At 44.6% G+C, this 72,089-nt stretch overlaps 2 protein-coding genes across 2 annotated transcripts in view; one reads left to right on the top strand and one right to left on the bottom strand.

The window, feature by feature from the left end:
- Positions 1 to 549, top strand: part of LOC127202359 (glucosamine-6-phosphate isomerase 1-like) — a 748-nt gene extending 199 nt beyond the window's left edge. Inside the window, exon 1 of the mRNA XM_051161037.1 lies at positions 1 to 549. This exon is cut by the window's left edge and continues 199 nt beyond it. Within this exon, the coding sequence (XP_051016994.1) occupies positions 1 to 477 (477 nt within the window). The 3' untranslated portion in view covers positions 478 to 549.
- Positions 550 to 15,040: 14,491 nt separating this feature from the next.
- On the bottom strand, positions 15,041 to 53,741 carry Fgf9 (fibroblast growth factor 9). Its single transcript, XM_051160637.1, has 3 exons — positions 52,691 to 53,741; positions 43,138 to 43,241; positions 15,041 to 15,490 (listed from the first exon to the last, which is right to left on the bottom strand). Exons 1-3 carry the CDS (start codon positions 52,965 to 52,967, stop codon positions 15,245 to 15,247), a joined length of 627 nt encoding a protein of 208 aa, XP_051016594.1. The 5' UTR covers positions 52,968 to 53,741; the 3' UTR covers positions 15,041 to 15,244.
- Between the last annotated feature and the right edge of the window lie 18,348 nt (positions 53,742 to 72,089).

Genomic DNA, 72,089 nt, shown 5'->3' with positions numbered 1-72,089 from the left:
GCCTTTGAGGAGAAGATCCAGGCTGCAGGCAAGATTGAACTCTTTGTTGGAGGCATTGGCCCCCATGGACACATTGCCTTCAATGAGCCGGGCTCCACTCTGGTGTCCAGGACCTGGGTGAAGACTCTGGCCATGGACACCATCCTGGCCAACGCTAGGTTCTTTGATGGAGATCTCGCCAAGGTGCCTGCCATGGCCCTAACCGTGGGTGTAGGCACTGTCATGGATGCTAAAGAGGTGATGATCCTCATCACAGGTGCTCACAAGGCTTTCGCTCTGTACAAAGCCATGGAGGAGGGCGTGAACCATATGTGGACTGTGTCGGCCTTCCAGCAGCATCCCCGAACCGTGTTTGTATGTGACAAGGATGCCACCCTGGAGCTCAAAGTGAGGACAGTCAAGTATTTCAAAGGTTTAATGCTCGTTCACAACAAGTTGGTGGACGCCCTGTACAGTATCAAGGAGAAGGAAATTTAGAAAAGCCAGTCTGCTAAGAAGCCATACAGTGACTAGCCTGTGCTGGGCGTGGCACTGAGTACCTCAGAGGGACAGGCCGGTCTTTCTGGAAACTGTAGGAGAGTAGAATTACTTTTCAGTCCACTGTGGTTGCTGCAGATCCTGGGCTGGGCACATCTGTCTGGGGACTTTAGCTATGGGGAGCACTGTAACTTTGCCCCTCCTTCTTCAGTGCTGGGGGTTGAACATGGGGCCTTGTACATGCCAGGCAAGTGCTCGACTAACTGAGCTATGTTCCCAACCTTCTGCCCCTTTTTCATGATTTTTTTTTGGTAACTATCAAGAGAAGATCTCCGTCATTGCCTGTCATTATACCCAAGTGAGGACTCTCGCTTTCCTTTCTGCCCCCACGTACATGGGCAGCACACTCCCGTCAGGAAGTCCTACCTGGAAGTGCACTCTCGGGTGGCCTGTGCACTTCGGACATAGCCTTTTTGGAGTCTTGAGAGGCCCTCTTGTGCAGGGCTGCCCGTGAGAATCTTTGTGAAAGAACGCACATCCGGAACCTGAATAAAGCACAAGGAAGCAGCCCTACCTGCTTGAACCAAGCAGGGGAGAAGCCTGTCCCTTTCCCGCTGAATGGATACTCTTGCACTGCTGTCAACAGCTAGCCATCCTGTAAGCAGGCTTTCTGGGTAGGATTTGGCATGGTGGCTAAGGTAGCTTTCCAAAGGCCAACTGTGTCTTGTTTTCTCTCAAGATTCCAACAAGAGAAAAGTGGAAGCCCTTTTCCCATCAAAGCAGTTTTTCTCACTGCATTCTTTGTTGCTTTGTTTTTTTTTTTTTCTGGGACAGGGTTTCTTTGTAGACCAGGCTGGCCTCGAACTCACAGAGATCTGCCTGCCTCTGCCTCCCAAGTGCTGGGATTAAAAGCATGAGCCACCACTGCCTGGCCTTTCACCACATTCTTACACACTCCCTAGTGAGGAGGTCCACTCAGACAAGGCCATGGTTTCAGTGTTTTTTACCTAAGGTGGAGACCTGGCATCTGCACACACATGCTGTGCTCTCCTACTTCCTCAGAGTGCCAAGACTATACACACGCCCGTACCATCTCCTTGCTTAAGCCACCCTATCATTCCCATCTCTGATGTTCTCAGAGCACCAGAAATACAAATCTTCAGCCACTGTCCTTCAAGCCCCCTTCCCAGGCTCCTTTGCTCAGCCTGTCTTTATATTCTCACTCTATGGAGTAGTTGCTGCCTCCTGTCTGAAGCTACAGGTGCCTATTTCCAGGAGAAGTTTTTCAGATCATGGCCCAGGCCCCTCTAGAAGTACTGTCTGGTACCAGCATTTTGTTTGTAGTTTTTATATGTGATTGTGGTGTCATTCTGTGTTAAGCTAATGCATCAATTGACTTGTTTATGATGTGATATTTTCTATTAAATCTAGTATTTTCAAATAAAAAAAAAGAAATTGAGATGCAATGGGAGAGGAGGACATTAGGATGGGATGGGGTAGGAGATGAGGGGATGGGTTGGGTAGGAGGGGGTAGGATGAAATGGAATAGGCTGAAAACTGCTGCGAGCATTAGCCTGGGATTGTGATGGGTCTTGGTTTGTGGGAAACTAATTTTATAGCCGCCTGTGAGTGTGGCATATGCAGTACATTGGTCTTGAATTTTTTGTCAGTTCTGTCCTTAAATACCTCGTTTTTTCATCTTATAAAATGACAATTCTTATGTCAGTAGGTGCTAATAGGAGGTAGAAGTGTATCTTGTTAACTCAATATTTTTGCACATTGTTTTTGCACCCTACAACCTTGATGAACGTCTTGTTTAATTACATTAGCTTCTCTGTAGATTTGACCATGTTTCCCTGTAGTTAGCCACTGAAATAGCTCTTTTTCATACTTTCTGGAAAGTTGTCTTTGTCGATGTCCCTACCCCACTAGACTAGAAGGGGTGTTCCCAGTTAAGCAGAAGTGTTGAGAAGGGCCGTGTTCTCTTGTTCCTGAGATTTGGGCTAGTGTGCTCAGCATTTCTTAAGTATGGCAGGGCCATAGTCTACTCGTTTATGCTCTTTATCGGTTATAGAAGTCTCCTTCTGCTTTTAATTTGTGGGAGTTTTATCAGAAATGAGTTGGATTGTACCAAAGGTTTTTTGTAATTTATTGTGCAGATAATATGATATTTGTTTGGTAACAAAGAAAATTACATTGATTTTTTTTTTATTAAGTCAATGGTAAATTCTTAAGATAAGCCCCATTTGAAGATAAACCCCATTTCAATATATTTTCTCCTTTATAAATATTGTTGGATTTTACTTGCTAAAATTATTTATAGAATCTTTGTATCTATCAGTGAAAATTATGGTGGAATATGGTTTTTAGATTTTACAGTGTCTCATTCAGTTTAAACAGTATTCTCTTCAATTTCCTGAGTTTATCATAAAATAAGATTTATTTTTATCCTTTAATGTTTTTCTCCTACTTTATCTTTCTTGTATGAATAGTTATGCCTGGATGTGTATCTGTGTACCATGTTCATTCCTGGTGCCTGAGAGGGACAAAAAGTGGTGTCAGAACTCCTTCCTGGAGCTGGAGTTCCATTGGGTTCCGTACCCAGCTCCTACTGGGAATGGAACCCAGATCCTCTATATGAGAAAACAGTGCTCAGAACCACTAAATCATCTCTCCAGCCAGCCATTTCTTTTCCTTAAACATGTAGCAAATCTGATCAGTGTTGCCTTCTAAAGTTAGATGAATTTGTGGGATTACTTTAATTAAAATTTAATTCTGTGATTTAAAAAAAAAATACAGCTATTCATGTTATATATTTCTGTTTGACTGAGCTTTGGTATTTGGTAGTTTGCGAGTTCTGAAGAATTCTCCATGTATCCAATTATGTGCTTAACATGATGCATTGGCATCAACTGCCTTTACTATTCCTATTCCTATGTCTTACATCAACTTGTGGCCTCTGACTTCGTGTTTGTAATATGTGTTTTCTTTCTTGTTTTCCTAATCACTATCTGGTAATTAGCCATCTACCTTTCAGATCATTGAATTCTGTTGTCAAGACCGGATTCTCTTTCAACTTATTGTGAGGCGTGTTATGGCTCACAATACTTTGGCCAATGTTTGGCCTTCGCTTGGTGGGATGCTCTGGAAATGTTAGGTGGGCGATGTCTCTGACAGTGCTGTGCAAGCCTTCCGTACGTACCCTTAGTGACTTGTTATTCCACTTGTTCTAGCAATTATGGAAAGGTTACAGAATTTTAAAGTTTACCGGATTGTTCTTGAGGTTTCATCATATCCAACTCACATGCACAAAAGCTCTGTTTATTAGGCACATGCTTTAAATTGTCAAATATGATGAATGAAACCGTTTATCATTTATCATTACAAAATCACCTTTTTATCGCTGATAATATTTCTCACTGTGAAATCAACTGCAGTTTGTGTTAATACAGCCACAGCTGCTCTCTTTTGGTGGCGTTAACATGTTCCTCACCAGTCTGAAACTATCAGTGGATTTATGTTAAGTGTCATTTCCTGCAGCCAGCATGTGGCTAAAAATTGTGTTTGTAGATCCAACCTGATGCTCTCCACCATTTATATTTGAAATGATTACTTGGTGGATAGAAGTAAGTATATGGTCATATTACCACTCTGCTTTGCTGTCTTGGCCACGGATTCAGGGTGACACCACACGCCTCTAGCTTGTCACACTACGCCACCCGAACCTGCCCCGTGGGACCCTTATAGTAATGTGTGTGTCCAGATCTCTCCTCCTTGTTCTGTGCTGTTGTGGCTGTACATCTTAGTTTGAATATACAATTAGTCACACATTTCATTCTTATTATTTCTGTTTAAATACCCAATTATCAATTAAAAGAATTATCTAGAAAAAATCTTTTTAAAATCCTACTTGCCCTTGTAGCTAATATTCTTCATGCCTTTCAATATTTTCAATAGATCAGGGTTTTTTTTTTTTCTTATGCTTGAGGGATTTTAAGGTTTTTGACATTTGTAATATTGCTGATTACAACTTTAACGTTTCTTGGAAAGTTAAGTTAAATGATGATAAATCCAGATTCTGAAGGTTAAAAATATTCTTCACATTTGTTTGTTTGTTTGTTTGTTTGTTAATACAGCTTTGCTGGATGTATAATTCTAATTCTTGGTCCTGCCTCCACCTTCCTCCCTGCTTTGCCCCAGGTAAGCGTCTGCTGGCTGCTTTTCATTTTTTTCTTAGTTGGTTGCCGCCTTTTAATTATTGTATGCTTTGTTGTAATTTTTTCATGTTCCCTAGACTTGAGGTTCATCGAGCAATTTAGTATGTTTACAGTTGTTATCAAATTTCAGATTTCAATCTTTATTTTGAAACAAGATTTTGCCATGCAGTCTAGCCTGGTCTTGTATGTGAACTTCCTGCCACAGCCTCCCAGGTGCCTCTCTGTCTACAAATATTTCAGACAGTATGTTCTCACCTAGTCAGTCTGTGTGTGTGTGTGTGTGTGTGTGTGTGTGTGTGTGTGTGCGCGCGCGCGCGCGCGCATGCGTGTGTATGGGTGTACATGTGTGCTTGTGTGCGCGGGCATGTATGTGTATGTGTGTGTGTGTGTGCATGTGCATGTGCTTGTGTGCACGCAAGTGTGTGTGTGTGTGTGTGTGTGTGTGTGTGTGTGTACACTGGCGCACATGCCGCACATTCTCTCTCTCCCTCTCTTTCTCCTTTCCTTTTCTGGGGGCTCAAATGATGTGTGCATTAAGCGACTTGAAGTTGCTATCACTTGTTGAGTTCTATTCAGTTCTATAGAAATTCCTTTTTCCTATGTCTTTCATTTTACATAGTCCACTGTTAGAATTTTGAGAACATTGTGCATTCTTATGCTATATCTAAATTGGTGGTAATCCCTTCCAGTGTCACACACACACACACACACACACACACACAGGCAGACACACACACACAGTGGTTTTAATCTCTGGAAATCTAATTTGCTTCTTTTCCTGCACTTTTTGTTGTGTCTCTGGTTTTGGAAATGTGAGATACAGTTTTACCTGATTTGTGCTTTTTTTTTTTTTTTTTTCTGCTTATTTTAATGTCGCTGTAGTCGTGAGTCAGGCTGCATTTACATCTGAAGTTTGTGTCTGCTCTTCCTCGTGGTTTGTGTTTTGTATTCTCTTATCTCTTTGAATGGCCAGCGACTTCTTCCTGGATACCAGACTGTGTGCTTTGTGTACACCTCCTGGGTGTTGTGTCTTTTTTATTTCTATAAATATTATTGAGCTTTGTTTGAAGATGAATGTAAGTGACTTCAAAATAGGTTGATCCTTTTTAGTGTTGCTTTCAAAAATACCTTAGGTGAGACTGCAGCAGGGCCTCGTCTAGAGCTGCTGACCCCCACGACTGAGGCGTGACCTTCCCTGCACGCAGTGCTCTGCGGCCTTTGAAGGGTTAGGGCTGTCTGCTAGGAACAGCAACTATTCCTGGACAGCGGCGGCTCTGTCTCCATCCCCAGACACATTTCTGATGTCCACACACCAGTCAGTGCACAGTCCCATTCTAGAGAGTAGTAACTAATCAAACATATTTATAAATCACCAGACATTTGTCACAGGTTCCCTAATATAGTTCTTTGAGTATGCTTAGAGCCACTCTCGGGTGTGGTTCCTGAACAAGACAGCCTCGTGACAAGCTGTCACAAGTTTCTGGGATAAAAACAGTCACACAGGAATTCTGAACCTTAACTGCTGTTCTGCACTAAAAATACAGAGCTAATGATTACAAATACCAAAGAGGTAAAATGCATCATGTTGGCTTCATGTATGTTTCCTTTTTCAGAGAAATATTATAACTCAAAGTCAAACCAAGCAGTAACCCTCTGGGGACGGACAGCAGCATACACTCAGCTGACCAGCAATGCAAAGACGATTCCCAGATGTACCAGACCGTCATGCAGAATAGTTGTTTTATTGGCATTGCTGGACTTTAAACCTTATTCCAGGCCAGGCCTCTGGCCAGGAAAGAAGTTGTATTTTGCATAAAAGAGATACAGAGAACTCATGATGGTCCATTCATGACATTTCCACAGGATGTTGGCACAAGCCAAGTGCATGAGTGTGTATTTACACTGCATTGAAAATAAACTTGATAACTTTTTCTACTTTTATAATCCTGGAGTGTAAAGTGTGTGTGTTTGAATGTGTGTGAATACATGTGAGAGTATGTGAGATCAAAATAATAAATTTTAACAAAGAATTCTCTTTACTTGATTTTTATTTGAATATAAGCCATACATTGGATTATAATATACATGTTGGATAATGATCTAAAAATTAAGACTCAGTTATTAATGAATTCTCATATAATGTGTCAAATGTAATCTATAATGAGAGAAATTCCTTTTATTATCCAGGCTTCAATAAAATGTTCTTGGTAATTTATTTATTATTATTAATATGTTTAAGAGACACAAGGGAGAGAGAAATGAAGGAAGTGGGTGTGCCACTGTACATACATAAAGGTCAGAGGAAAACTTTGTGTAGTTGGTTCTCTCCTTCCAACTTTACATGGTGGGATGATATGGATGAGAATGGTCCCATAGGCTCATGGCTTGAAAGCTTCATCCTCAATTGGTGGAACTGTTCGGAAAGGATTAGGGGGCGTGGTCTTGTTGGAGGAAGGGTGTCACCTGAGATGAGATTTGAGGTTTCAAAAGACTTCTGCTATTCTCGGTGTGCTCTCTCTGCCTCCTACTTGCAGATCAAGATGTGAGCTCTCAGCTGTTTTGCTGCCAGAGCCTTTGCTCTGCCATTATGGGCTCTAGCCACCCAATTAAATGCTTTGTTTTATTAGTCACCTTGGTCGTGGTGTTTTATCACAACAGTAGAGAAGTTAACTAAGACACATGGGTTCCAGTGATGGAACTCAGGCCACCAGGCTCATGGAGCAAGCACCCTTACCCATGGAGCCATCTCATCACCCCACATATTATTTTTTAATTTTCTTATAAGCTGAAATTCTTATGCTTGAATATGTATATAATGTTATCATAATTATATATGTATATATAATGTTATCATAATTATATATTTAATGTTATTATAATTATATACATGTGGTCTGTTGAAGCTAGCTCCTTAGGACACAAGCCAAAAATGAAATTCATGTTAGTCATGTCAAGGCAGTGACCCACTTGAAACACATTTAGAACCACATAAAATATAGAGTAAAGTCAAACCCTGAAATCTCTTTGGGGGATTCTAGATATGGAACAGACAGGATTAGACTGTTCTACAGGCACATTTGTTCATGTACTTCAGCCAGTAGCATTGCAAGTATAAATCTATCATGGTGAGAATAAGCACTTTTCATCTACAATAAGAAAAACATGCTGAGATGAGAACAGTAAAACTGAGCCTGCTTGTGTGGGGAATATGTCAAGAAACAGGAAGGGACTCTTTAGGCACATTACACAAGATGTGAAGCAAATCAGCAGCAGTGGTCTGGCTTCTAATTGTGTCCCCACTTAACCAAAGGGTCACCGTAGCCCTCATCCACCTTTGAATGGCACTTCAGATGCTGGCATGGTGCATGCTCTCGTCATTATTACCACACACATCAGACCCACCCGGCCAAGCTCCATCATGAAAGACACCAGAGTTTCTTCTCTTGCCAATATGCCCTTCCTTGACCATCGCTCTAATTCAGTTAACTCTCGGTTCCTCAGCCAAACTGAAGATCAAAAACCTCTCCTGGGGAGAATCGCAGAAGCCGTCTCTCACACCGTGCTGGTTCTTCTTGTTCTGTAACAGACCACCTCAACATGTCTGTCCTTCCAAAGTGGGATGCAGGGAAGAAAGCCCCAAGAGCATGGGAATCCATGGTATGCCTTTAACTATAGAAGAAAAGTAAAACAAGAGACCGACTGAGTACAGACTGGTCGTTCTGGTGAAGTCAGACAAAATGAGAGGGTTTGTTCCTAAAGCCAAGATGTGCGATTTTTATGTCTCTGGTATTAGCGTTATGTGTCTACCCATTTGTGTTCTAGTGAGATGGGGCCTAGTCAAGCTTTGTCATTTCGGTTCAATGAGTTGTGGAACTCATCCTCAGAGAGTATCACAAATGTACACTTAGGAAATTTCTAGTCTGGGTGCAGTGGCTCACACCTATAATCCCAGCACTCAGGGAGGCAGAGGCAGGCAGATCTCTGAATTCAATACCATTCTAGCCTACAAAATGAGTCCAGGACAGTCAAGGCTACACAAAGAAACCCTGTCTGGAAAAAAAAAGAAGGAAAAAAAAAGAAAAATTAATTTATTTTGGATTCCATTGCCTTTTCCCTTTGGATCTCCCAAGGAGGGAAGAGAGGAGAATGTTGTCTGCTGGTTTCTTGTATTTTGGGTTGTGAGCCTTTAATGGCTGAGCCGTCTCTCCAGCCCATGATTTCTTAAGGAACTCATCTCTAAGAGAAGAAATCATCTACCCAACAGTCTAATCATTTCACTTGAGGAGAGCCTCTTCAAAGGTCTTGATTAAAGCAGCCAGGCTTGCATAGGACCCGCTCCTGAGTGACCCATGCGTCAACGTAAATTAAATGCATCACTGAAGGAGAGTGAGCTTCGGAAAATTACTGATGTTGTCATACTTGCCTCATCATGCGGGCATCCCAGTCTAACAATGCCCTAAGCAGGCACCGTGCATCTGATTTTAAAGCAGAATCCAACTGAGCGTGTGTGCATCTACTCAGAATGCTGTGCTTGGCTCTTACTGTCCAGAGGGGATGACGTTGACCTTTATTTTTATATGTATGCCTCTTTCTCTCTCTGTCTCTCTCTGTCTGAATCTCCATCTCTCTCTCTCTCTCTCTCTCTCTCTCTCTCTCTCTCTCTCTCTCTCTCTCTCTCTCTCACACACACACACACACACACACACACACACACACACACACACACACACCCCACATGTCTGTAGTTGCAGAGGCCAAAGACATGTCGTATGTCTTGGAGCCATAGTTACAGATAGTTGTGAACTACATAACAAGGGTCCGAGAACCTAACTTAGGTCCTCTGGAACAGAAGCAGGTGCTCTTATCCACTCACCAGTTCTTCAGCTCTTGGGGTTTTAATTACATTTGTGTGTGTGTGTCTCTGTGTGTGTGTGTGTGTGTGTGTGTGTGTGTGTGTGTGTGTGAGAGAGAGAGAGAGAGAGAGAGAGAGAGAGAGAGATCATGCACAGCCACAGCGTACTTGTGCAGACCAGATGACAACTGGTGGAAATAGGTTCTCTCAATCCATCATGTGAGTCCCAGGGATCAAACTCAGGGTGTCGCTTGATGGCAGGTGGCTTTACCCACTGAGCCATCTCACTGGCCCTTAAGGTGTTTGTTTGTTTGTTTTTAGATTTGTATCTGTTTATTGTTTTGTTTTCTTTTGTTTTAAATCGGTATTTTGTGCGTTTTGGTTTAAGTTTGGGGGTTGAGATAAGGTCTCAAAATATAGCTAAGACTTTCCTAGAATTCACTGGGTAGCCCAGGCTGGCGTCTAACTCGCAGAAATCCTCCTGCTTCAGCCATAGGGGCAGTGGAATCACAGGTAGAACCCAGCCATGACTCCCAGATTGTTCTCACTATTTGATCCCCGGCACTGCATTTTATGCCATGCACCTGTTACTCAGTGCAAATGTACTTGAGGAATGAGCCGTGTAGCTGAGAGATTGCATTATGTTCTCACCTCTTCTGTCTTAAGTGTCTGCTGCTAGATTACAAATTCTTCCTGTGGTATTAAGTAAATGTAGCAGGAAATTATACACAAACAGATTCAGTACAGTTGGAGAAGCTATCTTTGTCTGGATGGAAACCAATTAATCCGAAGAATAAGGGCCACAAGGACGTTCCAGAGGCAGGGGTACCCAGATGCCATCCCCAGGACACCACAGTTCCCCAGTAGGATGAACCCCGGGGAGATTCTCCAGCTCAGCCAGGGTTGTATCAGGAAAAAGTGGAGAGATGGGAGCGAAGGGAAAAATGGAGGGAGAAAGAGTTTGTCATCTGTAGAGCACAGGAACACTTGCTTCAGGAAGAGCTGTGCTGCTAGCCTCCCAGACTAGGAAAAGCCCCTAGTAGTACGCAGCAGAAAACACACAAAGCTGTCACTTCAGCCCTGTGCATATGTCTGGGCTAGGAGCCAGAGGCAGTGGCGAGGTGGAGCCTACAGAATGCTTTGCAGCATCCCAGAAAAAATGGTTATGAAAAAGCCTGCATAAATGTTTAAAAAAAAATAGGTCTCTCCAAGCTAAGCCACGAGCACTACCAATAAAGCTTGGTCTTTCCTGTGTGAGGAGGAAACTTGCCCTGGAGTTCTAGATACTCTCCTTACACAACCCACTGTTTTAACTCCTCAGCTCCCAGCAGCCAATTGAGCTGCCTAAGTCTACACACAGCAATAGGAACCAACCATAGCCACAAGCGTATTTTAAAGGGTTTCAGGGGAGCACAGGGGACAAAGGGCAACTACAACCACAATTTACCACTGGCTTTTCAGATAGTCACTAAGCCCGTAAGTATTCCTAATCTAAATTAAATTTTAATAATTGTTTTCGCAATACAATCTGGGACATAGCTGGAGAACAAAGGGAATTTTTAGAATGTCCTTACTAGTAGCCAAAATAGCAGAGATGCCTCACCAGCACTTGTATGACCTGAGAGAGGGGCGCAACTGTCTCAAGACCTGACAGCCATGGCAGCGGATGATAACTTGTTAGGGGACGTATTGCCACTCTCTTCCCAAAGAAAAATATGGCCAAATCTCTTTGTTTTGTCTGTAGCTTCTTTCCTAATGGGATTCGGTTGCATCGTCAAACAGTTTTCTAAAGACCTAAGAGCAAGCACAGAAGCATACTAGAAGGTTTGTTGCTTTTGGTTGGTTTGTTGTTTGTTTGTTGTTTCAGGTGGAGGACACAAAACTAGGTTTTGAGATTCTGTTCAGACACTGCTAACCAAACTTCATCCATTCTACAAGCCTGGATCCCTGGATCCCTGGACCTGGGCTTGTGTCTTGAAGAAAGAAGAGACGCTGTATGATTGTAATTCTTAATTCTTCCCCGTTCCACTTTCAAGAACAAAATATCAGCTTCTGCAGATGTGTAGACAGACCACACAGGCACACACACACACACACAGGAGGGGGCCTTGGTGGCTCAACACTTCCTTTGAATTCAGCTGGCAGTTCGCCCCCTACCACCACCACTTCATTGCTCTTTCGTGCACGTGACCACAGACTGTGCATCTAAATCTGGCACATTTCAAGGTCAAGTGATGCAGCAAACAGAATCTGACCTGGGACAATCACCATTGTCCATTCATCTGTCCACACACACACAAAAAGCACAAGCATGCGGCCTGTGCTCAATTCAAGTTCATAAATCTTCGTCCCAGAAGATTCCTGGCTGTTTCATCAAATGCTCACTGGAGGCGGGGGGGGGGGGGGGGGGGGGCGAGAGGAGTGAATGTGTTTGTTCCTCCCCCATCTCCACACTCCCCCCAACCTTTCAGATCATTTTCACTACTCAGGCAAGCTATGAAGGCGGAGAGACTGCTTTTTAAATCTCGCTGGCTCACAGAGGCAACGAATCTGAAGCACATCCGAAATGGACATCAAGTAAAAACTACCAGTTTTCCAAAGTCTGTAATTATGTATTCACACAAAGTACATAATCCTGTATGTATTTACAAGTACAGATTACCAAGTAAATAACACAACACTGTAGTGTTAATGAGATGAAATAGTGAAGCCACCACCCACTGAACCCACCCTTTTCTCTATAAAACAGGACCTAGAAGGGCAGGTTCCAACGCTGACCTGGCATGTCCTTCAACACTGCTTGGGGACATTTGCATGACAGATGGGAAGGTGGTTCAGTCCACCCTGGCTAAGTCTTTGACCGTGATGCCAATGTTGGCACCAACGGGAAAGTGGTTTGGCTATCTGAGCATCTGTTTGTGAGCTGGAACGGCCCAGCCCACAGTGGCCTGGGGCTGCCATCCAACAGGCTTTGCACCTCTTATAACAGGAACTGAACGAGATGCAAACCCAAGAGCTGGGAATGATCCACCTACTTCCCAGGGTGATGCCCAGAAACCCTGAGCCATCTTCTCTCCCAGAATTCCTTTTTACATAAATTGCATACATCGATATGAATTTATTTACAGACCATTACAGTTTATTGTGTTGGTTACCAAAAGCAGACAACATTTTGTTTTTAAAAAAAAAAAAAAAAGGTACCAAAACAAAGTCCAAAAATAGATATTAAAGTAGCATTTTCTGAGAATGTATGAAAACTTTCAGCTTTCGCACAATTCTTCACTCTTCTGGGCTGACTTGCTGGAACCCCTGGTCCTATGTGATTGTTATTGGCTGTCTTTTAAGTTTGATTTCTTCTTCAGATATTACAGTTATGACATTCTAGGAACCTAATTCTTTCCTGTGGTCGAATGTTGAATGTTTTTCTGGAAAAATAAAATAAAATAAATGCTTTTGGAAACACGGAAGTCTGAGTGTGCAAACATCTTAGCAGCGAACTGTTAAACAGCAAGTAAGAACCCTGCTCAGAATTCAACGCAGCTCCTGTTTAGAAAGTGAAGGGGAGGGGGGAATCCAAAGAAGGCATTCTGATCTTTGTCTTTTTTACTATTTCACAGAGCATCTACTCCCTCTCTCGAAGACATCTTTCAATTCCAAATACAAGCTTTCAGCTCTTCCCTAATGCTAGCCCGCAGGGCACATCACTATGTGCTCCCACTTGGACCATAGAGGGCTCCCTGTATTTGCTCACGACAGGAAATCAGGAGGCACTTCTAGCTCACAGCAGCATTAGCTTGCCAGTGACATGCTTTCATTTCCCAAAAATTAGCCACACAAATTCAAACACTTTTTTTTTAAACTATCACTTTCAATTTCCCAATGTTAGCGGGCTAGAAAGTGAGAATAATATTGCTTCAAGAATTTGGCTCTTTTCACCTTAGTATATAGTGAGCGATAAATGGCCTCCCTTGCCCAGTGGGAGAATTTCTGCTATCAAATAAATATGTATTCTTGAGCTTTTCAGCATCTAATGTTATAAAATATTTTTGTAAACAGTGTTCTAGACAGTAACCTGTTCTTCGAGCACTCTTGAAGACAGACTCAGAGAAGAAAGCACAGACAATGAGTACAGTACCCCTCTAATGGCATTACTGATAAACATTTATTGGTTTCGTGTTGCAAGTTTTACTCGAAGGGTACTATCCCCCACATAATTATGACAGTTCACACCAAATGCAATCTCCATAAAAGGTGTTATAATGAGCCCTAGGGTCCTCGTATACTTCCATATTTGATAGCCAAGACACAAATAAAAAGTTTACAAGAATGATCCTGTTCAGTTGATTTTTGCCTCAAAAAAAAAAAAGAGCAAAAGAAGAGGAGGAGGAGAGGAAGAAGAAGAAGAAGAAGAAGAAGAAGAAGAAGAAGAAGAAGAAGAAGAAGAAGAAGAAGAAGAAACGAAGAAGATGGTGCTATGTAAACTTTTTTCCTCTCCCGTGGGAATTTTAAATCAGTGCCATGTTTGATGTTAGTCCTGTTGTTATGGAAACGGGCTGAATTAAAAAGCATAGTCATTGCTTAGCTTTGGTACACTCTGCAATAGATTAAAACAAGTAAGACATACACCAACCCTCATGTGTTCCAACCGGCCAGTTATGCTGAGACTGAGTTACGAGAGAGGAAAATTACAGACACGAGATGGAGGGTTGAGACCCAGTTTATCTTTAATCCTCTGGGGTAAGCTATGAAACAAGCAGTCTGAAGAGTGAATACTCAGTGTCGTGAGCGATGTGCAGAAGTTTACAATAATATGGGCACAAAATAGATTGTCGCCTTTAGTACATTAGGGCCATTAGAATTTCTCGTATACCTACTTGCATGAAGTTACCACAGGTTCATAGCAGACTTTGCCATTTAATGCCTACAGAGCCTAAAGCTTCCAAAATGCCTATCTGGCCTGTACATATTTCATTAAAAATAAACTCTATATAATAAATAAATATATAAAATAAATAAAATGTTGCCTTTGGAATTTCTATAAATAAATTTAACCTTTTTTCTCTTTTTTTCTTTTTTTTCTTGTTTTTTTTTTCTTTTTTCTTTTTCTTTCCTTTTTTCTTTCTTTTATTTTTTTTTTCTTTTAAACTAAGAGGTCTTTGCTTAAGTTCACTGGGCTATGACACCAGCGAGAATGAACTGATAGTCTTTTAAGTAAGACTGCACCCTCCACGCCTATGGAGAGGCAGTGTTCCCTTGAGCAGGCCACCAGCCAAAAAAATCCTGATGAGTTGAAGTATGGCAGCTGTGCTGATATAGGATGAAGTTCAACTGATCAAAAAACGTAAAAGCGTGTCTATTTCCCAGCATGCATCAGGCCGTTGTCCTCTTGGCGTGCTGCTGTCCCCCCTCGCCTCACCCCACTCATGCACTCGCACCCTCTCACGCAGCCTCTCTCCCCTGCTTTCACAATAACCCAAGCAAGTGGCCCCAGGCAGCCCTCCAGGAGGACCAGCCGCCGCCAGTAAGCGCAGAGCAAATCAGCAAGTCCTCATCCAAGCTTCCACCATCATACACATGCGAGACAAAGTTTGGCAACTGTGGAGCTGAGGTGACGGCTCTGCTAATCAATAAGAACCCACCGCAGGAAAGCATTTATAGTGGTTATGTTTTAAGGGCTCAAGTGAAGACACTGTCTTTGTCAACTTTGGCTTAGAATATCCTTATATAGTTCAGGTACTTTGTCAGGGTCCACGGGTCTAGGTAAAAAATGCGTAAATTTCTGGTGCCGTTTAGTCCTGGTCCCCTCTCTTGGCGTCCCGTCCTTATTTAATGCAACATAGTATCTCCTTCCGGTGTCCACGTGTTTATACAGGTTGGAAGAGTAGGTGTTGTACCAGTTCTCTTCAAACTGTTCTCTGAATACACACTCTTGTGTTAGCTTTTCCTGTCAAAAAAAAAAAAGAAGAAAGGAAATAAATACACTGCAGAATGGAGCTCCTTATTAAAAAGCAATATTCCTCATTGTTACACATGAGCTGGAGACCCCGTTATTCAAAACTCTTTAGGTCAGAATAGTTTTAAACCACTTTTTTTCAAAAAGTTTTGGGACATTTGCATATGCATAATGAGATACCTAGGATGTGGGACCCATATCTAAGCACAAAATTCACTTATGTTTCAAATATACCTTCTACACATAGCCCGAAGGCAACCTTGCATCATATGTTTCCATTAAAATTCTCATAATATGGAATTTTCCACTTGTGACATCGTGTTAGTACTAAAAAAAAAAAAGGAGGGGCTTAAATATGGGGACATTTCAGAGTTCACACTTCCAAATCAAGGATGTTTGAACCATATAAGCCTAATAAGAAAACCATTTTTTATTTTAAACTTTATTATTTTAAAAAGTTGCAAGTAAAAAAGTTACATATGGAAATTAACAATAATCAAAAAGGGCAAGATTCAGTGGTCTTCTATGCAGCTACACCAACTGTCAGAACAGAAGCTATGAGGCTTCACACTAGATTTTAAGTTTTCACTGTCAAATAAATTGTATGTACTTGTCCACCACCCAAAATGGAAAAAAAAAAAACATTTTTAACTGTTTCAATTCGTTTTGGAAAAAAAAAAGCTGTTTTAACTCCATCAAGTTAATGGCATTTGAATTTCTTATTCAAGATGGCTAAAGCACAAAAGATTCTAAGCAATTTGGGGAATGGGAGAAAATCAAAATACTGAACTTTTTTTTAGACAATATTCATTAGTTTTTCTGTGATCTAGCTATTCAAAGTAGAAATGTCAAGGATGAAGTCAAGAGCAAGTCACACCTTCATGAATATAAAAATTTAACACAAAAACAATCTGCTAACACGTTCCAGTCACTATATTCAAAGGACAACTGGGCCACTGGGCCATTCTTACTTTCACCACGGCATTTGGCTGGTGACTTCCCTGGGAGGGATTTGCCCAAGCAGAGGCTCTAAGAAGCTCCTCATCATTAGTAGATTTCTATAGAGTGCTTGCCATCCTCAGTGACATGGGCGGGTTAACAGTGAGTGAAGTCTTGAAGCACCCTGTCACATGGGTTACACGCTAGCTTCAGTGTGTACGTGCTCACCTGAGGCATGGCTTCAACCTGCGGGTTACGTAAGCCCCTACGCTTTAAAAGTTTGATCTCAACATTTACAAAATAGCTATTTTCTTAAATCCCTTGGAGAACGGGGCAGTGGTGGTGCACGCTGTTGATCCTAGCACTCGGTAGGTATAGGCAAAAGGATCTCTGAGTTTGAGTCCAGCTTGGTCTATTGAGTAAGTTCCTGGACAACCAGGGCCACACAGAGAAACCCCATCTTGAAAAACCAGACAAACAATCCCTGAGAGAAGTCCAAAGGAGACCTTTCTCGGTGCACATTTTAAGATATCCATTGCACCTCGGTATACTCAAAGGATTGGCTTCAAGACACCCCACAAAATCTGTGGGTGTTCCAGTCCCCTTACATAAAAGCAGTGTGCCTGCCTAGAGCCTATGCATCCTTCTGAAGACTTTAAACCATCTCTAGGTAACTAAGGTACCTAATAGAGAGTAAATACAGTGTAAATTGTTGCACAGTGTATCATTGAAAACACAACTTCTTCAACTGTGGGGTGTGGTCTCATATGGGATCATGCAACTGAATGTGGGGGGCACAAAGAGAACCAACAACTATAAAAGGTCCCCAAATGTGCAACAACCAAAACTAATTGAAACTCAAATTCAAAATGCATCTGAGGCGCTTCTGGCAGCACGCTCCCACATTGCGTCACGAGACTTCACTGCAGGCTCGTTCTGAACAACGGGCTGTGCATGTGCTGTGCTGCTCATGTTGTCAGCTACACAGAGCCAACCAGCACTGCCTGAAGCAGCTTGGCTCAGACCAGAGACTGTTAAGTGCATGAATTGTAATGTTTTCACCATACATAAGAACTTTTCTACTCTTGTAAAAGCAAAACCATTTAATTATGAGAAACAAAGACTTTAATATTTTCCACTTTAATGTGTAAGTTTTTCAAATTAGAACATCTTTGGATTGTGTTATGTTAGAATGTTTGATTTTAAGATTCCTTTATTTGAGTTTCATAAAACCTGAGTTGCTGACTTCGTTTCATTAAAAAAACAAAAATTGGGGGTTGAGGTTACAATAGACTTTCCAACAGTTTCTAAAATGATCCTAGACATACTTCTGATATTTTGTACTACATATTTATGCAAAGCAATGTCCTCAGCATTGATGCTTATAAAGTCAATGTCATGGTGAGCTCTGGACAGCACTGAACACACTCTACATCTGCACATCAAATACTCTGCCAAGGTTTAGGCCTGGTGTACGCGTAAGAGAGCAGCCCCACCCCACCAGCATGCAAATTGCTTTCATCTTTGCATACAGGCCAAAGAACTGTTTAAAATTTCTTTGTGATTTAGCAAGTGTTTTATTTGTGTACCTATTTTATATACACGCACACTCACGACCACAAAGCCTTCGTGAGCGGGAACTGCTTAGAGCCTGGGTTTAGGGACTAAAGACAAGAGAGAAATGTGTGTGTCACAGGTTTTCAATCCACGGGGGGCTGGATGTACAGGTGTGCATCCCATGGGTCAGAAGGGATATCCATCTTGACTGGGAGAATATTTCCAAACATAATAAAGTAAAAAAAAAAATTCCTGTAGCCCCCTGGTTCTTGAATTAAATTGGAGACGTACCCCTTATTTCTTTTTTTGTACCCCCTTATTTCATAAGCCAAGCTCAGAGCACAGAGATGCCAAGAGGAGAGCTAGTCTCCATTTACATTCTTACTGTAAAAAAATCTTTATTGTCTTAAATACCATCCCCTTCCTCTCTCCCTGCATTCTATGAAAAGTGCAGTCTCTTCTGCACCTCACAGTGCAGAACAGCATGCCCATCACATCCCACAGCCACGAACACAGCCCGGTCTTATCACAACTCAGTTGGAACCTTTAAAATCAATACCTTCCTAGTTAGTTATTTTTAAGCTTAAAAACTAAGAATGCTCTTACAAACTCTCTGCTGAGTGCCTGCTGTTGCTATCCAAATGGGAAAGTTCATAAAATCAGGGCAAGTGGTGCTGGCCCTGGCTAGACACTACTCCAGATGTGACACCGTTGCTGTGGGGACCAACACTGATGAGGACCCTTGGACTCTCCCTCTTGCCATGCTCTGGAAGCTGGAATCAGCTCGCTGCTCCTCTCACCAAATCGACGGATGCATAGGCCAGAAGAGAATCAGCAAGGGGCCAAAGACCAAGCCTTCCTGAAAGTGTGTGACCACAGTCACCTCGTGCCCTCCAAGTATCCTGTGAACATTCCCTTTGACAAAACTGCCATTACAAAGATGCCTTCAGAGCCAGATCTAGAACTCAAGGCCAGGTGGAAGGCCAAGGCTAAGGCCAAGGCTGAGGAGTGGCACAAGGCAGGCAGGAACAAATGGTTCTGCTAGAGGCTTAAGTTTTAGGTGTATTTTTTGTTTCCATCATTACCAATAGGAAAAGGTGACTCTTAAAAAATTATCGTTTTTGGGTGAACTCACTCATTATGATAATTTCTAGATCAATCCATTTGTCCACAAATTTCGGGAATTCCTTGTTTTTAAAAGCTGAGTAGTATTCCATAGTGTAAATGTACCACAGTTTCTTAGTCCATTCTTCTACTGAGGGACACTTAGGCTATTTCCATGTTCTGGCTATTATGTATAGAGCAGCTATGAACATGGTTGAGCATATGTCCCTGTTATGTGGTAGGGCATTTTCTGAGTATATTCCAAGGAGTGGGATAGCTGGGTCTTGAGGAAGCCCTATTCCCATTTTTCTGAGAAAGCGCCAGATAGCTTTCCAAAGTGGTTGTACTAGTTTGCATTCCCACCAGCAATGAAGGAGTGTTCCTCTCTCTCCACACCTCGCCAACATGTGGTGTCATTTGAGTTTTAGAGACAAACGGTATATACTCACTTATATCAAAACACTAGTCCAAGGGATACGTACCATGAAAAACTTTACTTACCAAGAAAGTGGATCAGAGGAGAGGACATCCTATTGAGACTTTAGGCGAGAGTAGCATGGAAGAATGAGGAAATAGTAGGACCCACAGGGTCCCGGAAACCTACAAGAAGAACTTTATGACAGGCAGATCTGGGTTCTGGGGTCCTCCTCAAACTAAGGTACCAGCCAAGGAGAATATAGGCAGTAAACTTCGAACCCCTACCAAGACCTAGCCAACGAACATGATATTCTCCACCGTTGAGTGGAGAGTGAGATCTGACTCTCACACGAACTCTGGTGCCCCTTTTCTGACCATGTCCCCTGGATGGGGAGGCCTGGTGGCACTCAGAGGAAGGATAGCAAGTTACCAAGAAGAGACTCGGTATTCCAAGAGCATATATAGGGGGAGGAGGTCTCCCTCAATCACAGACATAGGGGAGGGGAGAAGGGGGAAAGCAGGAGGGAGGGAAGAATGGGAGGAAACAGGGGAAGGGCTAACAATCGAGATGTAAATGAATAAATTAATAAAAAAACAAAAAAAAACAAAAAAATTATCATTTTGCTCTTGTCTACTTGGCCCCTTGAACAAGTGAAGAATAGGAAAGTAGGTCCTCAGGCTCTGCAGCCATAAAGCTGACCCCTGGCAGACTGTGATTACTTGGAGTATTGGTTGCATGAGGACCAAACATGTTACAATAGATGTTTCTAGAGCATTTTCACTGCTTTCAGGACTCTGAGTTGCGCAAGGATGAACTGCAGGAAGGTATGTGTAGCTTCCATGCGATGCTGTGGAGTTCTACGTGAGAGACCTGAGGATGGGCCTCTGTGGGCGTGTCGAGGGGACCCTAGAACTATCCCCTACAACTACTGAGGGACAACCGCTATCAAAAACAGGGAGGGGAACTCAATCTTCTTCCATTCCTGTACAGCACACTTTCCATACCACCAAAATACTGATGCTCCTTTGTATTCATATAGCAGGCATGTGACTTAACACACTAAGTTCAGAAAAACCTTTTTCTTGACCTTCTCCCATTGTCAGAAAGTCAAGAAGACCAAATCAAAAAGGACAGAACTTTACAAAAAAAATCAACCGACAGTTCAATATAACACATGTTTACCTCATCTCTTTGTTTTTTCATTTGCATTTCTTGATGAGGGAGTGGGGCAGCTCATGCCATGGTCCATGTGTAGAGGTCAGAAAACAATTTGCATTCTCCTCTTCTACCATATGGCGCCTGGGGACTGACTCTGGTGGTCAGTCTTGGTAGCAAGTGCCTTTAGGCACTGAGCCGTCTTACTGGCCCCTTATCTCTTTCTTAACCCAAAGGACTAAGACATCTTCAAAACACTTTTACCAGCTTCCTCCTAAGTTCTCTTCCAAGGTGCCAAAGGGCATCATCAAGGTTGTCAGTATTGTTTCTGCTTTGTTTATTTGGGTTGTGTAGTGTTTGGAACCCAAATTCTGGGCCTTGTACATACTATGTAAGTGCACTACCACTGAGCACCCCCTCTGCCCTGAGGTGCTCAACAAAGTGTCACGTCATCAGACAAACATGTGTTATGTGTAAGTTGAAACAAGGGAACGTGGGAGACAAGGATCCGTCCATTCATACTGGCCTCATAGGGACGAAGTGGATGGCAGAAAGCAAAGGCCTCATCCAGAGCACCTGCCCCCCACACACATGGGATGCTCCCACTGAACCAGCCTGAGGAGGCTCAGCCTCAAGAGGGTGCCGGGTGCACAGAAAAGAGCAATCTTCCACTCTCCCTACCCGTAAATCTAGAAGGGGCTTCTAGCCCAATGCAGCCGCCCCTGCGCTAAGGAGACGGCCTGAGCCTGATTATTTCCCACACGTCGCCATGAAAGCCCTTCAGACAAACAGCAACAGCGTGTTCAAGCCTTCAGTCAATATTTCAGGGTTTACTTCCATCTATAGAGCCATCTCCTCTCGAGAAAGTTCATTCATGGCTAAAAAACAAATTCAGGAAATTTTCTAACCATTTTTTTTTCTCATTGATGAAATGAAATTTAAAAAAGTAGAACTGGATGCTCAGACTTCAGTCATAGGGAGGATGGGGTGGAGAGACAGGAAGTATGGATTGAGATTAAGGGTTCTTTCCTGCTGTTGGAAATGGTATCACCAGACAAATATGGCAAAGTAAGTCTTTATTTAAAAAATATATAGACTGATTCCTCCTTGTTGGGAACCGGGACTCCGGAGCAGTTCCTGCTCCCTTTGTCCACAGGCACACCAGCTCCGTGGAGGCCTTTCTTACCCCAGAGGTGGACCACCCAAAGCTCAGCTGTGAGAGCTGACTCACACCCTGGAAGAAGACTTGTCTCACATCTCGACTGCACCCCTCACTCACTGAGGAGACACAGACAACTGTTTATGTCCTTCCTCAGGTCTGAATGGTCTTATGTTTAAAAGGTTAGGCCAGCTCAGGTAGCCCTAAACTAAAAATCCAAAATGCTCCTGGTGTCTGAATTTGGGGACACGGTGTCAGCATTCATGAAGCTTAGTATTTAAGGTGTTTTTTTTTTTTTCATTAGGAATATTCAACTGGCCCCAACTCTACAAATACTCCAAAGACTTTCGGCCCCAAGAATTTCCAACGTTTATTGCAAATGCTCAGTCTATAGCACGGAGCCAGAGACAGTGTGATAACAAAGATGCCATCAGAGAACAGGGCGAGGCTCCTGGAAGGCTTCAGTGAACAACGGTGTCTCTGATGCTATGTAAACGTCAGAACCTCTCAGCAACGGAATACAGCTGTGTCATTTTCCAGTTACATGTGGGGCAGTAAGCCCAGACAGAGGTAAGGTGACACAGCCTCACACGGACCGTAGCCTCTGGTCATTCTGATGGGGAAGGCAGGGGTGCAGGACACTCCAGAAACCCCACTCCAGCCACCGCTCCCTTAGGGCCTGGCTCCTTCTGCTTCTCGCTGCTCACTGAGGACCTTAGGGTTCCTGTAGCTTTGTTGACCTGTGGAACATGGGGTGCCATGTCCCAAAGGGCCACCAACCACTAGGGATGTCACCTGAGGAAAGAGCTAGCGGCGACAGGCTGCACTCCTCTGGGGTCTCGTGCACTTCTTTTTGTCTTTTCCACAACATGTGATGTTAGTTTTGCAGGAGGAAGGGAAGGAAATGAAGCAGAGAGTGTGGGAAATTTTTCTACATGGCCAGAAGATTCTCCTGGCACATTTTAAAACAATAAAAAAAAATTCCTTAAGGATAATAAGGTAAGCTAAGAAGCAGAACTGACATTTGCACAGCTCAAATGCCGTGGCTTTCTCCCTCACAGGCTGGTCAGCATTGTTTATGTACTCAGAACTTTCTAGGCAACCCAGAAAATATGGTGTTTGTTCACCTTTAAGAAGTCTAACCTCAGCCAACATTTTCCTGGTGGTCAGCTCAGTGATGTCATAGAGCGGAGGGCTCCATAACTTGAGTTAAGTGAGGGGAGTTATGCCGACGCTGGACTGTAAAACCAACAGTGCACCCCAACTTCCATAATCACGCTTGCTATACCACTCTGATAAGCAGCTTTCCACCAAAATTAAGACTCTTGCAGAAAATGAAAAAAAAAAAAAAAAAAAAAACTTCCCTATGCCAGGGCCACATTGCAAATGGGGATCATGTCAACACTGTTGGCTTTACACAGACAAGCAAGATTTACAGTCCACTTCCTTATGCACACACTTCAGTTCTAGGTGATGGCAGACATTCTAAGTTATGTATTTCTATTCCAAATTATCTTTAATTAAAATAGATAGGCAAATGCAAGTTGGAGATATAGGGGAGAAAATCGTATGAACCTGTCTTTTACATATGTGCAGAAGGAGAGTGTGGGCCTTCAAATAAACTGTACACTTTTTAGAATTATAGAACACAGATGTTTTAAAACTCACCACATGTTTCCAATGCAGACAGTTTATAGAGTATTCCACTATAAAGTGATCAATTCTTGTTTTATTGTATTTCCATGTTTTAAATTTTTTTAGATTATTTAACTGTAGCTGTTTATGGCATACCTATCTTTGAACTATTGGATTTTATCACTAGACTTGGGTGGAGAATGTGGATTTAATTCAAAAGTCTACTAAAGTCCATGCTTTGGAACAAAATCTGGTGAATGTTAGCAGCTATGGAAACCTCTTTTCATTTCATGTCATCAAATTCTGAGCAATGGGAAAAACTGAAATTAAAACTTCAAAACTTTTACCATTCCTGTTTAAAGCAAAGCATGAGATAATATAGTGAAAATTACGGTACAGCCCAGAGAATGCCTAAGCACACTTATCTAGACACTAATGTAAAATATTAGAAAATGTGAGAGTAGGTGACCCACACCAGGCATTGTTGTGCGCAACTTTAATCTATGCCCTCTTTATTGAAAAAAAAAAACAAAATTAGAGATGTTACAATATTTGAAACAGAATAACAGTTCTTCTTACAAACACACAGGCTTGAATCTTGCTGTCTTAGGACATGGCTCCCACATGATTGTGTGGCATAGCCTCCACCACGCTATGTAAATGACTGCATTAACTCAACACCATGGTCGCTTAAACAGCCGGCTGCTAGGATATAAACACCAGAGCAGGGGAACTCGTGACAGGGACTTAATTGCAAAGCTCCTGAACACATTTCCGGAGTTAATGACTTCGCCGTAGTCATTCATTCTCATATCTGCTGTTTGTTACAGTCCAGGTAGTTAAGCCTCCCTTAACCACAATGACTCCTTCTCATTAATAATACAGCAGTAAAGCCTTAATGGGAGCTGTTGCAAGGACCAGGGCGATTAAATATAATGACTAAAGGACCATTAATAAGAAGCCAGGTCTTTTAACTGTTCTCTCCTGGGAGAAGTCCCCAACCAGATAGAAAGAAGAGTGGGAGGGCACCTTCTCTTATGCTGTCAGACACCCCAACTCAGATCCAAGTCCCGCCCCCCACCCCAGGCCCACAACACTCTTCCTCACCTTAAGTCCTGTTTCTCAAAACCTCTTTAATTCCCCACCATTCTGGACAGACTTGCCTGGATCTCATATTCTTGAGCGTCTCTGTTGCCTCTGGGGCTGTAGGAACAATGAAGTGGGTTGCACCCCAAAAGGCAGCTTTTCCTTTTGTCTTATCAAAATATATCAGAAAAAAATATGAGGAAGGGGAAGAATAGGGAGATTGCTGACCAATGAGTAAAAGTCGCAGAGGTAGGAGGAAGATAGTTTTAAAAAAAATGTTGTACACTTCAAAAAGCAAAAGGGAAAGACGTTGGTGCTTCACCAACAGAAACAACACGTGTCTGAGATGAATGTGTTTAAGCTGATTTAAACATTGCACAGCAGTCTGGAGAGCAAGCTTATGGTAGAGTGCCTACTTAGCATGCACGATGCCCTGGGTTTAATCTCAGTCACACACACAAAAATAATAGATAGTATACAATGTATCCATGGTACCCCGAAATATGCACAATTTCTATGTTCTTCTGCACTGATTAAAACATACATTTAAGCCAGGCACAGTGTTTTTACACCTACAATGGTGGCTACTTGAGAAACTGAGGTGAAAGCATGGCTTATGCCCAAGAGTTCTAGGTCAGCCTAGACAACACAGTGAGATTCTCAACTCAAAACATTTAATTAAGTAATGTTCAATTAAGTATTAAATTGTTTAACATATTTTAATTCTATAAGATATATGTGAAATTAATAACTACTATAGTCTCTGCATTCTTCCCATACCGAAAGAAGGAAAGAAAGACAGAAAGAAAGAGAGAGAGAAAGAGGAAACAAAAGCTTGTACTTTGCAGAGTAAAGTTTTCCAGAGAAGAAGCACCAAGTTCCACCGCTGACCAAGAAGTTATCTGCCACTGGCACCTGCTGGGAGAGGGAAGCCAGCTTCCTGCAATGGAGTGACCCTGGGTATAGAAACTACACTCCAGAGCAGGCCCCATGCACATGAGCAGTTGTCCAACACAAAACAGACTCAATGATAGTTTTTTGTTTTGTCTTGTGAAGTTTTTCTTTGCTTTGCTTTCTTTGTTTTTCTGGGAGGAGTCGAGAGGGAAAGAGGTATGGAGGTCTATAGGATCCAGGAAGACTTGGGGCAGAGAAAAATATGATCAAGCATATTTTATAAAATTTTTTTAAATGTAATTTTAAGACACCAGAACCAGAAAAAAAGAAAGATATTTTCAGTATTTAGGAAGCAGTCAAGGACTTAATCTGAATCTGGATACAAGCACACACAGACACTTGTATACAGAGACACTGAAAACACACACAGACACATGTATACAGAGACACTGAAAAAATACACACACATGTATACAGAGACACTGAAAACACACACACACATACACACATGTATACAGAGACACTGAACACCGACACACACACAGACACATGTATATAGAGACACTGAACACACATGTATACAAAGACACTGAACACACAGACACATGTGTACAGAGACACTGAACACACACACACAGACACTTGTATACAGAGACACTGAACAAACACACACACACACACACACACACACACACACACACACACACTTCCATGTGCCATGCTTAGCCACCATGTGGCAATGAATAAGCTGCCAAGGACAGATCTGCTCTGCCAAGTAGGATGAGCGAGATTGGTTGGGGCCTTCCTTGGGAGCTGCTTACAGAAGTGAGTCTGTGTTTCACAAATCACACAGCTCACAGACTTTCTGCACATTTTCAAAGAGGTATTCCCACAGAGAAAACCTTGCTCTGCACAGAACAGAGGGAGAATTTAGAAAGCTTGCTCTTCGCTTTAGGCGACACTTAGACTTGTGCTAATGCACAGCTGATGTGAAGCTAATTCTTCTATAAACACACCTATGGAAAAAGTTCATCAAATTTCCTTTAAGATCTCAGAACAACTAACTTGGAAAACAAATCACAGGACACATTTTCACTGCAGACTACACCTGGTACGAGTAATGACATCATTCAATGACCACTTAAAACACACAGAGGGGGTGGGGAGAGGGAAAGGGAGAGAAAGAGAGATACGTAAAAGCTATAAATACATCAATGAAATGCTCTTGGTGAGAACTGAGGAGAGATGCCCTTGAAGACCCAGGGTGATGGACAATGAAGAAAAACAAAGCAAAGAGACTGAGAGGCAAGTGAAAGAAGGATTCAAAGAGGACGCCAGGCAAAGACAGACAAACCCAACAACTACTTGGTTTCTGGGATAACCATCAGATTATTTTGCTGGGAGGTAGACTCAAAAAAAATGAAAAATGAAGAGGCTTTCCAAGATAAATAAAGCAGTTTAAATTCAGCACACAGTTTGCAGAAATAAAAGGAAAGGGCTTGAAAGATCAGTGGATCTAATGGCAATGTAAGACCAAAGATAAATTCTGAAGAACTGAAAAAATACACAGAGTTTCCCCAGTAGAGGCACGCACGTTCCAGGAACATACTCTCCTAGACTGACCAACGAGGCTTCGGCTTGCTTCTCTGTAAAATAGGAGCATTGTACAAAGAGATGTCTAACGCCCACCCAACCCCTGTCCTAGGGATTGAAGCCAGTGCCTTCCAGATTGCTAGCTGTCAGCTCTCCACCCACCAACCTACACCTCAGCCCTGGAAGACCCCCCCCCTCCCCGGAGTGTAAAACCCTAATGCCTGAGTCTTAGGAACACCAGAATGCTAGTCATGATAACTCTGAAAGGACATGTTGAATGGGAAATGAAGAGACACTTCCAAGGGGCTGGAAAATAGAAAAAGAAATCAAATAAAACATACTGCTTCAGGTGCCCATTGGAGGCGGGAAGACAGCAACCTGGAAGTGCTGGCTGCAAGCAGGCTGGAGGGCAGGGCCTGTCGCTGTGTCAGAGATGAGCCAAGGAAAGAGAAGGGGGCAGCCCCTTCGTCACAAGATGAGCCCTATATTTCTCTCTGGAAGCCATTTAGAGGAGGAGCACCTTGTTACTGCTAAGACGTCCCTTGAGTTTTCCGTCTTCTTCCCCACACTGGCCTCAAGGAACACGGCTCCCGAAGGAGCTGTCCTCCTGGACGGTGAACCTCCCTGCAACATGAACTGCCTGAGAGAATTTAAACTCATGAAAGAGTAAAAGGTTAGCAACGCGGAGACATGTGGTGTGTGCACAAGGCAAAGAAAAGGCACCGCCGAAGAGATCCGATGATGCCAGGGACCCTGGTCACTCTACAGTATCTCCATGGGACTCTTGGATTTCTTCAGCACCTCTGACTGACGTTTGGGCACCTCTGGCACCCCCATCCCACTTATACCCACAGATAATCCTCCTCAGACTGGCAAGAAAGGGAGCCTGTCTCTGGCACTCTCCCTGCTCCTTGGATCCCCAACTTCTGGTATCCACAATGCTCAGTCAGTCCAAATTCCTCTGGAACTGGATCCTTCTATCCAGCCTCACTGTGTGATGTATGCATGGCTGCCGTCTTCTCCACACTTGCAGGATGATGTCTAATTCTCATGGAACCCCCCCCCCTCTGTCTTCTACAATATGAGTGAGCTACCATGACTAACTAGTCACCCTGTTATTCTAAGACCCCAAACACAAACTGATTTTTCGAGAAGGGGAATTCCCTCACACTTCCATATCACAGCTCATCATTGGAGGCAGGTACAGCAGGAACCTGGAGAAGAACCGATACAGAGGCCACGAGGGAATGCTGATCGCTTGCTTGCTCTCAGCCTTCCTCCTCTTCCTCCTCCTCCTCCTCTTCCTATTTCCTTATTCTTCTCTCATACAACTCATTCCACCCACAGTTTCCCATCCCCCACTTTCCTATTTCACTACCACCACCTCCCCTCTCCCCCAAATCCACTCCTCCTCCATTTCCCTTCAGAAAAGAGCAGGCCTCCCAGGGAGATTAGCTGAGCATGGCATACCAAGTTGCAGTAAGACCAGGCATAAAGCCCTCATATCAACCCAGTAGGAGGAAAAGGATCCCAAGAGCAGGCAAGAGTCAGAGTCACGCCCTCTCCCACTGCTGGGAGTCCACAGGGCCCTTGTTTAAAAATACGCTGTGCTAAGCAAGGTAGCTCATGGCTGTGACTCCCTCACTTGGGAGCCATGAAGATTGTCATGTGTTTGTAGCTAACTTGTCTCAGGCAAACAAGCAAATAAATGAATAAATTATTTAAAAGCACTTTAACTTTCCACCTTAAAAAAATAATAATTCTGATAGTTATTCTGGCTACTGTGAAAGCCTAGTGAACTCACCAACATGTAAACGTTAAAAACCATGGCAAAGAAAATTACAGCGTAAATCAAATGCCTAATAAAAGAATTTCTTTATTTAGGTGGGTAAAATAATAATCACTACATATGAGAATAAACTAGTGGGCAGGGGAAATGACTTGGTCGGCAACGGCACCTGTCCTGCAAGCGTGAGAACCCGAGTTCAATGCTCAGCACCCATTTACGAGCCGGGCATGACTCATGCCTAATGCTAGACAAGCAGAAGAACAGGATCTCTGAAGCTTGCCCAAGCAGTGAGCTCCGAGCTCAATGAGAGATCCTGACTGAAAAACTAAAACGGAAATCAGTAGAAGATGACACTAGATGTCAGACTCTGGTGTGTACACACACACACACACACACACACACACACACACACACACACAAATAAACTAACATTATTTCAAATTGCTTTTTTTTTTAATCTTTAAACATTGGTGTTAAGGCGATGTTATTATATTTAAAGAATAATTCAGCTAAGTCATGTGTCTTAACTGCAGAATTCAACTTGTGAGAAACACAAGGCATCGTGTCTCCCATGCAGGGAGAAGCACCGGAGGGCCCAGACACAGCACTGCCACTTGGGTTCTTGAGAAATACCAGGGAACAAGTGTGAGCTAAGCAGCGATGTGACCGGGTGCTAAGCTGGTCACATCACAGGCACTGTCTCCTCCCACACTCACAGCAGCGCTGTACAGCCACTATCATCAGCCTTGTCATTGTCTCAGCTCATTAGATTAAGAACACCCACCAAACCAATGGTTAATGTTTGCTGGGGCAGCAGGAGTCATTTTCTCCAGTGGTATAGCCACTAGGAAGAGGCCACGCTCCAGTAAATGACTTCCCATCCATGCTCATACAAGGAACCCTATTAAACTCAGGAGGTCATGTAAAGTATGGGAGTAAGAAGGAGACTTGTTGGGAAAAAATAAAAGGTTCACTGGAGTGGAAGAACAAGAGAGGATGATAGGGTAAAATGATCAAATATGTCTTATGCTTGCGGAAGCTGTCAAAGAGTGAATGAATGAATGACAGAGCAGCAGAACCAAGACTACACGCCTTAGGCTTCCATCCCTCCATGCCAACTGTCCACATTCCAAATGCTCATAATGAAAGCACAAGCCAGATTCTCCCCTAAATCGGGACAAGTAGAAATCAGTTTGGAAAAAAAAGAGAGAGAGAAAAGGATACATCCCAATTGAATACAGATACAGTCTCTGAAACACTGTAGCTTGCATGGAAAGTGAAAGAATAGTAGGAATGGGAAGGAAGGGGGGAGAGAAGACAGGAGGTGGGAGAATAGAGAGAAACCCCCAGCTTCCTCCAGGTGGCTGTGGGTGACATGAGGATGGCCTATGCCACATGGCAGCCGGGAAGACCACAGTTACCGGGCACCACCAGGAGAGGGGCATCCTTGGAACCACCTTGGCCGCTCAGTTCTTTGACTACTGCATTGAGTTTCCAGTACTTTCTTTTAAAAGAGGGACAATGCCTTCAATGGGTATTTCAATGAATACTTTATAGAAAACCAATTAAAAGGAAATCAACTGGATTTTAAGCATTTATAGGAAGTAAAAAAAAAAAAGATGACAACTCTTGAGTGTGCCCTTCCCCCCGCTTAACACCATAACCTTACGGTCCTAGGGAAGTCCTCTTTGGCAGGGGTGTCAAGAAGGCAAGCTTTTTTTCCCCCAGTTGGTTGTCACAGTGCCTCTAAGGCACACCAGGCCAAAAGGGTGACAAATGATGTTTCCTCACAGTGCCAAGGTGGTTTCTCATAGAGGCACAGCAGGGACATGTGGCCTGGCTCTTCAGAGGCCACCACAGGGCACTGGCTTCCACTTGATTCTAATGGAACTAGTTTTTTGTAAGGCTTGAAAGCATCTGCTTAGATGGGCCACAGGGTCACACAGAGGCAACAGCCTTCAAGCCGCTATGATACTGACAGGGGAGGAACCCTCCAAATGTCAACGCAGAAGCCTCTGAGATAAGCCGAGAGGAGGTGGGTCAGGCTCAGCTAGCAGCCACTGTTCCCAAGTGAGACAGCTAAGCCCCTTGGCCTCTGCTAGGAACACCTGCCTGCTTCGCGCTCCTCTGCCACATCCTCTCCCTATAGCTAGGCAATCCTCCTGCAAAATCTCAAGAGTTTTTACAGCTAATTGTATTAGAACATTTATTATACCACATCACAATTCTCTTTGTTTTTATTGTAGTTTTTGTTTAGTTATTTTGTGAGCTGAGCACCTGAGGGGCACACATGTGCCACAGCATGCATGTGGAGGTCAGAGAACAACTTGTGGGAAATCAGTTCTCTCTCTCTCTACGATGTGGGCTCCAGGGATCAAATCCAGGCTGTAAACCTTGGCAGCAAGTGCCTTTACCAGCTGAGCCATCTCACTGCCTGTGTAACTTAGGGTTTACACGTCTGATTCCCAAGCAAAGCCTTGGGTTCTTCTGAGCACCCACGTGACACAGGGCAAACATGGCCACACTTGTACGTCCAGCCAATAGTCATTCTTCACACAAGTTAACATCTAGAAGGTCTCCCAGAACGCTGAACCAATGCTCCCTGGGGAAAGCAAGGAATGAGGCTTCCACGAGCTTCCACCCACAGCATTTCTCTTAACCTATCAATACACTCTAGGTGCATTTCATTTCTGTTTAAAGGTGCTTACTTCACACACATTGCCGATTCGTGACGATGTGACCCACAGTAACATCGCCAAAATCAAGCCTCAGGGAAGCCTTTCTAAAAGCAAGCTTGCTCACACACCCTTCAGGGCTTTTATTAGCACTCGGCAGCCCATCAGCACTTGCTAAGGATATTTTATGAGGCAAACTCATCAGCAAAAGGCACAGAATTTAAAAAAAAAAAATGCACAACACTAAACAGATGCCCTGGGGAGAGGCCCGAGACAAGAAGGCAGGGCTTGACCTTTGACCTCAGCTGGGAAGAAGTGTGGAGGAGCCTCACTGTTTTTCTTTCTTCTCTGCACAGGTTACAAACAAGTGTGAAAGTGAGACAAATGTAGACTTGAGGGTTATAAGAAAAATTTAGCAATTACACAAATCCCACTGAAGTAGATGGCATGTACCAGCAGTGACAGGCGACCAGTAATGTTTACTGAGGTTTGAAAGAAAGCCAGGAGTGGGAGAAGGGGTATTCAGATGAGCTTTGCGTGAGTGAATATATGTGTGTGAGTGGAAGAGAAAGCATGTGAGTGAGTGAGTGAGTGAGTGAGTGAGTGAGTGAGTGAGTGAGCAAGTAAGTGAGTGAGTGAGGAGTAAGTGAGGGAGGGAGGGAGGAGTGAGTGAGTGAGGAGTGGGCGAGTGAATAGGTAAGTGAGTGAGAAGTGAGTGAGTGAGTGACTGAGTGAGCAAGCAAGCGAGTGAATGAGTGAGTATGTGAACAGGTGAAGGAATGTGTGGGCTGAGAATGAGTGGAGAATGAGTTTTGACTAAGTGTGCAAGTTAGAAACAGGCCGAGCCCCAATTTGGAACCACACTACCCCATTGCATCAAAAACTAAGACAGAAGCTCTGTGACACAAAAGCAACGGAAGACACAGGCTCCAGCTGACGAGGAACAGGGGATGACGATGACGAGGAGTGTGCAGATTTAGAGGGAGAGCAGGTGGGAGACGCCAAAGAATATGAAGGCCATGGGCCTGTGTTCCTACTGTCCCTAACTGCCATCTGGTTGTCCACCCCAATTCGCACACTAATTGGGCTTCCCCTGTATACACCAAGACTCAGGACCAGGGGAAGCAGAAGTCAGCTGGAAAAGCGTAGAAACGAAGCAGCCAGCATGTAGACCCACTGTGTATTTCAAATGTAAGCAAGAGCCACTCAGAAGCCAGTCCATTTTGAATTCTTAGGGGTTGTCATCAAATGTATTCTTTCAACCAAAAATCACTTACAAATGCAACCGCTCTAAAGTTCCCTAACACTTTCTATCCAGAAACAACTCCTGCACTCAAATAGTTAGGAGCCCCAAGCCATTGTGTCAAGTCTTTTAGTTCCAATTAGCTACTTAGAAATTAAATGCCAGGAAGAAAACGAGTGTGTGGGGAAGGCAGGGAAAGAGAAGGGATGGAAAGAGGGAAAAACTTGTTCAGTAATACACGTCTAAGTGTCCTACATTTCTTTTCATAGCTCAAACGCTCATCTGCTTTTATTGCTGAACAACATTGCATTACCTAGATGTGCCAGGGCATTCAGCTATACCCAAGCTCACTTAGACACTCACCTGCTAACGCACATCTTAGTTGCTTCCAAATATGGAAAAGTATAAATAAGACTGCTATAAACAAAAAGGGGAAAGGGAAGAGATTTGGAACCCCACTAGAGATACACTCATCTAATATTTAAATAGGTACCAACTACATTCAAGACTTTAAGTACCATCAGTAACTTGGGACACTAAAGCAACTGAGATCCCCAGATGTTCAGTTTAGGCGTTGTCAGTTTTATCAAGCTTCCCAAAACCACCCTGCCAAGCCTTCCCCATGTGGCAGGTCAGGTATGGAAGGCTCCCGAGCCTGGAGAAAAGCCATTCCTTAGCCTGATCCCTGGATCCAGAGCCAATGCCCTCCAACCTTTCAGAAGCAGCTCATAATTAAATCTGTCCCCAGCTGGGGTTTGGCTTGGACAGAGCACTGGCCTAGCATGGGTGAAGCCTGCATTCGGCCTCCCGCACCACAAACAAAGATAAAACAAACCGAAACCCTTCACAACACAGCAGGAGAACCTCCAGGTCAGCTGCACCCACTCAGCACTCAGCAGCTACCGGACATGCCCTCAGTGCGCCTCAGTCACAGCTGCTTTCTGCCCTGCCCAATAATGTCACCCTGACTAAAACTAAACACCAAAACTACAAGATCAAAAGATCATTTCTCAATACCTAAAGGCCAGAAGTCTGGTCACTAAAAGAAACATATATGTCATGAAATAAAAACTAGGTACTAACACAACATCCTTCAGTATCCCATCCGTGGGAGGAATATGAAACTATTTCTCTACCATGTGGCTAACTTCAGATAGCATAGTATTTATTCACACAAACAAACGGCCATATTGTTGAGGCAGGGTCTCATTTAGCCCAAGCCAACATTTAGCTCTGGTTTAGCCTCCTTCTATGTACTGCCATTAGAGGCAGATAGCACCACACCCCATCCTGAGGTGCTAGGGGTTGATCCCAGGCCCTTGCACATATCTGTGCCACCAACCGAGTTACAGCCCATGAACGGTCACTCCTAACATGTACATGCATGAAAGGACACTTGCTGTTTGTTTTACCCCATGTGACACTTGCTCTCTTGTGTGATCTTAAGTCAGCAATCCATTATAAACCTTACTCATTGTCTCCGAAATAAGCACACTATGAACTAAGGTGATCTTCCAAAGTAACGCCCTTGATCAGCTAAGAATTATTACTAGGATTTGAGAACTGGCCACGCACTTACGGACCGTAAGATGGTGCTTTATCACTCACAGCATGGTCTGAAAGCCACCCATTCCCGGAGCACGCCCGATATTGGCTGATCATTCAACAAATGATCCTCTTCATTTTCTTCCCATGAGCTGTGTTCTCTCAAGATTCTGAATGGAACATGTCTGAACATCTCCCATCAAAAGAATTTGGAGCCAATCACCAGAAAAAAGGAATCGCTGCCCTCAGTGGCTCCTCACTGTTTGCTAAGCTACACCAACCACTCCATGGACAGCACAGCGACGCCCTGCCTGTTTAAAAGCCGCCCCAGTAGACTAAGTGAGCACAGCCTAACATGTCCTGGCTCTCTCCTCTGGTCAGCCTGTCATATCTGCCACTACCTAGGCATGGAGAGACCACAAGAAACAAGCTCTAGGAGGGCCACTTCCTCTTCATTTCAGTGAAAAAGTAAAGGAACAGAAAGCAAAGAGAATCCTTGGGATCCTTGAGCTGACCTCGTAGCCGTCTATGACCACAGAGCTCTCCTTCCACACTTGTGTGGTTAGCCAACCACAGAACAAAAGTGTACAGGAAAACAGTTCCATGTCCTGACCACAGGCAGATGTTTTCCATAAGCAATAATAGAACAACAACTATTTCCATAGCGTTTACACTGTAGTCTTTATCACAAGTCATTTAGAGATGGCTTAAAATTCTAGCGTCTGTATGTCCTGCGCAGATACTATGAGATTTTATATAAAGAACCTGAGCATCCAAGGATTCTGGCATCCAAAGAGGGTCCGATAACCAACTGTATTTGGGTCCAAAATGACCTTCAGTACTAAATGGTACTGCTCCCCACGTCAGGACAAACAGTAGAAGAAAAAGACCTACTTGGTCCACCATGGTAGGTTTCCAACAAGTGAACACTAGGAAAAAAAAAAAAAAAACATCGCTAGGCCTCGCAATAATTCAAATAGGAAGGGAGGGGCACATGGATATCAAGATATCTCCCATCTTGAGAACCTCAAGTGAAATAACCAGTCAGCTGACCATGAGCAAGGCTGAACCAGGGCTGACAAGGACTTATGTCACGGTGAGAAGACCTCACTGAAGTGACACCATTCATACACTAAACCAACCACACCAGCTTGAGTCCTGTTGATCCTACAGGTCTATTTCAACAGATAGCTTGGATCTCAGTTGTCCAAGAAGTGTGGGGATAAGGAAGTCAGGCCTAGTCCCGTAGCTGTATGGACACATAGTAAAGTCAGTATTGGTTTCTCAGGATCCAAGATATAGTCACCCCTCTGTACCTGTGAGTTCCATGCCTACAGTCAAGCAACCACAGATCAATTTTGTTAAGTCTGTATCTGTTCCAAATATGTACAAACTTTTCCTTGTCACTGTTCACTAGTCAAAATGTGAAAAGTATTCCCATAGAATTGTGTGCTGTGTCAGATACTATGGACAACTGTACTTAGGTACATGGTACAGAGTACAGTGAGCTATCTGAAAATGGCCAGAAGTCTACAGGAGCATGTGCACAGGTGCAGTGCGGGTATTGCGTTACTTCATGTGAGCCAACTTAAGCATATGGAAAGAGATCCCCGACATGTAGCAATGTGCTTCATGGTGTTTTGTGGTTTGCTGTGCTTGCTCCTATTTTTAAAAGATTGACGTACTATTCTTCAGTTTGGGGACAGACTGACCGCAGGGTTCCTTACACTGACCCTACAATATGGAGATGTCATATAAGAAAGTATCTGGCCCATATGTCTCCATTCAGAATCAACAAGCCTCCTGCCCCAGGAGTGGATTCAATTAAAAGAACATTTATAGTCATTAGAACCACAGTTGAATCCCATTGTACCTTGGTTATAGATTATACAGATTCAAAGGAACCAGGGTCCAAGGGTATCCCTGAAAATACAACTAAAGACACTAGCAGACACCTGTCTGAACAGGCGCCTGCGTTGGGATATTATAGGATGCCTCAAGGTGCTGGCCTGAGCTACAAGAGCTAGCCCTGAGTCCTCACTGCGCCTGCAAGTTCTGGGCCTCAGAATGAGTCAGGTAGATTCTCTTGTTTTTATTTGGTACTTGAAAGAGATGGCTGCCATGGAAAACCTGGATATTATAGTTGCACGGCCCCATGGCACATGGTGCAATGACCGCCTGACGCTCCAGCACACGGCTGGAGCAGGCTGAGAAACCGGGTCAGTGAACATTAACCACACGCCAACTGCACACACTGTGCATGCCTGAGCCTCTGGGGGACAGAACGCTTATAGAGAGAGACGCTGGCCTCAAAATCTTCATCTAGTAAAAGACCAATAAGAATGAAATGTGAAGCCAAATACAAACCCACACTGGAAACGGCAGCATTTCTCAGTCTGGTGCTGTCCCCTGGCTCACAGCCGCATACCCCACCCTCTAGGTTTAGTGACTGCTACCTTTCTCTAAATGAGAGGATCAGATGCTTGCGGGCTTCTTGAACCAGATTCATTTTTTTCCCCACAGTATTCCTTTCAAATAGACATTTGTTACAGTCAGTTATTCTTGATGTTTTAAAGCACCTTGATAATTATTGGATAATTTAGATTAAACCCCTAACAGTAACCACTGAGCCATAGCTCTAGTCTCTTTGAGATGAATAAAAGTGACAATGGCAAACTAGCACTCCTAGTTGTCTCGTCATATGGAGGCACACGCATGCACATGCGTGTAATCTAATATTCTCTCTAACTTTCAACCAGACTGGATTTTCTGATCTTTATGTAGCTCGAGTGTTATATGCCCTAACCTGTCTTTCCACTCTTTGTTGAGACCTCTAGCCATCCCTCAAAATCCACTTCAAATGCTACAACACACATTTCCCAAGTAGTTGTTGAAGTGCCCCTCTGTGGCCCCCAGACACTTGAGCGTTCTTCAGTGGCAGCAAATCTCACGCTGCACCGCACTATTTACAAAGACGTTTCTCCTGCCAGATTCTGAGGGCTGCTCCGTGGTTTGCACTTTATCAGAGCACAAGACACTGAGTTGACGTGAATGTCTATGAAAGGCAGGAATGAAAAGGGCACACAGAAATCGAGACTACAGTACAACATCCAAACCATACCCAGGGTGAGAATTATTTGACTTCTCCTTCTACTTAAAGTGTGTCTCATTAGCAACCGTTCCCCAGTTTCTACACCGTCATCATAATAACCTTTCTAGTTTTTCCAGGATGGCTCAACCACTGGATTCTGTCTCTTTTCATCTAGCCCAAGGGCGAACTCAAAATGGAAGGCATGGAGAGCAACAAACCCCCAAACACAAGAGCACATCGCTGCGTGCCACAGTAGTGTGTTTAACAAACGCAACTCCTGTTTCCCCAAACCTACTTACCTTCGCTCATGATGACACCCATCTTGTCAAAGCTTCTCCAATGTTACCTTCATTTTAATACGACGAGCTGTGTGTCACCTCACACAGGTAAGGGTGCTTAGTAACAACCTCAGCACCTGTTTCTTCTCCTCCCTCCTCCTTCCTCCCTCCCTTCATGGCACTCTGAATAAACAGTTTTGGTCACTCCTCATTTCCATGGCCACAGGGGTCAGAATAACCATAAGCCATAATGGGGACCAGGAAAGGGCCTCAAAGGAAGCAGAGTTCCTACCCTCGCTCTCCAAATCTCCCATGCAAGGGACACAGCAAAGGGGAAACCTTGCCGCTGGGAAGCTTTCCTCCCAGTTCTGCCCAGTGGAAGAGGAAAGCGCTTGCTGCATAAACGTTGTGTGGGGTGAGTTGGGGGAAAGGCATGGGAAACACAGACTCCAGCATTCCGGAGGTCCTCCTAGACTTCAAACCTCGGCCGAGGTGTCACACCCACACTCTTCATCTTAGAAAAGAGGCAAATGAGAGATGGCGCCTGCTCAGGAGCAAAGGCAGAATGGGAGCTAGGCTATGCTCCGCCCCAAGCTCTGCTCCAGCTGTAGCACCTTTGGGCTATGCACACCAGGAACAACACATGCACAGTGCAGTTAGACATGGGACTGAGGGGAAGGGTTTCTCTTACAGCTAGAATCCCGAGCCCGCACCGACCATACAGGCAGAAATATATCGAGGATTATACCTGCACAGCTGGTAGAAGAGAGAGAAATCAAGCGCCGTGCTATTCATTTCACCCTGAGAGGCATGTACTGAACACCTCCCACCTGGAAGGTATTAGGTAACGTTAGGAAGTAAAATATGAACTGGGCGTGGTGGTGCACACCTTTAATCCCAGCACTCAGGAGGCAGAGGCAGGTGGATCTCTATGAGTTCGAGGCCAGCCTGGTCTACAAAGAGAGTCCAGGACAGCCAAGGCTACACAGAGAAACCCTGTCTAAAAAAAAAAAGTTGAGGGACCAGGTGGACCATAGTGGACCTTTGGATCCACTATGAGAAACACACTGGACTATCCTACAAATTGTACTGTTGCCTGAGTAAGGATGAAATTGTAAAAAGGAGGCCCCCAGGAAAAACAAGACATGCTAGCTGGAATAAGCAGACCCACAACTGGGGCTGTGAGGAAAGCTCCACAGAAGAGGTAATATTGTCATTGGACTTTAATTAAAGAGGGCCATTTCTCTAGGTGACAGAAAGGTATCCCAGAGACACGTCAACCTGCTCACATGCACAAGTCAGACTTCATGACACATTTGGGGAACAGTGAATAGATTCAAATGACATGCGGAAGCGGATGCGAAAGATGACACGTGAGATGCAGACCCAGGCAACGTGCTTAGCGAGAAGCGCCGGGTGTCACACGGAAAAGGGTGGCATGTGCTTGCTTCTGGGCAAGTGCTGGAGAGAGAGAGCTCAGGGAACCGCTGATGTAGGTGTGAAAAGTGACTCTGACATCACTGTGGAGAAGGGGTTGATGCTGCTGAGAGGTGCTGGGGCAGGGTCACGTCTGAAAACATGTTTCCACAGAGAGGTCACAGCACACAACGGTGTCTCTGATAGCACTCTGTCCTAAAAGGGATCTCCACCCTGAACACTCTTGACCCAGGACACAGACGCTATGTGTCCCTTGCTCTCTCCCACTGGAATTCATAACTGGGGCAGTCAGCTGACTGCGGCCACAGGGAAGGTGGGTAGAAATCCATTATTTTGTTTAGTTTCTGGTTGAGGATCTTGTTGTAGTTTTGAGACAGAGTCTCACTATATAGCCCTGGCTAACCTGGAATTGTAGACCAGGCAACCTCATAACTCAGAGTGCTGGGATTAAAGGCCTGTGCTAGTGCCTGGGGTTTGGTTTTTGGTTTTATATTCTTGGGGTTGTTTGTCTGTTTGTTTTTACTAAAAGAAAGCATTTAATTGGGCTTACAGCTTCAGAGGGTTAGAGTCCATGATGGTAGGCCAAAGGGATCTAGAAGGAACAGCTGAGAGTTCAAAATTCAAGTATCATGACTTGTCTATGTAGCCCAGGCTAGCCTTCAATTTACAGCAATCCTCCTGCCTCACCCTTGTGAGTGTTGGGATTATAGGCATGTGCTACCATATCCAAGAAATCTGCTTCTAAGTGCATACTGTATGTGTTCAGCAAGCCCTAGAGGAGGCAGCTGAGACTGACAGAGCTACACAGTTTGGGCCTGACTTCCTGCAGTATTGTCCCTGGTATTCTTGGGATCAACCTTTAATCTACTTCCCACCCTGTGCCAGTACTGGGATGCATGCAGGTAAGGGGATAACCACTATATAAGGGGGGAGGGTGCCCCAGAAGCCACTGAAAGCATCCAGAAGGGAGAAAAGCTCAAGCCAGTGCAAAATCTCGCAGATGACATTGCTGAACATGGAGTTAGATGCGCTCTCCCTGTCAGCCAATAAACCTCCTCAAGGTGCGACTCAAACTGGCCAAGCCATCTGACAGGCTAGTCATTGGGCAGCTGGGGAGAGCACTCCTGAGGGGCATGCAAGGCAATCCTTGGAGCAAGGAACAAACGGTACAGCCTAGGCGTGGTTAATTCAATCACTACATTCTGCAGAAACACTTATTTTGATGCATATTTTATGTTACAATATATATGAACTATATTTTCTATATATAACCTAAAATAATTTAAAATTCATATCTTGAGATGACTATTCATTGGGGGAAAAACACCTTTTTAGGGAGGAGTTTGTACTCAGAAAAGTTTGAGGACCGTTGTGATAACACAGTCCCCACCAGGTGTGGTGCTTCATGCTACAATCTCAGTGCTGAGGAAGACACTGCATAAGGGCTGTCGTGAGTTCAAAACTACCCACGACTACGGAATGAGGCTCTGTCTCCAAACAAATAAACAACAATAAAAAAATAAATAAACCTATAGTTCCTTCAACCCATTAAGGGCAGAATTTCTATTCAATATACAAAAAGAATCATTGTATTGTATTTAGTTGAGATTGACTTAATTAAATCCACCTACATGTCAAAAATGGGGAAAAAAATAAGAGCATGTCAAATGGAGAACGTAGTTCTGTAAATGTTTATTTTAAACCTTTTTACACCTACATCTTATGCATGTATCTTTGCACTTAAAAGTACCAGCAAACTCATTTAGAAAATAAGTCATTTTATATATGCCAAGACCTGGATTTCAAAGTCTAAATTAAATTCTATACCTAACAAATATTTTTAAATAATTTATTCTCTTTCTCAAGAAGCACTTCTAAAAAGTATTCAAATATCTAAACCCATTAACTATAGTGAAAAGTTATTCCAAAGTAGAAAAATCACATCCTATGACATTAAAAATAATGTGAGTTATCAGCAGCCAAGATATGGAACCCGTTTCATTGGCATATACGTGGACAAAGAAAATATGGCACATGTTCACAGTGGACGTCTATTTAGATATGAAGAAGAACTGATTGTGTCATTAGTAGGGAAAGAGATGGGCCTGAAAATCATGTTGAGCCAAAGAAGCCAAACTTAGACAAAGATCACATTGCTTTCATATGTTCTCTCGTTCTCTCTCTCTCTGTCTTTCTCTCTCTCTCTCTCTCTCTCTCTGTGTGTCTCTCTCTGTCTCTGTCTCTGTCTCTCTCTCTCTCTCTCTGTCTCTCTCTCTGTGTCTCTCTCTGTCTCTGTCTCTGTCTCTGTCTCTCTCTGTCTCTCTCTCTGTGTGTCTCTCTCTCTGTCTCTCTCTCTCTGTCTGGTGTGTGTGTGTGTGTGTGTGTGTGTGTGTGTGTGTGTGTCTGGTGTGTGTGTGTGATATATCATGAAGCTAGAAGACGTCTAAAGGGAAAAAGACACAGAAAGGAGATAATGCAGAGGAAAAAAGACAAATAGCACATGCTTTCTCTTACATACAGAATGTAGACTTAACAGTACTTATTATACATACTTATGTATGTGACACGAAAACAGGATTACTGCATGAGGGAAGAAAAGGAAGGAGAGATGCAAGGAATGGTAATGAAGGAAAAATATAAGCAAAATTTAACACGTGTACAAAAATATAATAATGAAACATTCTTTTGAATACTGAAAATTAATTTGAAGGACTTCCAAGTGTGTGAAACATTCAAATTATACAGGATATAATTTTTTAATTTATGATTTGGGGTAAAACTTTGCACTACATATGTATATACATATTTTTAAAACAGGATATGGGGGCTAGAGAGATGGCTCAGTGGTTAAGGGAACTTGCTGGTCCTGTTTCCATCACCCACAGGTTCACAACCATCTGTAACTCCAGTTCCAGGAGCTCTGACGCCCTCTTCTGACCTCTGAAGTTACTGCATGCACATGGTGTGTACACATACATGCAGACAAAACATTTATACAAAAAAAATTTTAATCTAAAAACAGAAGTAGGATATGGATAATAAAAAAAATATATTCTAGGAAGATGTTGTCTTTCGATAATATTGGCTAAGGACTTCCAAGTGTTTCCTAGTCTGAACCTCCTCTAGATTTCAGCTCTTGCTGAGTACCAACCCAGGTTTTCACTGTTCAAGTAGAGTGGATTAACCGGTCACCTGACCAACGATAATTACAATGGAAACCTTAAAGTTATTTTGCTCAGAACTTTACTGTTGAACTCTCTTAGTTCCAAACAGGAACTAATAATTCATTCACCATATTCATATGTTTAGAAAAAATATCAAACCCCTACTGTGTTCCATGCACTGTGATGAGCCCCCGTGCTGGGAAAACTGGAGAGACGCAAAGGGAGAAAGCCAACCACCTCGCAGAGCAGAACCAGGGACTTGGTATCACTCACAGCTACACCCCAGGATCAGGCACAGTTCCCAACAACTGGCAGCTCACAACAAACTCCCCATGGCCTCAAGGACCTTCCAAGCTGGTGAGGAAGGAAAGTGAGACTAGGGAAAAGAAATTTATGATCCTTGCCAATAACTACAAAGCTGCTGGACCCTTATTCACATACGAGACTAACTGACAATAATTTCCACCTCCGTCTCTCCCACATAATGAAAATCTTGCGTTGTTCAGAGAAAGGGTTTAGACTCTCACTGCACGGCCTATTTCTAGTTTTAATTACAATGCTTGGCAAAGCTTGGGGATCGTTTCAATTCATTTCAAAAATAACTCCCATTCAATACAAGAAGATGGATTTTTCACACTCGTGAATTTTTATTTACTTGATAATGAAGATGGCTTGGCCTATAAATAAAGCATTTTCTTGGCAAATTTGGTCTAGTGAAGATGCAGAATTGTAATGAAACAGCATGCTTCAGAAAGCAGAAACTCCTGCTTGCCTGCCAGACTCAGTTTCCCTTCTTTCTAACTCTTATTCAACCTAGTAAAACTGCAGCTCCAATCAAAGGAGGGATGTGGGGATTAAGTGTCCACTGTCACTTACTGATCCGTACAGCTCTCCTTTCTCGTTCATGCCGAGGTAGAGTCCACTGTCCACGCCACGGATGCTGACCAGGCCCACTGCTATACTGATAAATTCCAGAATGCCTGTAAGATAAACAGCAGACAAGGGAGAGTTAGAGCTCAGAGCATGTCCCCAGAGCCACAGCATACCCAGGGGCCCAGCTTCTGACCTGGAGCACTTCACACAAGACTTCTGCCCTGAAAACCTGATGTTCCGACTAAATTCTACCATATCATAGTGAGACACTAAGTTATTATAGCTTACATAATAGCTAACACAGCATAAAATAATTAGAATTGATGGCTACATCAACATTCTACATGATAAGTCTGATGAGACTAATGTACATATTCTAATGAGCTAAGAGTATACTTGAAGAGGAAAATGCCATATTTCTACTTTATATATGCAAATTCAGGTACTTATATATGGATATCTTGAACTTGTACTTACTCTGGGACTGGGAGAAATAAACATATACATAATGTATATATTGTATATACAAATGTGTATGGATATATATATGCACATAAAAATAATGGTGTGGGGTGCTAATGAAAGCCTTCACCAGCTTATGCAAAGAATGGTCTTGTTCTCAATTGTATAACACTATTGAGCTCCATTTGAAAAACTAAAGTACCAAGCACACACCTCAAATATCTCTGTATCAAATACCAAATATCAGAGTATTGATTCTTTTCTGTTCTTGTCTAAACCTCAAAAAAAAAAAAATAGTTAAACAATCAAGACAGCATAATATTAAGGGGGAAATGCTGGCTCAAAAAAAAAAAAGAAAGAAAAAAAAATGCTCCTGATTAAAATAACCACGGATAGTCTATCCCCAAAGCAAATCAATATAGTGATCTCTTTCACTTCCCTCTTTTGCCTCACTAAAAATAACAACACCTAAGCTGGGCATCGGTTCAGAATTTTATGGCCACACAAGTGCAACTTCAGCCTCTCCGAGTCTACTGTTGCTTTAAGATGGTCATCCCACAGGATACACGGATGCTGCTAATCATCTCTATGCTTGGCCGTGCTCCCACTTTGGTTATAAATTAAAGTTCTACACTTTGTGTAGATCTTGTATCAGTGCATGCCAAATAATGAGCTCTTATTTTGAAAATATCTTCAATTACTGAGAAAGTGTACATACATCTAAGAGTGTAGTAGAAGGAGAAAAAAAGCTTACAGTAACAGTGTAAGTGATATACATAGATATATATTATACATATATATTATGTGTGTGCAAAAAGTCTCCTGTGACTAATGAAAAAGCACTTACATGGATTTTTAAACAATTAATTTTCCAACTCTCGTGGACTAGACTGGGCTGCCCTCAAATGAAGAGTCTGACTCCATAAATCGAGTAAAGCAAAGGATTAAGTCAGAAGGAAACTCAGTTGCAAGGTGATAACTCACTCTTGTACACACAGTATCACTCCTTCTTGCAGACACAGGGAATGTTACAAAGATCCTCATGCTGTGCTTACAGACAGCATCCGCTCACATGCAGGAACTCATTCTAACAGAACATGAGACACATTTCAGCTACTAACCTGTACCATTCGTGGATCCACCCACCTCACACAAGCCAGTGTGTGACTGGCCTTCCTTCCTTCCTTCCTTCATAAAGCCAGTGAAAAGACTGAAGAAGCAGTATCTCCTCGAGATTCGCCATACAGGAGATACACTTCCTTTCTGATGCAGTCATTTTATGGCATGGTACCATTTCTAACCCTTCTAGCTCAAAATAATGAAAATCAGAACATTGTATTGCTATTAGGGGCCACTTAATCAAGACTCTCTTCTTGGTACCAAAAAAAAAAAAATGAACACCCTAATGAAGGTCATACAAATCACAAAATTAACATAAGGACATATTTCCTGTCTGCTTTCATTACAAAATGAGACAGAGAAAACATTTCACCCATTTTAAGGTCTGTGCAATTTAATTTACCAGGTCGACGAGGAAAGGGTTAATCATAAAACTAAAAGCCATTTGCGCCCCCTGAGAGGCTACATGGTAGAGAGCTAATAACCCACCCAGAGCTCTACCAGATGCAACAAAGAATATAATTTCCCAAAATGACCTGACTGTCAGGTCTGAAGAACAGCAAGAGTAATCGTCATGACCATAGTAAGGACCGCATAAGAGCCAGAATGCCTAAGCATGAGAGATCCTTTCTTCTCCAGGCTTTAGGACAATTCTGGGCACTGCAGTGTCTTCAGCCCCGGTGTACAATGACAGAGCAATTGAAATGTCAACTGTCCAAGTCAGTCAGACTGTAAGGCCTGTCTCCTTGAAGAGTATGCACACTTCACAGTTGACTCTGATGTTTTGGGTTTTGTAGCTGTAATTTCTTGCCATTTTTATACACTTGGCTTCTGAGAGTATTGTTACATAATATGGGAATGAAAGTATTAAGATATTTACCTTGGTTTTTTTTCCTGGCTATTAATAAAATGGCTAAAATGCACATGCATTTGCATTTTCAGTCAATAAACTATTATTGGGGGACTACATTAACCAACCACCATGCCACTTAGTAAATATAAAATATAAAATACAAAATACATATATAAAATATGTAGTGTAGGCCCTGACTCCCAATCAGTGGTAGTCCTTCATTATCTGTAGAGAGACATTCCTTGCAGCCTGAAGCCACAGCACCCCAAACCCTATTCATACTGTTTCCTCATGAACTCGTGACAAAATTTAATTTACAAATTAGACCCCCCAAGGGGTTAACAATAACTAATAATAAAATAGAACCAGTATCAAGCAGTGTAATAAAAAGTGTTTAAAACTTTTAAATTATTTCTGGAATATTCCAGTTAACATTTTCAGACACAGTAAAAAGTAAAGCTAACAGGGTGGGGGTTATGTTATAGGAAGAACAAATAAACGGAAAGCATGGTGACAGCGTGGCTCACACAGTGGGAGGCAACTGTGTAGGGAACAGGTGTATCCGAAGACCAGTGGTTTGTTCCGTTACAGAAAAGCAAGTCAGAAGAGTATCATGGAAAAAAATAAAATACCTGAAATGAGTCTGGGGAGCTCTTCCAGCAAGAAGCAGGACCCAGTGACTCCAGGTAGAAACATTCCATCACCTCAAACCATCATCCATATCCCTGAAGCTCCTTGAGAGTAGTGACCTCAAAAAATAGTCCAGATTTTTATGAGGTCAGCCCCATGACCCCAAGGGCAGGCAGAACACCCACATGTGTGAGTCACCACTTTTCTCCCACACCCAGAAAAACGCCAGTGTGGAAAGGTCAGGGAGACCTGGCAGCACAGGAGCCAGACCCCACCCCATTCAGACCGGAATCTCTATCCTTCTTGGTACCACCCTGTCCACAGTGAACCTCTACAACCCCCCACCAGATCAACCGAGCCCTCAGCTGGAGCAAAACAAGTGCCTCAGTCTTCCTTGATGACAGAGCGCTCCCTTCGTACACTAATCTGTTTACCCATGCAAACCTGAGTAATCAACATGGACAACAGTAGGTCGGTGACAACCCAGGAGCAGCCGTCCTATAGACAGGGATGTTTCAAGATCACCGATCACCGGAAGGAGAAAGAGGGGACTAATAAGAAGGAAAGAGGGAAAGAAAGACAATAGAATGGCCTAAAACTGCCATGTTGCCCTATCTCTCCTAGCACACACAACCTAGGTAACATGGGCTCAGAAAGGTCACAGTGGGTTGCAAGTAGACTAGTGACATTTGTCCACTCTCTTCCATCACAGACAACCATTCGGTTAGGAGCCACCCAGTGCCTCTCGTGAGGCTGATAAGGCCAAGGATCGCTGGTCACAGAGTTCTTCGGGGACTGTGCCAGATTAGGTCTCCCTCTTCCAAGTCTCACTGACCACTAGTGATTGGAGTGTCTAGCTCTGTCCAATAGTGTCACTAACATCGAGTTAGTGCACCCTCCTAGAGTCTGCTTATGCTGTGCCTCACCTCTAAAGCCAGCCACAGGAAATGGGACAGTTGGCAGATCTGTTGCACCCTCTGTCTGTGCCCTTTTTAGATCAATCAACAAAATACACGAAGACAGTACTTTTCACTTTTGTTGACCATCATAACAAAGTGATAATTGTCACACAATTTGGCTGCAGGACATAGAGAATTCAACCTCAAACTAACCAGGAACCTTCCGCTCCGCTGGCTAATTTTCACAGTGATAAACGGTGTTATGCAAACCGCTGGAGAAGAGATATCAGTATTACCCTGCATGCTATATTACAGACCTGCTAGGTAAGATGTGCCCACTGGTACAACAGTGGTACAACTGTCACAGGGGTAACCAAGTACTCTCTGCTTAGATTTGAGGCATGAGCCTCAGGAGGGAATTCACACCTGATACTGTAAACCTAGTCAAAAGCCTGTGACTGGGCCCAGAGTAGAATCTGTTTTTGTGATTTTGCTAAACAACCATGTTGTTGAGTTCCCTTTTAAATATTTATGTTTCTACTCAGAAGATCTACACTTCTTTCAACTTTGGTTTCTAGCCAAAGCTTCTTTTTGCAATGGGAAGCTGCTAATGCAGAGACTCCTAATTAGTAAAGTGCCTAGAATGCGTGACTGCGCATGCTCAGCCCTAAACAGGACATCTGCATCAGCATCGACCTCTCCAAGGCTCAGGGAATGCCTGGGAAGAGAGAGGAGAGACTATGAGAGTCAAAAGATAAGAAGGAGCGCTGTGAAATGCTGTCTTCTGGGCATGACATGGCTGTTGTACTCATGAACTCCTAAAAAATGTGGTCCCCTTGCACAGGACCAAGCCAGTCAGCATTCTGGCAGGGATGGGAGAGAAGCTCATGAACTCCCACACCCCTAGCCCAGGAGCTTTTGGCAGTTGACAGCTACTAAAGGAGGAAGCACCATTTTCCTTTGAGGGTGTGGCTGCCCATAGGTTATCCCCACACCCATGTGTGTGTATGGGCTGGACTAACTGGACGCAAAAGGAGGAAGAAGAGGAAGTGTCCAGGGGGAAATAAGAGGCAGATATGGTCAAGATTCATTGTATAAATATATGCAGTTCTCAAAGAGTAATATACAACAGCATAGTAGAGCAGCCATTGGTCCTCGCTACTCCAGAAACTCGGGCCAAAAGACTGCTTGAGCCCAAGATCTCCTCATAGTGATCCTGCTGACGACACTGAAGAAGAAAAAAACAAGGAAGAGGAAACTGAGGAGGAAGCGGGGAGAGGGGAAAACAAAAACAAAAAATGGGGAGAAACAAGGAAAGAAATAGCCCAGATTTTACAGAGAAACATGGCATGAGGTTGTCAACGGCGAAAGGTTAAACTGGACATCGTGATGCAGGCCTGTAATCCCAGTACTTGGGAGGTGTAGGCGGGCCTGTCTACTTCAGACCCAGTCTCAAAAGTGGGTGGAGAGGTTGGGTAAGCCGCTTCCTTCTCTTCCACAGGTTCCTGATCCTGTGCAGTAGCCACCTGGTCGTCACATAGCTGAAACCTAGGAATCCCTGCTCTGGCTTGAACAAACCTGGATTCCCTTAGGAAAGGGCAGCTCAGTGGATACCCAAGTCTTCTACAGCAAGCCAAAGGGCAGCTCTTAATTAGGAAGGTTTTTTTCCCCCTCTACAGTACTGAAATGCCAAGGTGCAAAGAATTGGATTTTTGGTTTTTTTTCTGCAAAACCCTGCAAATAAGCTTTTAAATTTGTTGTTGCATTGTTCTTTTTAATCACAGCGTTAGCTTTCTCCTACTCAGTACCTCCTAACATCCAATTTCTTTAACAGGGCCTCAAAAGGCTCACCAGTAGGGGTGTCCATTTAGGGTTCTAGTGACCTCTTGAGTCACCATGCCCATGCCAGGAAGTAGGTCTGCTTCTGCTTCCACAAGTCCAACACTCACTTTTTAGTTATGCTGCGTTGCCTACTTAATTTTTGCTCTCTGTCTTAAAGCTGGCAAGACCAGAAAGCCCTCCCAAGTGAAAAACATATACTCACAGCCCATCATTCAGAGACGGGGACCCCCAGCTCCCCTTCTCCCACCTCCCTTCACCCCCAAGGAAAAACAAAGGACTCCTGAAGGTCCCACCTTCAACTCCCTGCCCGGGCTGCAGGCCCCGCAGCCCTGAGATTCCCTCATCCCCGCATCTCTTGGACCGCCACCGCCTGGCTAAGCTGAGCTTGCCCGCAGCTGCAGTCACCTGCGGCGGCTGGGGGCGGCAGCAAAGCGTTTGCCCAGCACGTTTCCTTCTGCCATTCCTTTTCAGGTGGAAAACGCATCATCTATTTTAATCGAGGTGTAAACCCACCCCACCTACAGCTACTCTGAAACCCAGGGAAAAGACGAAGTCCCCTGGGAGGGGCCAAGGAGGCGCGGAGGCCTTGGCTGCGGGGATGGTGGGTGGAAGGTAAAGCCTCCGTGGCGGGGACGCCAGGTGCGCCGGGCAGCCCCTCCGCCCCGCCCAGGTCCGCGCCGCCGGGTCCTAGCGCCGATACAACTCCCTGCGGGCGGGGCTAGGGACGCAAGGCGCGGAGGCTCCAGGCACAAGCACAGCGCTGCAGAGGTTGCTAATATTGGGACCTGCCGCAGCAGCAGCAGCAGGAGACCGCGCCACTGCTGTCACCCCGGGGGCCCGCTTCTCACTGCAACCGGATGAAAGACTTAAATAACCCTCCTTCCCCACCCCCACTGCGCACAACCGCCCACTCAGCTCCATCCAAACGAGGGTGAGTGGCACCGCCGAGAGCCAAGCGCGCCCTTCCCCCCGCGGCAGACACCCGAACGACCTGCTATATTTGCACCCGGGGTCCCCAGCATGGGCCGGGGCTTCCGCTCCCCTCCTACCAACACCCCGCTACACACACACACACACACACACACACACACACACACACACACGCACGCACACACTGTGCGGAACCAAAGAGTAGAGATGTCACTTCCTCGGCGACACCTCCAACCTCTAGGATCTAGGCGGGGTGAAGAGATGGAGCTTTTTGTTTGATAGTGACGGTTCTGTGGCGGTAACCTGCAATGCTTGCCCGCTGACCCCTGAACGCGCGCGCTCCCCGCCCTCGCATCCTAGCTCAGATGCTCAGTCCCAAGTGCCCGTGGCAAACGTCCTATCTTAAAGGTGGCTGCATTTTCAAAAAGAAAGAAAGAAAGAAAGCCGTTGGGGGAAAGGTACGTGGAGGGGCCCGGAGTGTAAGGGCTATTCCGTGACCTGGGCACAGTTGTGAGGCACCCAGGGTTGGGACGGGAAAATTCACACAATGAAGGTGGCCTCGGCCGGCCGCAGAGCCCCTGCAGCAGTGCGCTTGGAGTGCGGCCGGCCTTTTGCTACCCCAAGACCAGCTCCAGATCCCTTTCCTGGGCTAGTGGTTAACAATAGCATGCCACCCCCCGCACCGCCTGCGCGGCCCTTTGTCACCCCACCCCCACCTCTTCCCCTGCGGCTGTGGCCTTGCCAGGCCGAGAGTGGAGGGGTCCCCGACCCACCTCCCAGACCAGAGGAGCTCTACGACTCTCCCAACCCCGCTGCGCGCTTCAGAAAGAAGGGGGGGAGGACCCTGAGTGAGGCCCCGAAGCTCAATCCCGACCTCCAGTCTGTCCTCAGTCCCCTCCACCAAGTCTCCGGGTGCGGTGCACGCCTCCGGTGGTTCCCACACGGCACACCACCACCCGGCTTCCTCGGGCGGCGGCTGTCAGCGCCGCCAAACCCGTACTCATACACAAAGAGAAAGCAAAGGGACTGAACGTGAGCAAATAAGAAAAGTCAGACACCCTACACGCTGCCAGAAGGGTGACCGCCCCTGTCCTCCCTTCCCTGGACCCCAGCGGTCCTCACGGCACTGAGGGGCGCACTGGAGCACAGTGGAAAGGGAGTTAGAACACGAGCGCTCTTAGGACCGCGCGGAGCGAGAGCGCTGCGGGGCCCCGGGCTGAGCCCGCACCTGCCGGCCTGAGCGCGGGAGGGCCCGGCTCCCGCTGCCCTAGGCGTCCAGCTAGCAGCCCGGCGCCCCAAGTCACTCAATCCCGGCCACCACCGGCTTCCTGCTGCCTGTCTTGCTCCAAACGCCGGACTCGGTAGCAACCCTTAAGGTGCCCAGCAAGACAAGCACTCCAGTAAAGTTTAGTCGCCCCCCCCCCCAGCGACGTTTACTTCTGGGGTGGTGGGAAGATTGTTGGGTTTCAAAGGAATAATGGCAGCGATGAGCTACCCTTTCTGTCTTTAAGCAGCTAGGGGACACGAGTCAGTTTGGGAAATTGATTGAGCAGCCTCAGCAATGAGCCTAGGGCCTCGAGAATCTGACCTATCCCCATGCAGGCCTGAAGCTTCCTCACCTCCGGGCAACATCCACGGTCCACAAAATTAAACATGTAGCTTAGACTGCGTCCAACATCTGGCATTAAAACATGAGGAAGAAAAATCACCACAGGACTTGGTTTTACGATCTAGTCTAAGTGTTGTCAGGTGGGTTCACTCTGGAGTTAACTCCGTCCAACAGTCTGGTTGCCCAAAGTGTCGTGTTTTTGTTTTGTTTTGTTTTGTTTTGTTTTAAGTAAGAGGGAAACCTAGATTCCACACACCCCGCCCCCCTCCCCAACCCCAGGCAGGAAGGACCCTGGTTCGCTGACTTAGCACTGCACCGCTGAAGGTGCCCGCCAGGCACGTGTGTGCAGGCATGAAAGTGGGAAGAGTCCCCACCTGAGTCTGCAGCCTCCGATGCTGAGTCACAAGTACCCTGCTCGGAACAAGAAATCTTCGGAATGCCCTTTAAAATGAGCCTGCAGCTTTTGCAAGCGCACGCAAACACTCAACACCAGAAAGCCACTCGGGAAACCCACACAAGGCTGCACACTGTGGAAATTAAAAAGCGGAGGTTGAGAGTCAAACGGGTGGAAGAGTTAGCTCTCCCCTGGTGGGATTTCGGCCCCTTCCCAGGTCATTCCCCGCCCCCCCCCCAGGCAGCCTCTGCCCTAAAAGACGACCTCAGTGCTTCCCCCACAGAACAGCCAGCAACCTTCGCTTGTGAGGCTTTCAGACCAGCACCAGGAATAAACAACACGCTTAATGTCCAATTCACGGAGAATTCTTATTAGAGGAAAAGGGAAGGTGAGAAACTTAATCTGAGCAAGATACCAGCTACCCACAGGAAACTAAGTGCATTTTAAAGTTCTTAGTGGCTAAAGCTAAAACTCGTGGAAATGAGTCCATTAAAATGAAACTTCTTAAACCTGATCTTCTTGCTATCTGTTGGGGAAAGAAAACTTCAGCTTTGAATTATATTCATAACTCATCCCCCCCCCCCTTTAAAAAGAAAGAAAGAAAGGCCTTCAGTGTAGACTTGCACCAGTGCCAACCGCAGATCTGCAATTCCGGAGGCTTTTTCCCTCCCCGGGCTGGCAAGATACTCAGAGGGGGGGGTGGGTATGAATATGAGACTGTATCTCTTGTAGCATCCCCGCCTAGCCACCGCCTTCCTGGCAGTTAACAATCTGAACGTGTCACCACGCGGACACTGAGGGGTTAAAAGCATACCTACCGAATCGGCTGTGGTCCTTCCTGGTTCCCTGGATCGTACCGTTGGGGAAGATTTCTAAGTGAAATCCCGTCCTGCAGTACAGCTGCCTCCGCCTGAGAATCCCCTTTAAATGATCCAAGTCCGTGACTGCGGGTCCCCGGGGCAGCCCCCCTGCTTCAGACTGACCCAGGTGGTCACTTAGCAACACCGGACTGTCCACCGGCAACACCGGTACGTTCCCGAACGGTACCGCGTCCTGCACACCGAAATAGCTCCCAACTTCACCTAAGGGAGCCATCAGAGGACTGGCTTTTAAGCACAAGAATAAACAATAATGATGGTTTCAACCAGGAGACACAAGGCGAGGTATATCCAACTCCCCTCCCTGGCTGCAGTTGCAGAGAGAGAGGGAAAAAGAAGGGTTCTTTTCTTCAATCCATCCAATGCATAAATAAAAGTAATCTGCTGTTTCTCTGGCACAGGTTCAAGGTCAAACCACTGATAGTCTACGAAGCCACCACTTTATACTCACACACTGACATTGATCAACACAGCTATGCATCGCTACATATGGAGCCTTGGCTCTCAGCAGGCAGGAAGGTCTTCATCCCATCCGACCGTAATAAGGGGAAAAAATCCGTAGTTTCTCCATTTGCCTATAGATCAGAATGACCATAGCAACGTGAGTGCTTGGGCGATATTACAGGGATTTTTAAGATGCTCGGGCTACGTCAGAATTTACGGATCCTGACTCTAGAAAGGCATGCGCTGTTTTTACTCTCTAGCCGACTCTGCAGACATCAGCATGACTCCTTCAAGGGGGGGAAAAAAATCTCACGTTGGCGGCGGCGACAAATCTATCCTCCCAGTCCCTCCTCCAAAAAATAAGGATAATATAACAAAAAGAAGAAGAAGAAAAAAAAACTTTCGGCGTCCAATGCGAGTATCCAGAACGCTGCAGAGGCTCTGCGGAGGTCCGGCGGCTTGCAATGAGGCGAGCGGCAAGCGGCGGGCAAGGACCGCGTCCCGGAGCTCGCGTGCTGCCCGGGCTGCGGCGAACAGGTGTCGCCGCGCGGGCCGCGCAGCGCCGTGGCCGCGGAGCGCTCCTCCTGCGCAGCCCCCGCCGGCGCGCAGAGTGGCGCAGGCGGCGGCATTGGGCCGGGTTTAAGGTAGCGCGGCGGCCGCCCCGCTCCGCCCGGTCCTAGCGCCCGCCCTGACTCCCGAGCCGCTCTTCCGCAGGCTGGGCACAGGCGGGCGGGTAGAGCGCGGGACTTCTCGGTGCGGACGAGCTAGGAAACCCGGCTATAGAGACAGGAACGCGGGAGACGCGGTACCAGTGGCGGGAGGCAGCAGCTTGGAGACGTTCGGGTCACCTGAAATCTAGCTCGCTACAGAAGCAGGGTCAAGAGGGAACCGGGAAAGCAGTTTGTTTTTTTTTTTTTTTCATGGACTCTGTAACCTTGCGTCGCATAATAAAATAGACTTAGAGGTAAGGGTTGGTGTAGGGAGCTTAGTTGGACTGGGCAGTTTCTCTTTCATTCTTCAGCCAGACTCACAGGCGTGCAAACTATATTGAAGGTAAGACAGTTGGGTGTGAGTCAGATTCTCTTCTCTCTCTCTCTCTCTCTCTCTCTCTCTCTCTCTCTCTCTCTCTCTCTCTATCTCTCATACACACACACACACACACACACACACACACACACACACACACACACTGGTGGGCACACACTCTTGGGTTTGTTAGAGGCTCTCTGGTTTGCATCTTTGGGTCCTTTGGGTCCTGCCTCCGCCCTCCCGCGGCTAGAAGTAAAAAGAACCCCGGGCTTCAAAAAAAAAATTAATTAATTAATTTAAAAAAAAAAAACAGCCTCCGTCCTTGAGTTCGACTCACGCCCCAGATCTGAGTGCGCATCTTCGGGGAGAAGGTTCCACTGAGTTCTCTCTCGCCTCCGAGCCAAGATACTCAGGACAGTCTTTGCCTCCCTGAGCTCTACTTTGCCTGGGAGACGCGAAAGCCATGAGTTCCAAGGTCGCCTCATGGCCCGAAGCTCTCAGCACAGCCCGAGAGCCGGGCGAGTGCCGCGGGCCGGGCACGGACGCGCCTCGCTGCTCAGTGCTTGCTCGCAGCTGCCGGTGCACTTGGAAGCCTGAGCTCTGGTCCTGGGCCAGGGCTTTTGCTCGCAGGCAGCGGCCTTCGAGCCCAGCCTCAGGAAGGGACAAAGAAACGCACTGCCCGGAGCAGCCTGGGGCAGGGCCCGCCGGTGGCGCTGTCCGCGCCCTGCCACCCACCAGCGCCCCGGCCCGCCGAGCGCGGCGTCTCCAACACAAGCACTGTCCCCGCAGCCCTCCTAAAAGCCGGCTCTCTCTCTCCCCCTGTTCCTCTTTGTTCATATTGTCTTGGATTCTCGGGTGAAGATGGTGAAAGTTGCTAAGACTTGAGAGCAGCTCCTGACGGCCTGCTAGAGAGAAGCAAAGTCCAAAAACCCGGAGCCCTGTGGTAGAGAAGCAAAGGAAAGGCTGTTTCTGGGGGGACAAGTCAGCCTATGGCGGCAAAGCCCTGGCGCTGGCCCTACTCTGACAGAAAGGTTTCGCCCCAAAGACGAAGGCAGCAATGAATTTGCAGATTTCACGAGTGTTGGAGGTGCCCATCCCTGGAGCGACCTTTCTCTGCTCTCCAGGTTAGAAAGCGGGCGTGCTCCTGCAAGGCCTCGAGGGAGCAGAGTGGGGCCAGGTGACCCTCCCCTCTGTCCACTCCCACACTTCTTTGCCGCAGTCTGGGGTCATCAGTAGTCCCGGCACTGATTTCGTGTGTCTGACTTACAAGTTTCCACTGCAGAAGAACCCTGCGGTGCGATATTTGCAGCAGCTCATTCCGGGTGTTACAGTGCAGGCTGTAACGCTACCCCGCTCGGTGGCAGATACACGAGGCTGGGAGGAAGAGACACTTCTCATAAACCATTAGAATAGCTCGCATTAATCACCCCAGGTCGCCAACAGCCCTGGGTTAAAGCAGGACGCTGCTAAGCCCCTTACATACAAAATGCCAGGTTGATTTTTTTATTTTTATTTTTTATGGTGGAAGAGATCAAGAGAATGAAAAACAGACAGGAAGGCGCTTTGTAAAGGGATGGAGAACAGGACGCAGACATTTCCACTGAGGACTGGACTGGGGCCGTTTTCCAACAGCTATCTCCAACCACTCTCTTTCCGTCTGAATTTAGCCGGTTAGCCTATGAGCAAAGACCATTTCCGCCTCTCCGGTCCTGAGCATCCTGTCCCTTTAAAAGTGATGCGGCAGTAGGAAAGAGTAAAGTAGCTGACCCAGCACTTTTGCAGGTAGACCCGGCAGCCTGCTCTTCCCACCTCGCTCCCACTGCAGTTAGTGTGGTCCCCCTCTCACCCGCATCCTGCTTTCTTGGTTCCTTGCCTTTTTGCTTGCCTATCAGGTTTCGCCCGCTGCTTACATTCGGTCCTTTTCCTGCGTAGTAATAGAAGCGATGACCTTGCTATCTCCTTAGCACATTTTTTTCCAGGAAGTCACCCCACTCCCATTGCTATCCTCTTCAAGGTTGCTTCGAAGCCATAAGGTGACTCCAGATTCCCAACACCAAGCTTCTACCTTTTAACTAACGCAACAACATGGCGGCTTTGCTTTCTAGACACACCTGTATAACTAACTGGCTTACTAACCCCTGCCTGGGTGACCTTAAGCACAGGAAGTAGGCACAAATGACAGACACTCAAGACCTTCTTGCATCCTTCCTCATACAGCCTTTCTGCACATGGGGCATTAAGTCAGCCCCAATCCCCAAGTTCCCTTATGCTCTTTCTCCTCCAACTGCCTTAACCCCTCTTGTTCGTCTTTCCCCCCCCCCACCCACCCCACCCCACCCCACCCCATCCCACCCCCCTCTCTTACCTGTGTTTTCTATCTGTCTTTTCTGCTATGGCTTTTCTGCATAGGCCCAGATTGGAATAAGTGCTGACAGATCAAGGGGTCTACGACACCCCCAAGAGTCTACAGATCTGTAACATGGCATCCACCATTCATGGGCCCCATGAGTTGCCGTGCACCCTGGTTTAGATACATGTATGTAAACACGGCCTGTAAGGTACAAGTTCTCCACACGTTTGAAGCAGCCATTGGCTCTCTTCACCTGCCCTTCTTTTGTCCATTCATTTGTGTATTCTTTAATTGTTTTGTGCACACAAGCACATGCATGTATACACACGCACGTGCACGCACACACATATGCACACGCGCGAGCACACACACACCAGCACAGAATCCTTCCCTTCCAGTAACAGTGACTGCATAACCAGGCCACAACCCTTCATTTTCTATTTTCAACATTCTCCCACGCATGCACACACACACACACACACACACACACACACACACACACACACACACCAGCACAGAATCCTTCCCTTCCAACAACATAACCAGGCCACAACCCTTCATTTTCTATTTTCTCCATTCTCCCATGCCCTCCCACAACCCTTCGCTCTACTAATGGCACGAGGTGAAAGGGAACAGGTTTGGGTTCCCAGACTGACCTCATGGAAAAGTTTGGATTCGGTAGGGCATGGAACCGCCACCGACACAGTGAGCACTGGCTTGCTTCCAGTGCTGCAGACACTCCAAGTACTTTTGTGCTTTAGCCATGTAACTCTCAAAACTGACTCTGTGATGGGAATGCTATTGGGTTGCACTTTCCTAAAGAGAAGACTGCAATGTATGAAGACCAGGTGACTCACCTATCACCCCATTGCTAACAAATGGTGAAGGTGACATCAAGTTCCTACACCTCAGAACTGACCGGCACAACAACACCGTGTATTATAAGAGACACACTGTTGCAGGGCGTAATGGCCTGCACTCAGGTGGCCACCCTGTGCTATATAAATGACCTAACTCAAAAACAAACAAAAATAAACATGTACGTTTTTACAAAATAAATACACAAGAATAAGTAATGAGCATATGTACTTAACAACCTGTTGTCCTGGGCCTATGTAACATACTTAGTTAAGTTATATAAAAGCCAGTTATAATAGGAGAGAAAGGATAAAAGAGAGAAGATCCCCAGAAACAGAAATTTTTAAAAAGAAAAAGTGTAAAAAGCATATGAAGAAATGTTTTTAAATTTCTCTATATACACAAAAGACTTGACTAAGTTAAAAGACATAGTAATTTTTTTTCTTTTGATTTGAAAGACAGGGTTTCTCTGTGTACCCTTGGCTGTCCAGGCTGGGTTTGAACTCACAGAGATCCACCTGCCTCTGCCTCTGCCTCTGCCTCTGCCTCTGCCTCTGCCTCTGCCTCTGCCTCTGCCTCTGCCTCTGCCTCTGCCTCCAGAGTGCTAATGTTAAAAGTGTGTGCCACCATGCCCAGCCTCATGGTAATTCTAAATAGGAAAAACTTCTCAATTTTGAAAATATACACTCCTTCCTAGATTCACCTAAAAGCTTAACATGATTACAGTAAAAATACCTACAAATTGTTATATTAGCTACATTTATGCTAAAGATAATCTGGAAAATTCAATTGACAAATTTTAACAAGAAAAAATGAGAGGTTAACTAATTATAATTGTAATTATCATACAATAATAGCAAATATTTTTAAATCCCAGTAAATAAGAACAGCATTATAATATAAATAAATGGATTAGGGAACAATAGCCTATAATTAATATGAGTACACAAAGGCCGATCGCTGTGAGTTCAAGGCCAGCCCAGTCTACAAAGCGAGTCCAGGACAACCAAAGCTACACAGAGAAACCCTGTCTCTGGGGGGAAATTTTAATATAAGATAATTAATGAGGAAAATAAGCTAGTGAGTAACTGGTTCTAAAAGAGCTGAAGAGGCAACTGAGAGAAAGTAAGTTTTCCTTCACACTTGAAATGAGGTTAGACCTCGAATGGAGCAAATACTTAAGTGTAAATTTAAACGGTAACAAGTGCTAAAGGAAACAATGGAGACATTCCTTTACACTCTGAGTAGTAAAAAGCCTTTCTAATTGCATTGCAGAAGTCAAACGCCTGAAAAAGAATGTTGAAAACAATGCAACCACACACAAAATATAGCTGAATAGGAAGAAACTATATTCAAAAGATAGGAGGAGAAATAAAACAAACTGTGCATATCAAGTTGAAGGACTAATTTTCCTGTCTATGAGTTACCCTGTAAATGATTAAGAAGCATACAGCCTCTGCTGGGCACAGTGGCACATGACTGGAATCCCAGGACTCAGGAGGTGGAGGTAGGGGAACCAGGAGTTCAAGGCCAGTTCAAGAACAGCTAGCCAAATGATACTTTTTTCCAAAAGTTCAAAATAATAATAGTGATGATGGTGGTGGGGATGGTGATGATGATGATGATGATGGTGATGATAGTAATGGCCTGGTGTGTCTGATTTGATATGTGAGCCTGGACATCATTTTGCCCATCCAGAAAGAAAAAAGCTGAACAGACTAAAAGTTAAGAACTCCCCTCAAATACTCAGAGAATTGAGGTCACGAGGCAAGCTTCCAAACCAGAGAGCTATAGCAGCTCACACCTGGGTCAGGTATGAATAGCTACTTCAAATTATAATTCCTGAAGGTTCCGTGTGCACAAATTGTGAGAGTTAAAAATAAGTCATAGGGGCATAGGACCCCCCCCTCCTCTTTCCAGAGTTTATTTCCGGAAGCTATTTCAGGTTCCCACTGTGAAGATCTGGGGGTGGAGGTGGGGGGGGTCCCTCCTACTTGCCTTGGAGGAGAGAGTACCCCTTTTGGAATTCACTCAGAGCTCCATTTCCCTGATCCTAAGGAAACTGTTTTCACCCCAGCCCACATAAACTGGGAAGGGAGATACCCAACTCTAGCATCTCCTGACCTCAAAATCCTCCCATCAGGCTCATTAACAGACAGGCCTTGTCATAGTAATATTGAACACGTCCTTCCTCCTAACCCATGATGGTTTTAATTATCAATTTGAGACAATAGAGAAATACCTACAAAGGAGTCTTGATGAAAGATGGTCTGCACTAAATTAGCCTGTGGGGATTGCCTCGACTATGTTAATTGATTAATTGATAGGAAGACTCAGTCTAAAAGTGGGAGACACTATGCTCAGGGTTTGGGCTCCAAGCTGTATTAAAAAGTTCAAATATAAGCTGAGCACTGACGTGCATGCACTCACTCTTTCTGCTTTTGGTGAGTGTGTGTGTGTGTGTGTGTGTGTGTGTGTGTGTTTCCAGTTCCTTCTGCCTTGACTTCCCTGTCTGATGAGTTGTAACCTGGAACTGTGAGCTAAAATCAGCTCTTTCCTCTCCTAAGTTACTTTTGTCAGAATGTTTAATCACTGCAACATAAATGCTGCTAGAACACTACTTTTCCACCTCAGCAGCAAGTATTGGAGCAGGAAGAACTGCAAGATTCAGGTCCCACACTAAATGATTTCTAGAGGATGTGTAGTAATAACTTTTGAAAGACAGAAAGAAATCCCACAATCTGCACAATGCAGTGACTTCACTCCTCAAACCCCAGCAAATGCTAAGCAGTGTTTACTATCAACTGTGGAGCACCTGAGCCAGCAGAGAATCTCTGACAGCAAGTCATCTGAGCATGATGCGCTCCAGAGAGCTGGTAGGGCCCTTCCGAGTCCTCCTAGGGCCTTCGATGTCTCTATCCAGCCTCTAATTTAAAAATGGATAAGAAATTGCTCACCAGGCCAGACCACACAGTGCCTTGCACTCACCAGCATGAATGTGGACCCAAGATGAGATTTATAGTTACGGTGGGATCCCCACTTTAGATTCTGACAAAGTTAAATTCACAACACCTCAGGCACCATTTTGTACTGGATGACCACTCAGAGAAAAACACATAATCAGAACTATCATTTCAGACTGCCCTAGGCTATAGCTGGGCGTGGTGGACTTGGGAGACAGAGGCAGGTAGATCTCTGTGAATTTGAGGCCAGCCTAGTCTACAAAGAGAATTCCAAGACAGCCAGGGCTACACACAGAGAAACCCTGTCTTGAAAAATCAAAGCCAACAAAACAAAACAACAAAAATTTCCAAGGCTATATATTGCAGCTAAAAAGCACACATTAATCCTGTGAATTATGCTATCGTGGAAATTCAATTCAATGAATTCAGCTTCTCAGTATTCCAGAACTATCATACAGCTTTACCAAGGTGATGACCTTTTAAAGACGCAACAATGCAACTTTCTTTAGTTTGTTGTCTGGATTGGATTGGGCTTTTTGACACAGGGCCTCAATGTGCAGCTCAGGCTCAGCTGGAGTTCTTTCCTGCAACCGCCTGCCTCTGCGTCCTGATTTCTGGGAGGTATGAATTTCAGGCATGCACCACACCCCACTAAGCACATAGCGCATCTTTATGTATCTTCCTCTAAATGGCTTTTATAACTTAGCAAGTCCCTTTTGGCTGGAAAAAGGCAGTTGATATTTGACCTATTTGCTCTTTATTATAATGGTCAGGAAAACATGTGTGGTAGCCATGAAAAAAACGTCTAAAAAGCCCTTAACCACCAAACTCCCCCAGTTTGACAACAATTTAAAGAAAGGAAAATGAAGTCAAGGAGGAGAGAGAGTAAGTCTATTTGTGAGCTAGGCAGACCCAGGAGATATACATCAATCCTTTACAGGTATTCAGTCAGGAAACGCTGACCAGCATGGGCTTGAGGACTAATGAGGAGATATGGCCACGCCCAGCATCCTATACAACAGTGGGCAGATGACACTGTTTGCGCTGTGCATGAACTATTTAGGGCTAAGGAAGTGAAATGGGTTTTAAGAAGCCAACAGCGATGACCCTTCTCCACTGTTCTCCACAGAGCTGAAGTCTGATCACCCAGGAACTAGATGGGCTTGTCGTTTTCTTTACCTGTGTGTGACATTGCTTGCTTCAGTGTGCTTACTACTGAGCACGTCCTTGGTGCTTCTAAGTCTGTCCACATGTGAAGAGGGGGTGTTCATTTTGAGTCATTTCTCCCCTCAGAAGCTAGGAGATCCAAGGAGCAATGCCCTTTATTAATCCTTAAATATTTCCCTAATGATGGCTCAGTTGCATGCTTGGATGCATTCGCTTCTACATTTCAGTTTACATCTTTCTACTTGAATTAGATGACCCGTGTCATTTTTCTGCTATTTCAGATCTTACAGTAGCCAAAGCCTCCCCACATCCAGGGCCTTATCCTCCACACACACACATACACAGAAATGTTGTCATCTGAGATAAATGTAAAGACACAAACAGAAGTGAAATATCAATTGGGATGCACCTAAAGAGGGAAAGGGAGGCGTTGATGACCAGCCCTTGAAGCACATATGAAATCTTTGCTTCTATCTTTTTTTTTTTTTTTCTTTAAAGCAAGATGGAATGGAATGGGCGTCAACCGTCCTTTTAGCAAGAAAGGTATGATCCTGTGCCCAGGCATGGGGTGCACACTATCATTCCAACATTTGAGAAGCAGAAGGTCAGAGTTTGAGACCAACCTAAGCTTCATGGTGAAATCCTGTCTCAAAAAAGAGTGAGGGAGGAAAAAAAGGAGGATGAAGAAAAGGATGAAGAAGAAGAGGAGGAGGAGGAGGAGGAAATTAATGGAGGGAAGGCAAGGAAAGAAGTAAAAAGAAGAGAGCAAGCTAGATCACATTTTTTCAGAAAGCGGCCCATCAGGCAACCAGAGCTAGCTCCTTAAGGATGTGGAAAATCCCAGCCTGTGCTCCACCCACAGATCCACAAAAAGTTTAAATAAATGGAAATAGATCCCAAACTATTTTCTCCTCCTGTACAATGAGTTGTTTGTGGGATTTTAAAAGGATAAATATAAAATAAATGTATATCCCATTTTTTTTAAATGAGCTTTGTGAAGATACAATTTATCAATAAATAAGCATACATTACTTTTACCAAAATAGTAAACTACTTGTAATAAAAAAAGAGGGAATGGTATTTATGAATATGAAATAACAGGAAAGAAAGTAGAGAAGTATTTTAAATATGACACAAATAGTAATCTACAAAGCCCACCGAAGTGGAGGGAGGGGGCAGATCGAGAGGCACGAGGGTCGTGAATTTATTGATACTTTGTACCCTATCTTCTAAGTTTTCAATAGGGTGATAATGACTTTTCTGAAGCCAAGTGTTGTCTTTTTTCATAATCATTTACTCACTCCCTAGCAGAAAGATGCTGGTTCGTGTCCTCTGGAGCTGTTGGTAATGGTCACAAACAATGATCTTATTCAACTCATCGTTTATGGAGGCCCATGCACCAGCCTCCAGAAGGAAACAAAAATAAATGAGAGAGCCTTGCCCTCATTACGTCCTGGGACACTAACAACGGTGGGAACGCTCCTTTTGTAAGTCTCTGGAATATTTAGGGTGACTGTACCAGGGGTTCTGCGAGGGTAACAGGGGTAGAGGGCTAGGGAAGGGCAAGAGAGAGAGAGATTTGCTGAAGGTAAAGCTGACATGCATAGGATCAGCCTGCCTGCCTGTGGGCAACTGCAGCCTATCCTGCCATTCACAGAAAACTTCCATTCTCTTTCAGAAGTCTTTTGTGATAGTTTGAATGCAGGATATCGACCCCCGCCCCGCCCCGCCGCAACAATTTTTAAATTAAAGGCTTGCATCTCAGCTGTTAACACTCTTCAGGTGGTCAGAGTTGGCATTTGTTGCTTTTCTGTTGCTGTAATAAAATACCGATACCAAGACAACCTTTAGAAAAAGGAGTTTATTTTCAGCTTAAGGTTCCAGGGGGCTAAATGCCCAACAGGGAGAGAAATCATAGCAGCCAGCAGGAGGCATAGCAACAAGCAGAGAGCCAGAGCTCAGGTGGCAAGCAGAGAGAACTAAAAGTTGTCCCCCATTTTAACTCTCAAATACCACTCCCAGTGACAACTCCTCCAGCAAGGCCAAACCACCTAAGCCTCCCCAGCAGGACCACAAACTGGGTGTTCAAATACCTGAGCCTGTGAGGGACATTCCTCTTCAAAAACACTACAGAAGTCTAGTAGGAAGAAGTGAGTCACTGAAGGATGCCCTTGAAAAGGGATATCTTGCTACCAGGATGCCAGCCCTACCCTCTGGCCATGCGATACCCAGCTTTGCCAGGCCACAGAAAAGGGGGATACAGGTAACACAGATGAGACTTGGTAGGCTGAGGTCAGAAATTAGGAGAGGACTCCCCTTTCTGAGGACTAAGGGAGGAAGGGAGAGGGTGTGAGGGAGGTGGGTGGGATGGGAAGCATCACACCTAAAGACCCTGCGTGTAGAGCTCGGAGGCAGAGTGTTTGCCTGGCATATGCATTTGCTTTGAGCTCCATCCCGGAAAGGGGGGGTGGGCAAAAATTAACTCATGAAACCCACAATCCCAAATTAATATATCATCTGGAGAAAATAGGACAATTCTCCAGATTTGTCTGAAATTATTAAAGAAACCCTTATCTTATTTAGACGAGATTCTGCAATTAAGTAGCAAACTGGGATTTCGTGGTAACCACTGAAAGGATGGAGAAAGTCCAAACCTATGTTAGGCTGATAAAGTGATACTCCGCATCTGTTTGTTTACTGGAAGCCAAGAGTGCTTAGGAAGAACTGACTGACTGATGTTCTTATGGTCACTATCAAACGGACCCTTGGGGCGAAAGCTTGGTCCTGTTGTAGTCAGGATTCTATGTAGACTGGCGTAATAATACAGTTGCTTGGGATTGCAGACTTACTGCTAGAACTTCCTTCCCTTTTGGTTGAAAGTGCTAACCTAGCTGTCCCGTTTAGGGCTGAACACATCACAGCCTCTTATTCTTCTGTCCTCTGCCCAGTTGTGAACCTCTGAATTAATTTCCACCTACTACAAAAAGAGCTTCTCTGATGAGAGTCGGGGGCTATGCTAGCCTATGATTATAAAAATAAGTATTTAGAAGTCAGTTTGATATCATGCCTCATCAAAAAATAAAAGAAGGCTCTCCTCTAGAGCCTATTACCTATCCATCCGTGACTTCTTGACCCATTTAGCAGTACTGGGTCTGAGTTCTGTCTTGTGGAGCAGACCTTAAATCCAATCAGAGAGTAGTTGGTTGCCCTTTCCTCGCAAGGAAAGGTAACCATTCGTTTCCATAGCAATTTCCTCTCAAGGTGCAGGGATTATCTCAGAGAAAAGGGGAAAAAATTAAGAGGCAGGGTTTGCAGAAGACTTCTGCCAATGAGTGTGCCCCAGGCATGATAGCACGAGTGTGCATTAGCTCTTCCCACTATGGTTGGCTGCACAGGACCTACACAAAACGTCCATCCTGAATGGGGGAAGGGCTCCTGATACCCAATCCATATCTGATGAGCTATTGGCAGCTGATGGCTGCTAGTGGGATGCAGCCTCTGGTGTTGTTCATGCTCTAGCGAATGGCTCTACACACATAAGCATGTTGCCAGCACTAAATGGACTGGGTGGGGTCAATGAAAGAGAGCAGCATGGTGGGAAGAAGAAGTGGTAGAGAGCACAGGAAAAGCTTCAAGGGAAGGAATGGAGGCTGGGATTTGATCAGAACATGTATACGAGATTCTCAAACAATAAACTAAGATGGAGAATGCTAACCTAGGATTTTACTCAAACTGTCAGCTTGCTTTATTTAAACAGTCTCCAAAGTAAACAGTGAAAAATCAGGGTACTAGACATGTAAAATATGATTAATAAACAAAAAAAAAACCCAAGGCTTCAGAGGAAATGTTTCCATAAATATTTTCTCTGCTCTGGTCTAAAATAAAGTTTTGGAGCAAACAAAGTCTTACTAGTGTTATTTTTCAAGTTAGTCACCAAGCAAAAATATGTAGTATTGATTTTAATTTGATCAGTGTCTAGGAGAAAATTATCAGAGTTGAGTTATACTTTTGCAACCCTTCTATCTGCTAATGACACTTACATTCTTAAGTGCCACTTCATTAGAGCTTAGCTTTCTTGCATTAATGACATTTTGTTATTATGTACTCCATATACATATATACATTACAGTATATACATATATACATCTTATATACCGTGTGTGATGTGTGACCTGCTACGAAGTCTATAGAAATACCGAATATTTCCAGAATATGAGCTTTTATTTTGAAGCTGTTTCTATTCTATTCTAGAGACGGAGGCCAGAACAAGCTCAAACAAAGGTGGCTCTAAGAAGAGCACCTGAAAAATATGTTAATTCTTAGTCAGATTTAACCACAAACAATACCAGAACTTGGGAGCCTGAGACAGAAAAAACAGCAGGAGTTGAAGACCATCCTGGGATAGATTGTGAGACCCTATCTCAACTCACAGTCACACAACAAGGGAAGAGAAGAAAGGGAGGGGTGAGTGAAACCAAATAAACACAAACATAACAACAGCTACAGGGAACCAACACTATGTAATCATGTTTGTTTATTTACTAAAAGACACTTCTATGGGGTTAAGTGAGTGAATTCTTCCTCAACTCGGTATAATTAATTGATCAAGGACCGTTCCTACCACAAACAACTCCCCATAACTAGCCACAAGATAATTGCTGTTGTTGCTGCTGCTGCTGCTGCTGCTGCTGCTGCTGCTGCTGCTGCTGCTGCTGCTGCTGGACCACTTGCTCACAGACAAGAAGTTCTGAAACCTCTTTGAGTACCCACCTGCACTCCTTATTTAAAGTGTACATTCTAGAGCTTAAGAAAAAAACTTCTGTGGTTGCACTAGTTGATCCTCCAGAGGATCCAGGTTCGATTCCCATCACCTCCATGGTGGTTAACAGCCATCTGTAACTCCACCTCCAAGGGGCCCAATACCCTCTCCTGGCCTGTGTGGATACCAGGCACATACATGGTGTGCAGACATATATGTAGGCTAAATACTCGTACTCATAAAATAAGAATAAAAAGAATCTATAAATAATTAAAATAGGCATTCTCCAGAGCAGTGGGGTGACTATAGCTCACAGTAACTTGTACATTTTATAAAGAACTAGAAGAGACTGAGGGTTCCTAACACACATGACATTTGTGCAGATGTTTCTACGAATTACGTCATTGTTGCACTGTCTGAGCAGGCTTTATCTTCTCTTCTTAACCCAGGGACTTGCGCATTTGCCTGAGTTTGAGTTATCTCGTGTAGCCAGACCCCATTCTCAAAGAAACTGTGTAGACTCACGTAGGACCAACCCAGCTTCCCAGGCGAGCATTGGTTTAAGTCAACTGTAGGTGGCCTCCAGGCTACTCAGCTATTTCATCGCCACCTTTGGAACCCTGTGGCCAGAAGCCCAACTCCAGAGGACAATGAGGTCACATAGATTAAGAGTGTTGATGCTAAATAGAAGGCTTCTGAACTGAAGCCTCCTCGTCCTGGACACAATCCCAGAGAAGCTCTTTGATAGAACTGTCACTCCCTATGGTGGTTTGAATAGAAATGCCCCCCCATAGGCCCATAAGAAGTGGCACTATTAAGAAGTGTGGCCTTGTTGGAGGGGGTGTGTCACTAGCGGGTAGGCTTTGAGGTCTCAGAAGCTCAAGGCTGGCCAGTGTGTCACAGCCACTTCCTGTTGCCTGTGGATCCAGATGTCGAACTCTCAGCTACCTGTCCAGCAGCACATCTGCCTGCATGCTGAATGTGTCCTGCTGGGATTGATAATGGACTAACCCTCTAAACTGTAAGCCAGCCCCAGTTAAATGCTTTCCTTTGTAAGAGTTGCCGTGGTCATGGCGTCTCTTTGAAGCAATAAAATCCTGACTAAGACACTCCCTGAAGAATTATACAAGCTGGAAGCAGTGAAGAGCTTTGGGTCACAGCTTTGGGCACATGTGATTCTCCCTCTAAGGAAGGTCTGGCTCACTCATGAGGACTGCTTTGCTTCAGGAAGCCAACAATATATAAATGCAAATACATTCATAGGTACTAAACATTTAATAAGTGTCTTATTGCCTTTCTGCTGATGTGACAAGATGTCTTTAAGGAAGGGTTTGTTTGAGCTTACTGTTTGGCAGTGGATATAGTCCAACACGGTAGGGAAGATAATGGTGACAGAAGCACGAGGCAGCTGCTCACAGTGTGGCTATAGTCAAGAAGAAGAAAACAGCGCTGAGCTATAGGAAACAAGTGCCTAAACACATAAGTCTATAGAGGACATTGCACACTCAAACTACAACTTTGCACCCCTGGTCCCCACAGGTTCACAGCCACCTTATAGTGAAAAATGTATTCATTCCAACTTCAAAAGTTCCCATGGGTTGTACCAGTTCCAAAACTGTTTAAAAGTCCAAAGTCTCGTTGGAGAGATGGCTCGGAGGTTAAAAGCACTGGCTGCTCTTCCAGAGGTCCTGGGTTCAATTCCCAGCAACCACATGGTGGCTCACAACCATCTATAATGAGATCTGACTCCCTCTTCTGGCCTGCAAGTGCACATGCAGGCAGAGCACTGTACATAATAAATAAATCTTTAAAAAAAAAAGTTCAAAGTCTCTTCTGAAGATCAAAGCAATTTCTTAATCACGAGTCCCAGATAAAGTTAAAGTATAAATAAATAAATAAATAAAGCAAGGCCCAATTAAAAGCTTGCAATATACAATGCTGCAAAGTAAACATTTCTATTCCAAAGGGACGGATGAAGCAAGAAAACACTGGGCCACAGCAAGACTGGAGCCCAGCAGGGCAAATTCCAACTCCTATACCTCCATGTTCAGCATCCACGTGGACTCACCTGGGCTCCACAACCATGCTTTCCTCAGGCGATGCCCAGTGGCCCAGCATCCCAACATCCTGGGACCTACATGACAACTCCAACTTCACTTTTCCATCTTCAAAAAATGACTTGTCAGAGCCTCTTTTGGGGAAATCCTGTCTTGCCACACATTGCCTGTCCCCCACATCTCTCTGGAACCTCGGTGCAAACCTCCATGATCACTCACTCCTGAGGCTTTCGTGACTGAAAAACCAGAACGCTAGAGTCAATACATATTGGCAAATCTTTCTGACAGTTTGAGATGCCATCTGAGCCCTGCGTGCCTTTGAAGTTGACCCTAAGGAAACACTTCTCTGGGTGGTTTTTTTTTTTTCAGGAAGATCCCCCCTCAGTAACATTCTCAGTTCATGGTCTCTCTCTTTCCTTCCTGTGACTATGTGTTTCCACAAGCTGGACTTTTCAAGGGTTGGATCTTACACTCAGCGTGCCTTTCCTATTGTTTCAACGGAGAAGATATTCCTTTTTAAGGGTGTTAACCCTAACAATTGCAGCTTTTAAACATGTTCATGGAGGTTTTTTCTTTTTCTTCACCAAGGTTTGTATTCTCCATATATTTCTATCTAGTTGTTAGGGTCTCATGCTGGATGAGAACAGGAAGCCGTCACCATGCCACAGAGCCTCTTACCTTCCCCCACACCTTGGCAGAACAGGAGCAGGGAGCAGGCAGGAGGCAGGGCCACTCTATAAAATGTAAATGCCTGCCTCAGTGACCTACTTCCTTCACCGTGGCTCCACTTCCTAAAGGTTCCACCACCTTCCAAAACAGTACTTGGCCGGAGTCCAAGTGTTCGCACACAGGAGCCTAAGGAGGGCACCTAATACTTAACCACAATAAATGTGTGAGATGGGTTTTTTTAATTTATATTTACCATTTCACCCTTGGCTACTTGAACCAGAGCAGTTCTTACAATGAAAAGGGACTCCTTTTTTCCCCAATTAATACGTATGCACACACATACAAGCAACAAGCTTATTGTACGACACTCCAACAATCAAAAGTACAGGAAGTAGAAGCAGTGTCTCCACTTTTTCTAAAACAAAGAGACATACACACATAAGATTATTTCTCAAAGGGGGAACAATTTATACATATGATGTGTGTGTTACTCTTTTAAGTATCGGCACCCCATGGCTCCACTTCTCGACTGGGCAGTGTGGAAGAGCAAGCCCCAGTGACTTGAGCAAGAGAGAGTTGGTGGGCTGACCATCTCAGCTACCACCCAGCACAAATCCAAGGTTTTGAGTTGGCCTACCCCAACATATAACCCATCTACAGGCTGCTGGGGTGTTTGAAGGTACCTGTCCTGCAGATCCAAAGCTGCAGGATCTCCATGACACAGGGCAGGCAACAACAGGATGTCAGAGAGGAGTCTTGGTAAAGATCCAGTACCGATGGTATAGCAAAAGCCAGAGGACTGGAAGTGGAAGTCATTGCAATGAATATTTGCTGTTTGGGCAGAAGGTATATTATGAGGCACCACAGCTTGCACAGCAAGAAGTTCATGCTCTTGTTGAGGTTTTTAATGTATTTGTTTATTTTCTTTTGTTTTCTTTATGGTGAAGGAGGTTGCAAGGGTGGAGGGAGGATATGGAGGGACTGGAAGGTGTGTGGAATTGGACACATGATGTGAAATTCACAAAGAATAGATAAAACATACACATGTTTATAAATATGTATATATACTTTAAGTATACTTATATATATTATGCATATATACACATTTTTTATTTATTCTTCGAGGATGCCATGCCTCACTCTTGGAAGGCCACTTTGTTGCCCACAGTACAAATGTGCCATACGGTCTCAATTTTGTCCTCAATTACTGACTGCTTTTCACTGTTCTAAACAACCCTACAATGAACACCCATTCACTTGGCACAGTCCCTCCCTTAGTCAGCACCCTTCTTTGCACAGCTGAGGCTAGCACAACACAGAGAAGGCAAAAATACAACTGCAATTGAGGGCAGAGGTCTGGGGGTAAAAAGTGGTTGTACTTTTCACAAATCTGTGGCTGTCGCCATTTGTGTTAGCCGACTTGTTGACCAAAGAGTGGGAGAAAGCAATTTAAGAAAGGTACGCTTAGCAGGTGGACGTGATGGCACGCACCTGTCATCCCAGCATTCAGGAGGCAGAGGCAAGAGGATCTCTCTGTGAGTTCGAGGCCAGCCTGGTCTACAAAGTGAGTCCAGGACAGCCAAGGCTACACAGAGAAACCTTGTCAAGAAAGAAAGAAAGAAAGAAAGAAAGAAAGAAAGAAAGAAAGAAAGAAAGAAAGAAAGACTTTGCTTAGACAGGCAGGATGCTGTCCTCTGTGGCACGGCAAGGGAGCACAAAGCAGTTGGTCACAATGAAACAACAATCGGGAAACAAAGAGTGGTGAATCTTTTACTCAGTTATATTCTTCCTTTTACCCATTCTGGGCCCCAACCTATGGGATGGTGATGCTGGCACTTAGGTCCTCCCTGCCTAACTGAACATTTCCAGAAACACCCTCACAGACACACACGCAGAGATCTACTTCTTTTGTAATTTTAAATCCATCAACTTGACAACAAAGACTGACCATGACATCATCCCTGCACTAAGAGGCTCTTACGTGTTTTTAATAATCAGTTCAGATGGAAAGATAGCCCCACAGATAGACTTCCTATTCGGTGCTCAGCTATGAGGACCTGACGTTGCCTGGGATACACTCACTCCCTCAGCATGCTCACCCTAACATTATATGACAAGTGTCAATCTAATTAGTAAAAGTGAAAAGTGTGGATTCAGGTGGGTGGAATGGCCTCTCTAAGCCCTGATGTGAGACTATGCTTTCACTTTCACCAGTCTTGCCCCCAACCAACTTGGCCACTCTCTCGATACCTGCCTACCTTAAGAAATAAAATAACTCTAAAACATTTAAGACCATTTCTTCTGGAAAAAAAAAACACATTGGCTATATATCTGAGAAATATTGTAAGTATACACACACATTGTGTATGCACACAGACTGTGCGTGATGAGTGAATGTTAAATCAATTGATATCAGACAATGCAAACTACCCCTTTATAAGCCCTTCCATCGACATACAAGTTAGAGCAATGCATTTGTTTTCTAGATAGCCAAGGCCATGTGCTGTCCTACATGTATCTCACCAAGACAATGATGTAGTATTTACTTATGTTAAATACATTTACAGCTGCTTCAAGTTTTAAAGATACTCTGCATGGCTATGATTATTAACTTTATGTATTAATTTGACTGAGCCGTGAAGTGCCCAGATATTTGGTCAGACAGTTTGCTTGCATGCATTTTAAGGATGTTTCTGGATAATATTGACATTTTAATTGGTGTTCAGAAGAAAACAGATTGCCCTCCCTAATGTGGGTGGGCTTCATCTATTGAAGGAAGGCCTAGACAGAATTAAAGCTGAGAAAGAAAGAATTCTCTCTGCCTGACTACCAGTTTTTGAGTTGGCGTTGGCCTCCTGCCTTGGGACTCAGATGTGAAAATCCTTAGTCATCTTGGTCCTCAGGCCCAGGGCTATGCTAGAACTGTGACACCAGCTCCCTGAAGCCACTACCCAACATTCAAACCTTCTGAATCCAGATTCCATATTCACACAAGCCAACATTGTATAGTAAATAATATGTTGTAACTGGTGGGGAAAGGTAA

The sequence above is a fragment of the Acomys russatus genome, chromosome 18 (assembly GCF_903995435.1).
Source record: "Acomys russatus chromosome 18, mAcoRus1.1, whole genome shotgun sequence".
Lineage (NCBI taxonomy): Eukaryota > Metazoa > Chordata > Mammalia > Rodentia > Muridae > Acomys > Acomys russatus.
Note: the sequence above shows the minus strand (reverse complement) of the source record. Positions and strands in the feature narration are given on the sequence as shown.

Coding starts and splice junctions, on each gene's coding strand:
- Fgf9 (XM_051160637.1), bottom strand. CDS start 52,967: ATGGCTCCCTTAGGTGAAGTTGGGAGCTATTTCGGTGTGCAGGACGCG. Junction 43,242..52,690: donor GAAGGACCACAGCCGATTCG/GTAGGTATGCTT, acceptor TTTATCTTACAG/GCATTCTGGAATTTATCAGT. Junction 15,491..43,137: donor AAGGAGAGCTGTACGGATCA/GTAAGTGACAGT, acceptor TTTTTTTGACAG/GAAAAGCTAACACAAGAGTG.